General features: G+C 42.3%; 2 protein-coding genes across 3 annotated transcripts; one reads left to right on the top strand and one right to left on the bottom strand.

The window, feature by feature from the left end:
• Positions 1-1,249: 1,249 nt before the first annotated feature.
• On the bottom strand, positions 1,250-20,747 carry ZIC3 (Zic family zinc finger 3). 2 transcript variants are annotated; one of them, XM_077144987.1, is made up of 5 exons: positions 20,664-20,747; positions 15,245-15,317; positions 11,262-12,497; positions 9,973-10,136; positions 8,307-9,141 (listed from the first exon to the last, which is right to left on the bottom strand). In XM_077144987.1, exons 2-5 carry the CDS (start codon positions 15,276-15,278, stop codon positions 8,962-8,964), a joined length of 1,614 nt encoding a protein of 537 aa, XP_077001102.1. In that variant the 5' UTR covers positions 15,279-15,317; positions 20,664-20,747; the 3' UTR covers positions 8,307-8,961. The 2 variants fall into 2 exon arrangements, with proteins under 2 accessions (XP_077001103.1, XP_077001102.1); XM_077144988.1 differs by lacking the exons at positions 8,307-9,141; positions 15,245-15,317; positions 20,664-20,747 and adding an exon at positions 1,250-1,799 and having other exon boundaries at positions 11,262-12,327.
• A 31,946-nt stretch (positions 20,748-52,693) lies between these two features.
• On the top strand, positions 52,694-53,106 carry LOC143671553 (small nuclear ribonucleoprotein G). Its single transcript, XM_077146770.1, has one exon. The coding sequence runs from the start codon at positions 52,735-52,737 to the stop codon at positions 52,963-52,965; it is 231 nt and encodes a 76-aa protein (XP_077002885.1). The 5' UTR covers positions 52,694-52,734; the 3' UTR covers positions 52,966-53,106.
• Positions 53,107-72,089: the final 18,983 nt, after the last annotated feature.

Genomic DNA, 72,089 nt, shown 5'->3' on the forward strand with positions numbered 1-72,089 from the left:
GAAACTACCCAAAAGGAACAAAACAATAACTACCTGCAGGGGGAAGAGAAGGGAATTAACATTTGTTTAGGGACTTCTCTGTGCCAGGCTCTTTATGGACATTTTCTTGTTTAATCCTTGGAACAACCCTAGGAGGTATTATTATCACAGTGCAGCTGGCTCATGCTCAACTTTGTAGCTTACCTTTCGAAGGCCTTTTTTTAAAACAATCCCATTATAATACTCCACTGCCTATCTGAAAAACACAGTTTTTGTTCTTAAAAACAAAAAGAAAACACAAAAATTCTACCAACACCATTGTGGGTGAGATATAAAAATGTCAAGTGTTAGAGAGCTGAGAATAAAAAAATCAATGTTCCTTGATGGGCCCATTTTCCTACAGTCGATGTAAATGAACAACAAAAATCAGAAGGAGATGAGAGTTTTTCCTCCTACTTAAAAATTACAATATCATCAGTCTACTTACCAGTTTTGTGTTTTTTTCTATAAAACTGGATCTAAAGAACCAATAGCAATACACCCTATCAAGCTGCAATTTTACAATTGCTCATCACGGCATAATCATGCCAAATAAATAGAATGATGGCCACTCGCAGATTACATTAGATTACAGATGTTAAATTTAAACTGAGAAATCAAGTATCTGGAGTTCGAAGAATTCCTCTGAAATGTCTTCGTCTTCTTGAATACTACAGTTAATTAATGACAACGTGTTTTAATAACACCTATATTCCATGATTCTATAAGTGTTCTAATCAATGGTTGTCAAGTTGTCTGCACCAAGGACCACTGCTGAATAACATACAAATACTGTGTATGTTGCAATGTTCCCTCTCCAGGTGCCACAGAGGTCCTATTTTCACCATTGCGGTTATCTTCAGCTTTGCCTTTTCCTCTTTCTCACCCAAATAGTAGTGTTCAAATGCTCTTTTCATCCATACTCCATCCCTTCTTTCTAATCACCCCAATCAATCTTTGACTCTGAATTCTTCTCCTGATCCCCTCAGCACCTGGCCCTAGGTTTTTCCAGGAAAATAAGATGAGCTCAAAACACTTGCTTGGGGTTTGTTCAGTGGGTTATTTATTTCCAAGTTTATTGCTCAGTGAAAATCCAGTTATACAATGAAAATGTGAATAGAATATAAATTGTCCCAATTCAACAGGTTAATCAAGTATATTTAGGGGCTATAGCTGTCACTTTTATTTTAAAAATCACAAAAATAATTTAAATGGTTTTATTTAAGTCATACAATAATTGTAGGGATTGTGGATATTGCTTTTTGAACAAAAGCATGTGAAATTAACAAAACAAGCATTCATGGTTTTTAGTTTTAACACTTCAGTCCTACACGTGGAATGTAGGTAATTTGAAAAAGACATTCAACAAGATCAACACAATGCATGAAATAATACAAACTGGGCTATGGATTAGTCCAGTCTTTCCTTCCATCCTCCCATTTATAAATCCTAAATTGGAGAGGGGGGAGCTTTTCTACTTTTTCATTTCACAAATGATTGCTCAACAGAGAATGAAATACACCAAAAGAAGAAAATAGTCGTTTTATACCTAGGGAAGCAGCTACTACACTTAAAATGATCACTTCAAGATAACAGACATCCAAATTGATGTGGTTTTCTTTGAAACCTCATCAGTAAATCATTTCTTGCACAGTAGGTTCGGCATTAACCCTGCATTTAGGATAGGTAGTGTTATGGAGGTCTGGCTGCTGCATACCAACGTCAGTATCAAGTTCTTCGTCAGGAATTAGAGACTGTCCCGGATACCAAGCAGGACAACACTGGCAAGAAAACAAAAAGTAAACTGGAGATAGGTCAAAACAGGCCACATCTACTCTCAGAAATTTTTCATAAAATGTAATATAGAAATGTTGTTTCAAATACTAGTTTACATAAAACACAAGGAAATCATCTTCAAATGGCCTTTAGGAAGTCTGTATTTCAATAAAACACATTAGACAACACAGACACCCTATTAGAGATCAAATATTATATTAATAACTTACTATGTGGTGAAGGCTATGCTTACAATTACTATAAACCTCACATTTCTCTTTAGTCATCAGATTAGTAACCAGATTAATCATATTAAAAAACATAGAAAATCGCTTCATTCCTTAGATGCTTTTTAAGAAACATTTTCTTTAGTTTTAACAGACTTTTTGAAACAGGAGTTCCTCTAATGTTATTCAAAGAAGCTTTGCTCCTCTGTTAAGAGTTACCGTTAGTTTTCTGAACTCCCCCCCTCCAACCCCACTTTAAATGATTCTTGCTAACTTACTGTTTTTCATGTTGTAAATTTCAGTAAGTTATGACAGAAACCAAATCTTACTGGGAAAAGCAGGGCACTCTGGAGTCCGCATACAAATATGAGAGTTTTACCAATTTGTCAGAAATTTTGCAGAGATTCCATTCACATAGGTCCTATGAAAACTGACCAAAGTTTTAACATATCAAATAACCCAAAGAACACCATAGGCATCCAGGGGAGACATCTCACCAATGCATCTTTAGCTTGGTTTAAAGTCAATTTAGAGACAATCTGAGCTCTGTAGTTCTTAAAGATACAACCCCCTAACTTCCTAACCATAGGCTAAAGTTTTTTTAAAGCTAATAAATTTTTCTTTTTCCACACTTTTGGTGCCAAGAGATCTAACTAGGAAAAAGCTCAAACCTCAACGTTCAAACTACAGCATAGAAAAATAAAATATACAGCAAACACCATCTACTTCATTTTATCTCTCAAAGACGTCAATACCTTCTTAAACTGGGGCAGTGGGGGGGGGGGGGTGGCGGGGGAGTGGTTGAGCCTGGGAAGGGATCTTCACCCAAAGGAAAGGGAAAAAAGAAAAGAAAAGAGTAGGAAAGGAAAGAGAAAGGAAAAGAAGAAAGAAAGAAAAAAGATCTGCATGGTGGCAATTTCAAAACAAGTTTCCAAACTGCCAAAGAGGCACCAGGTCCTTTGACTTGCAGGAATCACACATACGAAAAGGACAGAAAATACTACAGGGCATGCTTATTTTAATTATCAGCAGTTTCCAATGCAAAGCACTACAGCTTAAATGCATATTCCAAACTCTTTCCCAAACCATCTTGGTGCACTGAAAAGGAGGAAAAACAATTAACTCCACCAATTGTTCTCTGCAGATAAAGGCACTGTTTTGCAGATTTCCCTCCAGATCTGGGTCGGTCATGCTAATGATCTGCCCACCCACCTGGGGCCCTTCCCAAGGTGGCCCACGGGAGCTGCCCCACACCTTTGGGAGCCCAAATCCCTGCCGCTGGAGGCTGTGGACCTCCACGAAGACACAACCTGAAACACTTCGTGCCGCTTATTTTCCTAGAGGAGCTGGGGTCAAAAGCTACTCTTTATTTTTTTCCACATATATTTTTTCCCGAAGAGACATCTGAAGGTGAATCCACAGCCATTTTTCTCAGGAGAAAATACGAGCTTGAGATCAAGAGCTACCAGGGGTTCTTTCACGCGCAAGCATAAGGCAGTTAAGCAAGAGCTGAATGAGTTTTTCGGGACTGTGGACCTTTTCACTTGTTTCCCTTAATGTGGGAACAGCAGCTGTTATGGCACACACAAAAGCTATGACAGCTTTTTTTTCATAGGTTCACATTTAAATGAGATATGCAGAAAACGGGGCGTGAGCAATGTGCAGTGTTCGAATTCGCAATGGCATCCGGAGACACTTCATTTGGAAATGGTGCTTCCTTACTCCTCTCCTCACGCGCCCCGCTATTGTCCTGGGAAGAGAACGCAGTGGCCACTCTGGGGCATTTTTAGGACTCGAAGTAGCCGTGGAATCCCGATCTGGGCACGACATATCAAAATGGTATCCTCCACTCAAGAGAGCCAGCGGAAAACATTTTAAGCAGGGTTCGGAGGGTGGGGAAGCCTCTGGTGTGTATTATGTCCAAATCCCCCGGGAACCCCCGACCCCCCGAGATGGACGTGGGACGCCAACGTCCCACGCGCTGAACGCCCTGGAAGAACTTCTTCGTTTCCGTTTTTAACAATTTTGCGTTCGGCCGCCACGACCTACATTATCCCGCAAGGCACCCAGAGCTGAGGAATAACAAGGGAATTTTAAACCGCACAACAGTTCGGCAGCCCACAGCCTGCGCTTTACTGCGCTCCGCGGGGGTTCGCATCCGGCCGCCATGTTCGCGATTCCAGAGCCGCCCCAAAACCAGCCCCCCTTCCGTGCCCCTCTCCTCCTCCCCTCCTTTCTTCCCTCCCTGCGCAGCCGAGGCCACGGCTCTGTTAAGCCGCTTTCAACTCTACCCTCCACCCCCTCGCCGCAAAATCCGACTCGACGGCTGCGGGGTGTGCGCCTGCGCGCGGAACACAGGCTGGCGAGCGAGTGGAGAGGTGGGGGGGGCGGGGGGAGGCCGGCAGGCCCCCGGCCACCGGCCCGGGCTTGAAAAGGCCGGAGCCACGGAGAGCGGGGGAGGGGTTGGGGCCCGGGTCGGAGCCCCCTCCATTCTCCCAGCGGGTCCCTGCTTGGGCCTTGGCCGGGCTCTCACACGTGTGCGCTAAAAACCCTCTTCAAAGTCTGTTCCTGGTGCCGGGGCATCCCCCTTTGGGGCGGCCCTCGGGCCTCACGCGACTGCCAACCAGTCCCCGGGCCGCGTCGCTCCCTCCAATCCCTGGCGCTGCGAAGAGGACCGGAGGGTCGAGCAAGAGGCTGCTTGCTGCTGAGCAGCTCCGGGAGCACAGAGGGGCCTTCAAACTGAGACTTAGCTCTCCCCACCCCCCCGCCACCCGCCCTCCAGCCCTCCGACCCAGTGCCTTAAGAAAATGAATTGAACCACAAAGTTTGCAGCCAGGGCTGTGCAGTGGCCTTCGGAGCTCACCATTGTTTGGGCTCGTATTGACCCCAGGTCCGGATTAGGCAGCGGCTGATTCCGGCTTCACAGCCCTGCCAGCCTAATGAGGCCGGGAGACGATGGGGTCCAAGCGTCCTCGGAGCCCGGCAGACCGTCGGCTATGGCCGCCGAGGGCCCTGTAGGTGGAGGTCAAAGGGTCAGCGGGCCGAAACCGCGAGAGAATTGACCCTAGGAAATGAGGTCCCCTACCCAGGGCCCGAGACTCGACCGCGTGTTGCCGAACTTGGTGTGCAGACAGGCCCATGCACGCCCGACGAGGGCCTTAAGGACCGCGAAATAGGGGCCCAGACTTCCCTGGCCTCGCCTCCTGCTGAAGCCCGACTGAAAACTCGGGCCTGGAAGGCCGGACGTTTGTGAAAGAAAACTAGCTTACCTTCAGGGAACGGGCCCACCGGCGGCCATTCTTTCAGAAACTTAAGTGGAAAGAGGCTTTTAAGACGTCTTTCGTTTGTTTGTTTTGGGCCTTTCTTCTTTGGCGGGGGTGGGATCGGGGGTGAAGCCAGGGGCTTGAGGCAGAAACACCAAGCTGCGAGAATGGAGTTAAGGGGGCGGGGGCAAGGAAGTCCCGAACACAACTTTTCTGTGAGGCTTTGTGAGCAGGGGGTTCCCACTCGTCCTTGTGCTCAGCCTTCGCAGTAGTGAAGGCTAGTTGCCCCGCTTAGCCTGTACCCTGATCTCTAACCTTCGGAGCTGTTTGTAGGCCCTACTTCTGTCTGCTTGGCCAATACTTGGGAAGTAAAAATCTCCCCCTTCCCCACCCAACAATGGGAATTTTCTTATGCCAAATCACCCATTTTGAAAAGGATATGGACTTTTTAACAAAGATCTTACCAGGTACAAGAAGAAAAATCGGTTCCCAAGAGCCTCTTCATTTGCTCTTTCCGAGCCGACATTATGGTTTCTGGCTGATCCAGTTCTTTTAAGATTTTTTTTGTGTTGTTGGGTTGTAGTTTGTTTGTTTGGTCGTTTGGGGGAGGGCGGGGAGAGGGTGTTTATTTTCAAAAGTATTTAATAATTCAAGAATGTAAATGTGCACTCTCGTAGAGCCAGATTTTAGGAAGCAAAAAATCTGTGACAAGTTTTCTATTAGAATAGTTTTCTTTGCCACAAATGACATGGGCAGAGCACGCAAACGTATTTGAGAAATATGAAGCTACTTTCAAATTAGAGGTCATCATGTAGAGGGGCAAAGCTTTTATATTAACATTGGTTATCACCACTACTGTCAATTAGCTGCTGCTTCTCCTCTTAGGACATCCATAGTGCTTTACTGTAAAATTTTATGGTAGAATAATTTCAAGTCCACTAAGGAAAGATCAAATTATTTATGTCTCCTAAGGAGATATTAATTGGGGGTGGAGGGTGAGCAAGTTTCACAGTAAATAATTTTGCAACAAACCCATCATTCTACTTCCATTTGAGGTTATCCTAGGTCAGGAGGTGGGGGTGGGGGAGTGAGGAAATCTGGACAAGAGAGTAAACTGTGGAAGCTCAAGGCATATTTCAGGAAAAAAAACACTAGTCAGACTTCTCTTTGGAACACATACATCTAGGGCCAATCTTATTACTGCACTTTCTGAAAACTTGCTGAGCATTTTTGAAGTGAAGTAAAAATCCTGAAAGTCTAGCACCCTCAATGTCAAGGTCAAGATTGGAATGTCGGGTAGGAGTGGTAGAATGACCAGGTTACCTGATCATCCCATGTGTAGTCATCCCAAATTCCCGTGTAAACATTCAGACACTTGCCTTAGCTATTGGTGGAAGAAAGTGCAACAAGACCCTGTTTTCCACAAGCATTTTAAAAAGTTGCCTTCAAAGCAATTTGCAATTAAAAACTGCCAATAATTGATTGTCTGTTGACACACATCAGTAGATGACTTAAAAAATTAATAGATTGCTTCAACTGTATCCAGAGAATTATCATGTTTCTTTTAATCATCAGAAGTTTTCTGAGCATTTCAATTTAACGTTGATTTTTGTTAACATGAAAAAAAAATTGGGCACCAAATACAAATATGTTCTAACATAAATAAGATGTGCCAAGGCTTTATTCCTTCAAAAAGAATAAGCAAAATTCTAGAATTGAAAATGATTGTATATAATACCAAATTGTCACCAAAAAACCTAGAGCATTGCCCCTTAAAGAGGAGGAACTTAACCCTATTGATTACATTTCTAAATACAATTTCTTATCTCTACCTTTCTATTTGCTGACTTGCAAGCTCCTTATTCATGCAGATTGGGCTCAATATTAAACAGCACCCTGAATTAAACAAAAAGATCTCAGTACTCTGCCCACTTCAACCCCCAAAACAGTAATCTATCAGTTTCTTTTTCAAATTACCATTGTAAAAGAACTATTTGTAGAAATGAGTTGCTTCATTGAAGATTAAATGGATTGTTAATATTTTATCACAAAGCAAACAACATTTTTCATTGTCATTGATTTTAATGGAAACAATGCTCTTAACATCTTTGCCTAAAAACCATGAACTTTAAAAATACATATTTTGCAAATGTTTCTTTCCATTGGATAATTTCAGAACGCTGCAGTTATTACATCGCTATATAAATGTTATGAATAATTGTGATAATTATTAATTGAACTATATACACAAAACAAAGCAGCCTTTGCCTTCCAAAATTGTAAATGAGCTATGGTTCTTTTAAGAAGCACTTTTAACCATAAGTAAGCACTGCTCTACTGGCCTTACTCATCACCACTGTTCCAGGCATATGCTATCTTTTGAAAATATATAGATAGCTAGATAGATTTGATAGGCAGATAAGAGTACATAAGTCATAGATACAAACATAAGTATATGGGTGATTTCTAGATAAAATAGACATGCATCCTGCCGCAGTGTTCATTTTTATGTACGGTAATAAAGAACTAAGGGACATAAAAGTCATTAGGTTACCTTATGTTTATATATGTAAGACAGGGATGATTAAATCCAGCTCCTCAGTCTTTGAAGTACAAGATTGAGATGTCATGGCCACTAACTGAATTGATCAGTAATATTTGATTTGCATGCTAAAAATCCAGGATAAATACATTTAAACTCACAGTTAAACAACCATCTGAGCTACAGATAAAGAAAGAAGGGTCTTCCCAGATGGACACTTTAAGGAATCTACTGCAATAGAAAAATAATTTAACAATTAAAAAATGGATCTGAGTTATAAATACCAACAACAAGATTTAATTTGCTCACATCTCCTCTTTGTAGGAGACTATTACAAAACAAGAGAAAGGAGTCAGTGGTTCAAAAATTGTAAATTGTGTTCTTTCAAAACAATAAATTTTTAATGCTAAAGCAGTTATAATCCAAAGCTGTACATAATGTTAGAAAACATTTATCCATAAATATTGTTCAGTTCCCGGCACTTGTAGCAATAATTAAATTACAAACGATAAATATGGCATCAATGGATATGTATTTACAAAAAAAAGTTATTACAAAAGGCAACTGCATACTAAAGTCACAATCTGTGTAGAATAAACATCACATCCTCAGCCTGAAAAAATACTGAACAACAATTTCGACCCCATTAGACAAAAATACATTCACAAGTGTAATGCTTTGAGGAAAAGTTCAAGACATAACAGGACTTTGGCACGGTTTAAGACTGTGAGAGTTTAAACAATCACCACTAAGGCGAAGAATTTCCATCGGTTTAACATCACCACCACCACCAAGCCTTCTATAACTTCCTCTCAAGAAACAGGACAAGTGGTAAAATGAATTAAAGGAGTTTAGGATGGGATGGGTGGAGAGCAGACAAGGGGAGGGAAAAGCAGTGAAAAGATTTTCTAAAAAAATCCTTCAAATGCCAAAACATATTTTCTAATCCTGAGAAAAGGGCATGGTTACTTTTGGATCTTGCCCAAAAACCTTCTGGATAATTGCAATTAACAAGATGCAGCCCTATATATGGCTGCTTGCCTTAAAACTCCATTTCCATCTGATTGGTCTGTTTCCTTTTAAAAATGCATTTGGTCCATTCTATGGTTAACAGGGTTTGTGTTTGTGTTTGTCCTCAGACGTACCATTCGTTAAAATTGGGAGGAAGTCCAGGGTTGTGGCTGGTGCTAGTTTGAACTGCAGAAGGGGTTTTAGTGGTATCTTTACTGTTTGCAGAAGCTATAGCGGGTGGAGTGGAAGATTCATAGCCTGAACTGGCAGCAGGGGAGGAATCTGACCCTTGAGATTCATGAACCTAAAATTAACATGTATATATTATAATGAATATAATTCCAAATGGCAATGTGCAAGTAAAAACAGAGCAGAATTCGAGCACTGTAAGAGCAAGACCATCCAGTGACCCACTTAAAAAGAGAAATGCTTGGCGTTTCTTTTTCTTTGTTTTATTTAATTTCCGTATCATCGATGTCTAGAAACCCCGGAGATGTTCGCCAAGAAAACAGTTTCAGTTTTATGACTGGCATTACGGAAAAGGAATATAACATTCCATTTTATTCATGCCCCTTCAAAAATGCTTTCTCCGCGGATGGAGTGGGGTAAGCAGTTACTCTTTGGAGCCCTATAAAAGACTTCGGGTCCAGCTTTCACCAAGCCTGTTTGGGCTTGAGAAAGCAGGTACAAAGGTTGGTACGGGGCCTTTGGTTATGCCAAGTTTCAAACCAACGTATAGGAATCTGACTACTCTCCTCCGCTCCATTGTTTTATCAATAGCCGAGGAGCGAAAAACCATCCGTCCCCGGAGTCGGGGTGGCCACTCTGTTCCCACCGCGGGATGAGCCAGCAAGAGGCGGCCACTGTAGCTACAACCCGGGCGAGCTCGCCTAGAGCTTCCCAGTAAACAATTGATTGTGTCCCCCCTCCCCCGTTCCCTCCCCCTTCGTACTCCGCTCTACCCGCCCTCCCACCCACCCCCCTGGGGGTTCCCAAAATGGGTTCAAAAGGTGTCAACGCTGGAGCAAATCGGATTTAATGTGGAGGATAGTGGCAGTGCGGGCGCTTCCGTTCCGCAGCCCGGTCCCGAGCTGAGTGTTTATAAACCACCGACCGCTAATAAAGAGGTAATTACCTTCATGTGTTTGCGCAGGGAGCTCGGGTGCGTGTAGGACTTGTCGCACACTTTGCAGATATAAGGCTTGTCCGAGGTGTGCACATGCATGTGCTTCTTGCGATCGCTGCTGTTGGCAAAGCGTCTGTCACAGCCTTCGAATTCACATTTGAAAGGTTTCTCACCTGCAAAAGGCAAAAACGCAAAGGGGGGAAAAACACGGTTAGGGCCAAGAGCTTTCCAAGACCGAGCAGCGGGAGACAGCGCACCCGGCGGTCTTCCCGGAGAGGGAGCGCCGACTTGGGGGTGGCTGCGGCATCTTTTTTTCCCTGGAGAAAAATGGAGAGCGCTGTTTGAGCCTGCTGGGGTGGGGAGCGGAGGTCCGGAGCGGGAGAGAGGTAGGGCCAGCCCAGAACCTGTCCGCCCCTTTGTTCTCGCAGGACAGGGAAGCTCCTGGCTTCTTCTAAGTTTACTCTAACTTGTGGTTTCACTCCACCCAGCCCAGGGTTCCCAACGCGCCGCCACGCTCCGCCGCCTCCTCGGCGAGGTAACTGAGCCAGGGCAGGACAATGGGCCGAGGACGGGACAATCCCGTTCAGCCCCTTCTTTGTACCTTTTAATTTGCCTCTTTCAAATGCAGCGATTTTGCTAAGCCTAGCGTTAAAAGCCTGGGTCGTGGTACTTAACGTTCGAACAGAGCAAACTATATAAATCCAGGGGCTCCAGACAGCTTTACAAGATGTTCTGAACAAACCACGAAACTGTGTGGTGCCTTTTCTAGTTTAGCTTTCCTCCTGGAGGACTGAAATGAACCTGGAACTCCAAATAAAAATAGTTTGACAAAAGTATCAGTCATTTAATTAGGAGATGTGCCAATCAAGTGTAAAAAAGAGCGGAAGTAACCGAAAGTTAGTTTTCATTAGCATTTCTATGGTTTCCTTCCTCGAATGTGTGCCGAGAGCTAAGTCGCTTGTAAGCAATACGCTCTCAACACATTCGGAGTCCCTTCATAGTAACCCAAGAAGGGAGACAAAAAGAGGCGGCGCCAGTTGGTTCCTGAGTGCGAGAAGGTCCCAATTAGTTCCTCTGAGGCCGCAAAGCCGTCTGCCCGGGAAGTTAGAACTGGGCAAAAGCGCCGCGGGGCGGGGAGGGCGAGGAGTGGAGGGGCTCTGACAGCGCCTCTTTTTGGAACCGCCTTAGCGGGGCGCCGCCCCTCTCCTTGGCCGCCACCCATTTCTCCCTGGCGCTGCAAGTCCGCTCCGTGGCGGGGAGCAACCGTGAACCCCGCGCCCGCCTGCATTCCCCCTCACCTGTGTGAGTCCTCTTGTGGATCTTGAGGTTCTCGGAGCGGGCAAAGATCTTCCCACAGCCCGGGAAGGGACATGGGAAGGGCTTCTCGCCCGTGTGCACGCGGATGTGGTTGACCAGTTTGTACTTCGCCTTGAAGGACTTGCCCTCGCGGGGACACTCCTCCCAGTAGCAGACGTGATTGTTCTGCTCCGGGCCCCCAACATGCTCCATAGTGACATGTGTCACCAGCTCGTGCATGGTGCTGAAGGTCCGGTCGCAGCTCTTCTTGGGCCGGCTCAGCTGAGCCTCGTCGATCCACTTGCACGACAGCTCCTGCTTGATGGGCTGCCGCATATAACGGAAGAAAGCGCCCGGCCCATGGTGGGTCGCCACGTTCACGCCCATGTTCATGTTCATGGGGCTGTAGTTAGGAAACTGCGCGCCGGCCGCGTAAGGGTCCGTACGCGGGCTGGCCACGGGACGGTACGGGTCAGCACGGCCGAACAGCTCCCCACGCAACCCCAGGTGGACCTGGTTGTTGTCCACGTGCCCCGTGGGCGATGGGTGCCCGGCGCCCTGCTCATGCAGCCCGGGGAAGAGCAGGTAGCCGGGGGGCTCAGGGATACCGGTTGGTGCGTGCAGGCTGCTCGCCGAGCCGGCGAAGAGCCCGTGCTGACCACCACCCGAGGCCGCCTCGCCGAGCCCCGAGCCGCGCTGGCGGAACAGAAAGTCGCGCGTGGAGTTGAAGGCGGCGGAGGTAGCGCCTCCGTAGCTGGGCACCTGGCCGGCGTGGTGGTGGTGGTGATGGTGGTGGTGATGGTGACCCAGGGCGTTGCCGTAGCCCGAACCCTGAGGCGTGAACGCGGAGCTCTGGCCCGAAGACAGATCGTGTGCCGCGGCCGGGCTCAGCTTGAAAGCGGCAGCGGCGGCGGCGGCGGCGGCGGCGGCGGCGTGGGGCGAGTCCCCGAAGGGATTCAGCCCCATGCCCGCCGGCTCGCGGTTGGGCATCTCGTGGTGGCGCGGCGCACCGAAGCTGCCCACTCCCAGCCCGGGGAACTGCGGGCCTCCGTCCAGGAGCATCGTCATGGGTGGGGCGTTCTGGGCGCGGTCGATCCGGCTGAGGTGGGCGAGGGTGCCGGTGAAGGCAGAGATCTCCGAAATGCCGTGGTTGGAGTGAGGTGGCCGCGGTTGGACACTGCCGGGAGACCCCCAACGCGCAACCAGGGGCTGCAACTTTCCGTAGCTGTGAGAGTGTCCTGCAGAGGGAGAGGAAGGAGGAGGGGAAGAAGGAGCAGGAGGGAAAGGAGGGGGAAAAAGGGGGGGGAGAAAAGGGAGGAGAAAAGACTCTGGGACGAGATCTGATATAACAAACTAACAGGCGCGCACAAAGAAAAATAAGGAAAATAATAAGTGGAGGGCGGAGTTTGCCAATCCCGTCCCGGGCACCCCTCCTCTCCCCGAGAGCGCGGAACCACCGGGATAGGAGGCTCCCTGGGCTCCGGCCTCTCGGCTGGGTTGCTCCAGGTGGCGGAACCAGCTCGCAGCCCGCGCGGGCAGGAGGAGACAGGCTCTGTCTTTGCCGCTCTCCGCGCGAGTCCCAACCTCTTCGCCACCAGAGTAATGTCCTTGGACTGATAAAGTCAATCACTCACTCTTAGCACATAAACCGAGCGGGAGGCCGAGCCGCGCGCGCCAATGGGAAGCCAGCTGGCCGGCGGTCACCTGACCCCCGGCCCGGCCGCCCATTGGCCGACGCCACTCTGATTGGCAGCGCGGAGCGGGGAACATGGCAGCCGCGGTCGAGCGACCGCTGCTGATTGGGCCGCGGCTGGGCGCCTGGCAGGTGAGGCGGCGGCGGCCGGGAGCCCGCGAGTGGGCTCCGCGGGGCTGGCACGGCTGCGGGTAGCTGGGGTCAGGCCCGAGTCGGAGCGCTGCAGGGCGGAGCCGGGCCTCTCACAGGCCTTATCCCGGCCCCAAGCGGGCAAACACAGCTCCGCGCGCGCTTTACCCGCTTTGGGCAAAGAAACTCTTTGCCCCGCGAGGATCGTGTTCCCACACCGTCGCGCCGACTGGGTAGGCGCTGAGCTTGACGTCCAGCCCTGCTTGGGCCCTTCAGCCCCACCATCTCGAGAACTTGCTGCCTCGGCGGCCGCCAGGCGCCAGTCCCGGGGCAAGGTCGGTGGCTCCGCGCCACCCGACTCGAACGCTGCAATCTCCCCACACCCCACTGCGGAACCTGATGGCCCCCAGACCCAGGCCTGGCCAGATCGCCGGCTGCTTCCCAAGCTGCCACCGGCCGTCCGAGATCCAAACGAGGAAAAAGGGCTACAGTTAGAGCCGGTCTTATTCATTCCATCCGGGCCAAGCGATGACCCCTTAGTTTGGGAGTAGCGGCTCTACTCGCCGCTGCCCCTCGCATGCATACAACATAGCAAACAACAGTAAACACAATCACATCCCACGAAATATGCACACAACTAAACAACAGAATAAGCACACACAACAAACTCAGTACAACACAGTAAGCACAGGCACACAACAAATTAAACACACAAAAGAGCAAGTACACGCACATAGCAAACATACGCACACAATATTAAATGGGCAAGAAACACAATAAGCCTATGTACACAACACGTCCACACTACATGCTAAACACACACTACATAGTACATTGCACACACAGAACACACTGGGCGCACAGGATCAGCGCGGTTTCCAAACTACAGGACTAAACAGCTTGGCCTTGCTAACATTTTCAAACCCAAAACAGGATGGGGACTTTGAGTCACAATTTTCTTCCTTTTAAACAGCCAAGGTTTTTGCTCTCTTCCATCTCTACCCAGAGAAGCATGCAGTGACCTCAGGGAATGCTTACACCTTAGGATTTTACTTTCCAGGTTCGTGTGTGGGAAGAGGCCCCCCTTCTCCTGGCGTTTTAAGATCTTTCTGGACATAATGACCAGGTTCAGAGAGAGCTATAAATCCTCTCTCTCTTTTCTCTTCTCTCTCTCTCTCTCTGTATCTCTCTCTCTCTCGGCCTGGCAAGGCATTTGCAAAGAATGCAGGAGAGTGAGAGTGGAAAGAAAAGGCCGAAAAAAAGATGGCTGTAATTGTCACATCCCGAGAGGGGCGAGCCCCCAAATCGGCGCCTTGAGGCAGCCGCATAGCCTGGTCGCCATCTCTCTGTAGGAAACAGAACATCTGATCAAGTTCAGAGGCGCTTGGAGAGACTAGACCGCCTCAAGCAGCGCTTTATAACTGCAGCCTTTCACTTCCTGTCCCCCAAACCGCCGGGCCAAGGTTTCACCTTCTTTCTTTGCCAGTGATTGGGGGGAAACCCTGCCGGTAGCACATCTTGCCCTAGTCACCACCCCTCCCATCAAACTCTCCCCAATTCTCCCTTCACTTCCAGAGTTCTCTCCCCAGGTTGGAAGATGAGTTCACTGCTGCCTTAAATTATTGTAGCTACAGAAAATAGGCGCCGCAAGAATATCTTCGTAGTCGCTCAGCTGAGGGTTTCTTTGCGAGGGATGGTTTCAGGGAAGAACAAATATGCCTAAATCATGCAAATGAATTCCCTGGAGTCAGGTTTACAAAAAGAGAGGATTGCTTTTTTTCTTTCTTTCTTTTTCCCCCTTTCTTTTCTCTTTCTCACTTCCCTCCACCTCGCCTCCTACCAACCCCCACTGCCCCTGGACGCGCACTTAATTGGAGAAAGTTTGGATTTCCTCGGGGCGCCCATCCGGGAGAGAGCGGTTCTCGAGGCTCCGGGGTGGGAAAGGGGCGACTGTGGAACCCTGGCCCGGCCAGTGCTGATGAGAGGACTTTCCGGGAGCCCGGTCAGGTACCCCGAAAACCCAGGGCCTTAGCGGGATTGGGAATCTGGGCGGGCCGCCGGGCGAGGGGCTACGGAAAGGGGGCAGCGATGTGAGCCCAGCCTCCCCTTCTTGGGGCGAGGTCCCAAGCGCAGGACAGGGGGAAGTTGCCACCGCTGACCTACCGAGTGCCGGGTACCCATTTTGATATAGCCACATTCCGATAATTAATTGCCTCCAGCACGTGCTCTGTAGTCCCTGGAACAAAAAGACATAATTCAATTAGATCATCAACCGAGAAGTGGGGAGGGGGCATGCTTGTTAAGGGGCCGACCTGAGGCGGTTCAGCCAGGCCAAACCCCCCAGCCGTGGAGCTTTTCCCCGGGCAACCCGGCCCAGCCTGAGTTTGTGGGTCTGAGGGGTGTTGCTGCTCGGCGGGGCACAGGGATCCCAGCTACCCCCAAAGAGGACGAGGCCAGGGGCTTTATGAACTGCAGGGTTGAGGCAGCGGCAGGACATTTCGAATTCTGTTTCAGCGATTTGGGGAGAGGAGGTAACTGATCCTTAAAGCAAGATAGAAAGAGAAATCTCTGTAGATACAGTCTTACCCACATGAAAACAAACCCTCCCTCCCCTCAAAAGGAAAGGATTCCTGATGGGGGGGGAAATGAAGTTTTCCTGATGACCTGCAATTTTGCTTCCCTCCCCCAACTCCAGGGAGGAGGCTCTGGGAACAACTTCGGGGGACAGCAGAGATTAGGGGAGTTGGTAGAGCAGAGGGGTAGCCAAAGGAGAAAAGTTTTTGCTGCATACAGCCTGGGGCAAGGCAAAAGCGAGCTCTACATTTTCATTTTTCAGGTGGAGAGAGGACTCACAGGTCTGGTTAGGGCAGGGCTGGGCAACTGGAACCCAGGGGTCGTGATTCTTATTTTACACTATAACCGAAGCTCCCCCAGCAGCTTTGGCTTACTGGGGTTTACATGTGTATTAGGCAGCGTAAATTAACCAATAAATCTCTTTTATGCATTCCCCAGTTGTATGTGGTCTGGTCTAAATATCTACATGTCTGTATGGATAGGAAATATAATGGACTCCTTTCCCTCACACTGAGTCCAAATAGTAAATAGGAAAAAGATTTATTTTTATGCCCAAATCTGAAGCCATAAATAAAATCAAAGAAACTGATGATTTCCAAACGGACAAAGCTTTTGAGCCCAACTTTTAGGATCCATTTTAGAGAGGCAGGAGGGACCCAGAATGTCCTGCGGGGCAAGAGGGAAGGATTGGTTTCTCCTTACAACCCAGAGCCCCAAACTACAGCACTTTTCCCTTTACCCCAGTCTCCTAAATATATAAAACAAAACAAACAACAACAACAACAAAAACATGTACAGCACATTGTGCTATCTGCAGGATTTCTTTCTAAACACATTTTTTGAGGCAGACATGAAATTATACTAAGTCGGAGACCTAGCAATTTTCTTTAAGTCCAAGGGAAACACTACAGTCTTTTCTTCTGTTTTGTATTTAGAAAAGACTTGCAATCTAACACTCGCAACATTTTAAAGACCCTTTAAACCCAGCAAGCGGATTTCCGTTCTGCCAATGCTTCCTGATTTATTTCAATAAATGAATCTTTGAATCCAGGAAGGGAATTATTCCAAGACACTGAATTTGGTGCCCCTGCCTCTCCTTAGTGGAGCACAAAATGTTTCTCGCCAAAACATGTCCTTGAAACTCAACACTATTCGCAATTTATTTTTTCTGGTAAACGACAATTCTTTACTCTAAATCCCCACCCTCTTTTCAGAGTCCCAGATCTTATTAAAGGAAAAACTGCAAATTGCAATTAAAAAAAATGTGAAGAGGGAAGAAACCTGGGGAAAAGAATGTGTTTTTAACTCCTCTTTTATTTTTATGCTAAGATAAAGTTCTTAATTGGCTTCAGGGGTTGAGCTGAACTATGGATCTCCGGAACTACAGATGCACTGGCCAGCCACTCACTGGGCTCCAGAGTTTACTGGCCACATCAGTTTCCACCACAGTCCCAACACTTCAGAAATATATTATAAGCCCCAATACCTTTAAAATTCAATACAGAGTGAACAAACAGATATTGTTAATCTACCCTTAAAAAAAATCTGTTTTGCCTTTGTCCTCTGCAATCCTAACCATATAAGTACTTGCCCGATGCAATGAAATGCAAACAAGACAGGAATGAGACATTTTCATTGTACTTGTCAATCAAGACTGTGCAGAAATAAATAGGGCTGAACTTGGAGAGAGAAGGCAGGAAGTTGAACTTGATCTATCAGAATCCAGTTTGGAATTACGAAGGAAGCCCCTGAAATACAGGAAATGGAGTGAAACCCTGGGCGGTAAGCAGTACTGGATCATCAGCATAATGGCCAGCCAAGTCTCTGCATGAGGACCCTCGTGAGCTGTGGTCTCGGCCTGCCAGTTCCTGTGGCCAATGAGTCCCTTGACTGCTCTGGTAGTTACCCAGCTGCTAGCCTCAGGGCTCGAGGGTTCACTGGCAGTCATTTAGGGTACCAAAGGGGCACATCACATTGGAAGGGGATTTTCCCTTATCTTCAGGATCAGACAGTGGCAGAAATACAGGATGAGGCATTTGATTTGTGTTTACAAGTCCTTCCCCAGAGACCTGAAGAACTGGAAGAAGGAGAGTGGATTTGAGGTGCCAAGCTTGCCTGACATTCTGGAATACTGATTTACCCAGGACCCCTACTTCCTTCTAGCTGCTAAACACTCTGTGAGTTCCAAAATGTAAATCACGTCAGCTCCAAAACAAGTAGAGAGAACCCTTAAGATTGTCTTGAGTATTTGCTTATTCATTTATTTGCCTTGAGACAGGGTTATGTCTGAACCACATCATGGTTTCTGGCAGTGACTCATCCTTGGTGCCTAGGTCTGGGGCTACATCCATTTCCCCAGACCAGGCCTACTCCACCATTTCATCTTCCTCCTCTCCTTTCTGGGGGCAGAAGCTTCATTCTAGAATTATCATCTCTTTGCCCAAGGTAAGAGCAAGAATTCCTGCCCCTAAAAAAAAAATACTGTCTCAAGCCCGTTTGACTCTCAAGGCACTCCATATACCTCAAAAATGGCATTTTGTAAAAATCAAATTGCCTGTTGTTTTGGTACTTGGTTTAAGGTCATTCATCTACTCCTTCCAAGTAAAGGAATGGAAGGAAAGCACTTAGATAATAAAACAAAGCATTGAACCTTCCTTCCTCCCCATCCCTTCCCCCCCCGCCCCCCCCCCCCCCCCCCCCCCCCCCGCGCCCCCTTAACAAGGCAGAGTGAAGGTGGCTTAGACTAACTTCTGGTTTGGACACGAATAACAAACCATGGCCTGCAATCCACAGGCCAAATCTGGCCCTTAGCCTTTTGTATTTGTATTTTTGTTTTTTAAATCTTTAAAGGTTTGGTAGTAAAGGAGCGGGAGGTGGATGAGGAGATTATGTGATGAAGACCAAATGTGGCTTGAAAACCCTCAAATATTTTGTATCTCTTTACAAAGAAAGTTTGCTGACCCTTGGACTAGGAGTTGGACGGCAGCCTCAGAGATGACTAGGTATTCTTAACTGGTGGATTTTATTCACCATTGCCTTCCTATTTTTCAAGCTTAATTTTTTAAATAGTGGAAGTGATTTTAAGCCTTACACCTCAATTATTTCCAGAGATAACTTTGGCTTTGGAGAAAGGCAAAAAATAAAACAGAATCTAAGGAGGAAGAGGCTGTCGGTGAAAGGGGACAAGAAGAGAGGAAAAAGAGTTGTGAATATCTCAATCAGTGACTAGGTGACCTCTGACCTGGAGGGTGGTTTTATTGTCTTTCTTCTTTGACTGGAGATACATAGTTTATTGACCCTTTCTGCGTGACTGAGCCCTGAGGGGCAACCACAGCTGCCAAACTGAGCTAGGCATGTGAGCCCAGGCTGGGGTAGCTGAGCAGCCTGCCTTCAGGAAGCCCGAGGAAGCCACCCAAATTCCCAGATCTGAAGGGCTTTGAGGAACAGAGTTTGTCTTTCTCCTAACCCAAGTTTCCCTTCTCAGTCAGCACCTGGAATTCACCCCCTCCTCTTTCTCCTTTTCTCCCACCAACCACCACCAGGGTCCAGTAGATGGGCAAGGATTTTAGGTCCCAATGCAGCCCGCTCCCATTCTTAAACTATAATGATAGGATAATATAAAGATTTTAGGGTGCTGTCCACCCGGCTTGCTAGCAACTGCCTTAGCTTGTCCTCTTCAGTCTATCTCTTTCCCTTCTTCCTCTTGCCTCTGGCCCTCTGACCCCATCAGGAACTTCTCCTTAAGGTTCCAAGTTGTGAGGTGAGTGGAGAAAGGAGGCACTTCCTGTGCTCCGAATTTCCCACGGGCGCCCTTTACAAAAATCGGCTTGGGCTATGGGTGGGACACTTGCAGGACGCAGGGCCAAGAAAGGCTGGGGCTGTGTTTCATTTCCAGCCCAGTCCGGGTGTGAATTCTTCTCTAAAGACCTAGGAGTAGCCCTGGCCGGATACTTCATCGAAGAAATGACGAATTTTTGGTATTTAAAGCAAACCCCTTCCAGGACCTGCCTAGAGAAACCTTGAGTTCTTGATGGTTGGGCCTGCTTAGATGGGGGTAATGTTACTCAAAGGTACCCAGGACTGACTATACCTTACCCTTTCACCAGAGCCAGCCCCCTTCTCCCTTTCCCTCTTTGGCTCCAGGCCCTCCCTTGGGCGCGGGTCTGCGAGACCCGGCAGGGGGAGCTCCTGAGTAGCGAGCAATCGCGCCGGCGGCTGCCACGAGGCCCGTACGCTGCAGACTTTGAGGACCGGTGCGCTAGGGATCTTGAGATACTAAGCACTGCAGACCTGATCCTTCTGCTGTTCCGACGGAACGAGACACGGGAGGTATGCCTTGAGTCTCCTTTCCTTGTTTGCGCAGCCTGTGTGCGCCCGCAGTCCCCCTCCCACAGTCCCTTGCGGTCCAAGTTCCCAGGACTGCCAGACCCCCAAAGTCCTCTGCGTCTTGGCTGCAAGCCACCCCTGCTCCTGTTTTTCCCTCTCCTCCATGTTAACCGGGCGTTTCTAATGGGATCAAGGAGCCCGATTACAGCGAGAACTCCCCGGATGGGCCCTCGAGGGCAGTCGACAGGTGCAGCTCCCCCAACCGGTGGCCCTTCCGCCTGACCCTGCCCTTCTTTGGAACTCCAAGCGCACGGTTCAGACCGTACCGACTGCAGCCGTCTACGGCTATAGGTCAAGTTTTCCTCTGGACCGTAGGCCGAGTAAAGTACATTTGTTCCGCAGACAACCTTTTAACAGTAGACACCCTTTTTCTTCCTCTGCTCTCCACCCCCCTTCACATTTGTCGCTAGAGGTTCCTCTTATCTATCTATCTATCTATCTATGAAAGGGGCAAAAACACAGCCTGGAATCCCTTTTGCGCCACCCACTCTTGTATTACTCTTAAGGGTTGAACCAGTCCGCAGCTCAGTGGCCTTAAGAACATTTCATAAGACCCCCTTCCCCTCCCCCGCAATCTCCTAAATACCTCTTTCCCACTTTGCAAAAGCTCACGCATTCTTACCTCTTATCTCTTCTTCCTGAAGTGGTTTTTCGCCCCTAAGTATTTCTCGAGCCAAGGGAGCCTTTACTGCCTACTAACGCAAACTGGCATTCTCAGTGGTTTATATAGCTCATAACCACCGTGACTTCGGGACACACTTGCCAGTTCTCCTGAGTTTCTAATACGCCCCCTAGGAGTGGAGGGGGACCCAGTTACTTGACATATATATTTAAATGCTCAAACTTGGGCTTGACCTATTATTTTTTTGTGGCTCTTTATGAGAGAGTTGTATTGCAATATCTAAGTTTTGTTTTTCAAACTTCACTCCCCCCTCATTTCATGTTTACCTGGGGGAGGGGCTGCCTGCCTTCTTTTGCAGAAGCAATAGAGTAGAGCCAGGCTCCACATTGGAATCTCCTGGAGGTCTTTGAACTATTCTGAGACCCAGACCCACCCCCAGTGATTCTGACTCACTTGGTCTGGAGAGGGGTGTTTAAAAATGTTTTTTTTTTTTTAAATGACCTTTTTTTTTCTCTAGCACTTGTTTCTCTCTGCTCATTTTTAAAAAATATTTTTATTGTAAACAACATACAAACATTCTTACCATGGTTACAATCAGTGGCTCACAATATCATCACATAGTTTTCTATTCATCACCTATGATCATTTTTTTGAACATTTGCATCTCTCCAGCACAAGAAATAAAAAATGAAAAAGAAAAAACTAATGCATGTCATACCCCTTACCTTTCCCTCTCATCGACCACTAGTATTTCAACCTATTTTAACCTTTGTTCCCCCTATTATTTGCTTATTTCTTATCCATATTTTTTACTCATCTGACATGACTATTTTTTAAAAGCTTCCCAGGTGATTCTAATGCGGGAACCATTGGGCTAAAGTAAGCAGTTATCTGGAGCCTTCTTGCTCTCAGTCAGCAACCTTCCCAGACTGACAACCTTTGTGCCCAAGCATCATCATCCAAGTCTGAGGGCAAACTTAGGGTCCTCGTACCAAACTGCTATCCACAACCGATGTTCATTTGCCCACCAGATGTTCCTGTGACGAAAAACCTCACCTTTAACTCCTAACTCCTGCCTCACTATCCCTGCTTTCTAGAATTGCCCCTTTGCCATGCCTTGGTCTGAAGTGAAAGCAGTCATGAGCATCTGGTAAAAAAAAAATGGTTTGCTTCTCAGACTGGCTCTATTTATTTTATTTGATTTAAACTAAAGGGCTATACTTTTGCTGTTGCAAAACAAAATTTCTCCAGGAAGACAGTGAAGGATGGAGCTGCTTGAAGAGAAGCACTGCTTCATCTCACTTTTCCCCATTCCACCCAGTCCAGTCCTGGCTTCCTTTCAAAAGAAATGAGAGGGGAAGGAGGTGGGGAGGTATTTCTTCTCACTTGAGTTGTTCTCCAGGAATACTTTCTTTGTCCTCCCTCCACCCCCCCACCCCCCACCCTACTGCCATAGGTGGAATCTCCAGGACTGGTAAAGAGGAGCTTATACTTCTCAGTCTCTAGATGCTTGCAAAGACCAGAGCTGTCCAGGGATTGTGCACTTCGATTCAGGCTCCAGGAATATCTCCCTGAAGTTGCGGAAGGTAGGAAAACATAGATGTGAGCAAGTGGTTGCCATTCCAGTTACAGAGTGATTTGAAAACGAATCTTTTTCCTCCTTGGAAAAAACATATATTATGTTTTATTCATACAAGCAATATATATTACATTAAGGTTTAGTTGGTCTCATTCTATTAAAATAAAGTATTTAAAGCCTGCTGCTATATGCAAGACAATGTTTTAGGTACTGTGGGGGGAGTTATGAGTAAACTATGCTATATTTCAGTCTTACCACATGGACCACCAAACATTTTTTTTTTTTTTGGCAATTTAAATCTTTACTGTGGTGTCATGAAAACATCAGAGGGATATTCCACTTATAACACATAAAAAACCTTTTAAAACCATCTTTCTTTGACCTTCTCACAACATCTCACACCATATGGAAGATGCTCCCAAATCTCTCTCCTCCCTCTCTCCAATCTTCTACAAAACCCATCCCACACTGGAATTAGTCTCTGTTTCTCTCCACCTTCTTCCCTTCCCTTTCTGGGCCTATTTTCTTCTAAGTCTCAGCCTGCTCAAATGTAAATCAAGCTTTCCCTGATGTGCATTTCATCTGCTACCCCAAGTATCCTTCTTTTCTTTATTTTAATGCAATTTTATTGATATATATTCACATACCATGTAATAATCCAAAATGTACAATCAATGGTACCCAGTATCTTCATACAGATGTGCATTCATCATTACAAGTGACTTTAATTTTGTGTGTGTGTGTGTGTGAAAATAACATATATACACAAAAGCAATACATTTCAAAGCACACTGCAACAATTAGTTGTAGAACAGATTTCAGAGTTTAGTATGGGTTACAAGCCCACAATTTTAGTTTTTTACTACTAGCTGCTCCAAGACCTGGAGACTAAAAGAAATATCCATATAATAATTTAGCAATCATACTTATTTATTAAACCCTACCTTCTCTGTAAAACTCCACCATCTCCTTTGGTCTTTCTCCCACTCTTTAGGGTTATTTGGGCTATGCTCATTCTAACTTTTTCATGTTGGAAGGGGCTGTCGATAATATGGGATGGGGGATGGAACTAGTTGATGTTCTGGAGAGGCCCGCCTCTCTGCATTTCAGGACTTACCTGGTCTAGGAACTCATCTGGAGGTTGCAACCACCAAAGCATTTTAAAGCCCTGAAAAGAAATGCTGGGGTTTGAAGTTTTAGAACAAATAGTCCATGGATAAGATGTTGATTACTTGAAAGTTTGAGGTCATTATCAGAGCTGCTTCTTCTCCTTCTCTTCCTTCTTCTTCTTCTCCTTCAACATGCCTGTCTTGGTTGTGCCCTTTCCAACCCAGATGGAGTTTGCCGGGACTAATACTCAAATGGCACTTTTATAGAAGAGTTGTCTTCTTGTGAGGCAAAAAGAGCTCAGCTTGAATCCTTTATTTTCCCAACTGGAAGCAGGTCTTTGTCTATTATATTTCTCTTTTCTCCTCTTCTGCAATATAAGTTCTTCAAGATCAGGGACTCATTTTAAATTGCTTACATTCCCGTCCTTTAAAAACAGTTTTAAAGATCACTTGGCAACAGTTTGAGCCTTATTGTTATTATTATTTTTATTAATTTCGTATTTCCGTCATATTCCCCAACACCCCCCCACACATGAGCTTCACTTATTGAGCTATGTTGCCATTCTACAGCTGTGGTGGTTTCAAATAATTATTTTAAATGCAATGCTCAAATGAGTTGTGAAGCAACTGCTTCGAGAGCTGATTTGCCATTACTTTGTGATCACACGTCACTTGGATTTTGATAGCTTTTTTTTTTCTTTCCGCATGGGCAGGCACTGGGAATCGAACCCGGGTCTCTGGCATGGCAAGCAAGAATTCTGCCACTGAGCCACTGTCACACCACCCTTGATAGCTTTTATGGTGTATGTCTGTCACAAATAATTTAATAAAGGAAAAGTCCTTAGAGGATAAAGTAGAGAAAGTATACTATGCATCTGTAAAATTGAATTTTTTTTATTCGTGGAAGCCACATAGTAAGTGAATTATTTTGATTATTGTCAGGTGATCTTTACAATTGTTTTAAAAGTGCTAACAAATATATCATATGCTGCTTGTGTGTGCTATTAAATAGTATGCATGTGATTTAAAACGAAGTCATTGATCATGAATATTATAGATTTTAGATATTTGCACAAACCCCGGTATTTAAAAAATATTTGATGGGAGAAATGGTGGGTTTTCCCTTTTCCCAAAGAAAGGAAACATTGCAGAGCCCTTTGCAATGTCAAACACGCTACAGGAGGCATCCTGCAGATCACCCTGCTTTCTGATTCATTTCTTTGAATGGAAACATATCAGAAGGAAATTTTCCTCTGAGCAAATGGTGGAAACGAGGCATCCCAGTCACGTGTTGGCCTTCCTCACTCCACCCCAGGCTGAAAACTTTGTGTCAGTCCCTTCTATTCCCAGTATCAATAGAAGGAACACATTGGACAGGATAGGAGGTCTTATGACCAGTCTGGCAATTTAAAATGTTGTGTTCTGGGATTTGTTTAGGGGGCTACATCTGCATCTCTTATCTTCCCCACTCTGTGGCCAGACTCTGCAGGTTTATATTTTGATTTTTTTAAATTTTTTTTAAAAAAATATAACAACAAATGCGAGCATTCTTAACTTATCATTCCATTCTACGTATATAATCAGTAATTCACAATATCATCACATAGTTGCATATTCATCATCATGATAATTTCTTAGAACATTTGCATTAATTCAGAAAAAGAAATAAAAAGACAACAGAAAAAATTTCATACATACCATAACCCTTACCCCTCCCTTTCATTGATCACTAGCATTTCAATCTAAATTTATTTTAACTGATTTTTTTTTTTATGTCACCAGCAGAATTAACAAAAAAGCATCCTTTGATTTTAAGGCTTCAGAATGCCTACCACCATGACTCATAAAAAGCAAATCATTGTTAAGAGTGCTGCATTGGCCTGATCTGTGTCAGGCTCAGGTTTCAGTTTAGGCTTAAAGACCAGGCCGTAGACTGTAGTGTGGGGGTAGGGTGGATATTGGTGGAGCTGAAGTCTGTAGAGCTTCCGAAGAATTAAGCGTGTAAACCCGTGTGTGCATGCGCGTGGGCGCGTGTGTAAGAACAGACCTTGCTTAGGCCCATGACACATCCCACCCTTAGCCTCTCCCCTGGCCTTTCTCGATGTGTCACTTATAACAGTGCCTGAGGTGCCTGTGATTTCTGTGAGCGGATGCCTGCGAAGTCTCCTCTTCCTGTAGGTCAGAGGTTCCATTACTTTGGGGCCTGGGGTGGACAAAGTGGCCGGAAGTCCGAGCCCGAAAACCCGGGAGAGAACAGGGATGTCAGAGCTCATCCTGTTGCCTACCCTGGTCCCCAACCGCAGCCGGGTGGGGAGGGGGAGACTAGGAAGAAGGATGTCAGCTGCCAGCGGGGGTGAGTTGGAGGTGGGGCGGGTTGGACGGTAGCTCCAAGCCCGAGCTACTTGTAGGGCCTCCGTTCCACTCATTTTCCTGGAGGGAGCCTCCTTCTCCTCATCCTTCTCCACTCCCCGCCCGTCTCCTCTGCCTGGGTGGAGCTCTGTGGAACCATGGTCTCCAGATGCCCCAGAGCCCCAAAGCGCCCATTCACGTGCGGAGGGCACAGGGACCTACGAGCTGTGTTCTAGGGGCCGCCAACCCATCCGTTTTCCCTAAAGGAAGCAAAGGGGAGCAGCGCCTCGCCTCCAGCGACTCCCATCCTTGCCTGCCTCCGCCGGTCGAGAAAGGCTGTTTAATTAAAGGGGAACCCGCAATGTATACGTCAGATAAAAGCAGCGCACAGAATAAACTAATTAAAACATTGTGTTTGCAACACATTTTATTTCTCGCTTTCCCTTTTTTGATCTTCGCTGTGTTTTAAAGAAATGTCATCGTACCATAAAGCGAGCCGTGAAACGCTATTTCCTTATAGTATGCGGCGGTTTTCAAAGGCTAGTGTGATATATTTTAGAAAAGGGATCCCGCTGTGAAAGCTTGCGTGTCTTCCCTTTACCAAACTAAGCTCTTGTCAATCATGCCGAACCCCGTCCAATCACCGAGATCCTTTTTGGAAAGCAGCTCATCCTGCTGTGCTTTTATACCTCGCACCGCAGCCTGTTTTGATGCATTTTTACCAGCACGTCCAGGGAAATGAATGATGAGGCCGCGGACAGTGCAGGCCTGGCTACCCGAGCGCCTGCTCGGCCCTAACGAGGCGCCGGTGCGTTCAGCTCGGTGCAGCCTATCTCACGTGGCGACAACTAAGCGGAGGTACCCCGACGTCACTCGGGCCAACGCTGGGGGCCAGACGTATTATGGCCGCGCGATCTCCTGCGCATGGCCGCCACGGGCCTTGAAAGTTAAGGCCCAGTAGCCACCCTCCTGGTGCGTCTGCCGGGGGGGGGGGGGGGGGGGGGGGAGCAAAACAGGGGGCAGCCTGACTCTTTACCTCGATCTTGGGGAATCTTGCGATCGCTCCCTAGGGTCCATTGCTAAGTGTTCCTCTTCGCCAGAACTGCGGAGTGGGGGGACAGTCAGGGCCCATATAAGTGGTATCTCCGTCTCGCCCTGGCCAGGCTTAGGTTAGGGCGTTGGTTCCCAACAAGCGGCAAGTCTTTCCCCTCTGTCCCCCTCCCTTGCCTCGTCGTGCCCAGAGGTACGCGGCGACTTCCCCAGCATTCCCGGCAACGGTGGCCCCCGCCACCGAGGGGCCACAAAACGTGTCTCCCGAGAGGGCTCGCAGAGTCTCAACCGGGAAACCCTGCCAGAACCGCCCACCAGTAGGACAGGACTAGTGGCTCCCCTGCAGCCGAGCCTGAAAACCCCGTCAAGATGTTTACAGGCTTAATGGACCATGGAGCCGCCCGGCAGGCGCAAGTAGCCCTGAAGTCCAAATATAAACTTGTAAACAGCTGCCGATACCCCCAAGGGGGAAAGGGCCTGCGCTAGAGCCTTCTCCAGACATAAGGAAATGTTGGCATGGACCGCCCGGCTCCAGAGTCCCACAGATCTCCCCCCATCCCCAGTTTAGTTGGCCTCCGCCAGAGCTGGGAACGCGTCCCGACGGGGTGATGTGGAGGCTTTTGATCGTTACATTGGCTTCTAGACTCCCGGAGGAGAGACTAGGGAGGAGGCTTTGTGGTCCTCCTTTCCAGCAGCGCCGGAATCGTTGCCTGCTTTTGTTTCCAGTTCCACTTCGAACTTGAACCAGGAGAGTGGGGTTTGGCTAAGGTCTCAGGGCATAAACAAATGAAAGCTTTGTGAGATTTGTATAATAGACGAAACTAAGCAGTTTGAAATACTCGAGCAGTGCAATTCATCTGTCCATTCTGTTGCCGCCTCTTATTTCTCCATCTCTGTCTTTCACACACACACACACACACACACACACACACACACACACACACACAAAACACACACACACACATACACACACAGTAAAACACATATCCCCCTGTCTCCTATTACATACGTCCTTGGTTCGAATTCAACCAGTCAACAACACCCTCAACTCCTATAAGCGCCCAGGCGCACTTCCCTCCCTAACCCATCAATTTCTTTCTCTAACATTCCCTAGAGGATTTTTTTGTTGCAGGGGCCGGGGGCCGGCCGAGGGCGAGGGGAGCAGACTACTCAGCTCCCTCGAATTTTTGCTCGATCCCCCCGGCTCCCTCTTGATGGAAGTGAATTCACTGTTAACCCTGGTCCTTTCCTAGGAGCCTCCTCTGTGACGACCACATCCTCACAGGCTGACCTTAAAGCGAGGAAAGGAAAATATTCTCCCTAACTCCACTTAACGGCGGGGTCCCCCAGTTCTTGCCCACCCAGTGGTAGGTCTGCGGACCAACTGGAATCCCCACCCAACCTTGCCTGGCGCGCCACAATTCCTCACCGACTCTTCCCCTACCAATGTCGGTTGGTAGCTTTCTTAAAGTGCCCTCCTTGGACCTGGCGCTCAGGGTCGTGGAGCCCGCGGATAGGCGCCCCAACTCCGGGTAGGGAAGAAAGTGTTTCCTGCCTGGTGCATCCGGGACTCACAGGTATCTTTGGGCAAGGCCTGAGGAGCTGCGGAGAAACCTGCCTTGGTCCACCTCACCCCTCAATGCTTTGTGAGACAAAGGGTGTTTTTTTTCTTTTTTGCCGCCGGGTTTGTTAAGTTTGCAAGTAGTATGCCCGTGCACCTTGGGATGAAGGCGCAACGGGTTTCATCTTCCTCGATTTATCAAGTTGACAGGGTCTGGCATTTTGCTGCTACTCGGGGATCACGCCGGTGTCTGTCTCTGAACTTCAGATTAAACGGAAATTTCCGGAATGCCGAGTGCAAAGAGTTGTTGGAATATATATGTTGAAAATAAATCCTGAAACGAGTAAGAAAATAAAGATAATAGATCCATAAATAATAGGGGGGAGGTAAGGGGTATGGGATATTTTGGGTGTTCTCTTTTATTTTTATTTTTTTCTGGAATAATGAAAATGTTCACAAATTGAGTGTGGTGATGAACACACAACTATGTGATGATACTGTGAACCATTGATTGTACACTTTAGATGATAATTTGGTATGTGAATATATCTCAATAAAATTGCATTATAAAATCCTGAAAATAATAGGTTCATCTGATGCGGAGATTTACTTCGTGCTTCCAGCTAACACATTATTACCCTTCTTAACTGCGGATTGGGGGTGACAGTCTAGGTTTCTATTTCCAGAAGTAAAGTTCAAGTGTGAACTCGACGACTGTAATAGGCGGTTTGTCAACAACCGCGACAGGAGGACAGCACTCACGTGCATCCCCGCGACCTCTGGGAGGCCTGTGGCTGCAGTGATCCAGCGGAAGACCCTGAAGGAACTCCAGCTCCAGGTCTGCCACCACCTCCTGGGACCCCGGCTGCGCTCCAGGCGCGCGCCCCTTCTGGGCTTTTCCCACGGCTTGGGTCCTCGATTTGACCCTGCTGAGGGCCAAGCCAGGAAGTCACATACCAAGCCCAGGACCCTGCCCAGGAGACTGCCATTGGCGTTTTTCAATCCCCGGCCGCGCACCCTCCGCGGCTCGCAAGAGCCGGCCAGCGCCACCACCTCCCGGCAGCCCGCTGCCTGTCTTAGGCCAAATCCCGGAGGAGCTACTGACAATCAAATCAAGTCCAGAAGTCAGCGAGACCACCCCGCCCTTTTGATCTAGCTCTTCATGGAGAGGGCGAAAAGGGTGGGGGCGGTGTGGGTGTGACGGTGTGTGGACAGCATCACACATTATTCAAATCGGAGTCGGGAGCTGGCTTCTAGTCTCAACTGGGTTTCTATAAGTTGGCTGAGGTTGGGTCAATCCTAGCCCTTGCCTAAGTCTCAGTTTCCCCATTGTAGAAGAAGGGTTCCTTCCAGGACATCCCTTCCAGTGCCTGGTCTCCTGCTGTAGATATGGCCTCACCCTATGTTTGGTTGGCAAGTGGATGGACTCCTGCCATTCTCCTCCCCCCTCCCCCCCCATCCCACAGGTTCGTCTAGAAACTTCCTTTGGGTTCCCCTGTTTTCTAAACGGACTTTCCTGCTGGCTCCTCTGTTTTGCGGGCACTGCCCACACGGGAAGTTTCCCACAGCATCAGTCGGGGGTTGCTGGGGTCTGGGAGGTGAAGCTTCCCTTCTCTCCATCACCCGAGTCTCTGAGTCCCGCGAGCTGGAAAGTCAGGGACTGCTGCTCCGCGGCAGCAGGTGTGAGACAGGGGGCTCATCTGCAGTTTGCCCGGCCTTCCTGGGCTGCGACCTAAAGGGGTAAGAAGGGCCACAATTCTCCCGAGCTGCCTTTCCAAGAACAGGGGCTTTAAATGTTTAGGGATCGTAAAAACAAGGCAATCTAAATTTCTGCTAAGAGAACGAGGCCGGCTGATTCCAGGCTGGGCCCAGCCAGCTCTCTGCTGTGGGAGTCTGAGGATAAGTAGACGTGACCCTACCCATCGTTCTCCAGCGCCGGGTTGCGAGCACGTTCTGTCTTAAAACCGCCCTAGTGTAGAACAGATACAAAGAAAACATCTTCTTTCCCGCGCGGCTTGACCTTTCCTCTGCCGGCACTCTCTTGCTCCGCACACTAGAGAGAGGCAAGAGGCGAGGATTCGAGCAGTTTGTTAAGCCCTCGCGGAAACGTGACACTCGTCCAGCTCCTAGTGCTCCCCATTCCTTGACCGTTCCGCCACTGCCCCCGCTGACGCTTCCTAGTCTGTCCTTTTCTGGTTTCACTTTCCCCTGCTTCAGCGCTATCCACCATTCCGGGCCAAGAGGCAGACGGGAGGAGGCTTTGTTCCCTGCCCTCCCTGGAGACTAGGACGGGGTTGGGGGTGGGTGGGGGTGGGTGGGGGGCGGGTAAGCACGCTGGGGGCAAACACTTGGTGCTTTAAGCAGGAGGCCTACCTATCTTTAAAAGCCCTACTGTACCGCCATCATGCCATCACCCCCAATGAGGACCTCCTCTGCCAACCTCTGGCCAAGAAACAGCCATCCATCCGCTTACCGCTCCCTCAGCCTTTCTTGACAAACGCAACAACTGGCCTTCTGACCTTTGTGCTTTCAATTGTTCTAGACATCTATATTCAACTAGTTGTCCCCCATGATATCTGCTTCCTGTCACATCTAAGTCCTCATCTCACCAGGCTCCCCCACATCATCCTGGATTCTCCAGCTATTTAGAAAATGACTTCACAGTTTTGCAAGTCACAGATGTTCCAAGTGCTCATGGAAAGCAAGGAAACGATGATGGTTTATTTAACACCTATTAAGTGTGTCAGGCACAGAATGTAAATGGTCTCATGAAATCCCCTTCATGCCCCTCCGAAGTTGGTACTAATACCTCCCATTTTACATATGAGGAAACTGAGGCACAGAGCTGAAATGACTTGCTGCCAAGTGTTTAGACTCCAGGAGGGCTCCTGCCCCAACAAACTTGACCCAAATATGAAGTCTCCTCCCTACCGGGCCTTGGTACCCCTCAAGCTCTTCCTCTGCTCCCGAGACTGGGAGGGAAGCATGAAAATTGGAGGAGAGGCTTTGGGTGGGAGGCACAATGCCCACCGAGTCTGGCTTCAGGATCTGTCTGACATGGGTACACGACCTAGAGTCCTGTCTACACTGCCCCTGACTAGCTGTGGTCCTTGGGGGAGTCACGTTGCCTGTCCGAATATCCTCCTCACCTTTACATTAGGAATAATGACAATCATCTGCCCCTTCATTGGGTCGAAGTCAGAATCAGGGGACAAAGTGTTTTTCACAGTCGCTGTCAAGCACAAAGCACTGTCAAAGTTAGCTGATCTTGGGGGGATAAGCGGTATTTCAGGGACTCTCGTCCACTTAGGATGCAGCATGATACGCGGAGCCCGCGTCGCGGGAGGCGAACACTCATGGGAGGCAGCCGAAAGTCCCCTGCCCTCCCCCGGAGCCGCCTCTGGAGCCTTACTCAGGCAGTCTTGGAACCAACTGAGGCCGGACCAGGGCATGCACAGAGTTTGTGGAAGGCTTACGCGGCGCACCGGGCAGCCTGAGAGTCGACCGTCCTGAATGGGGTGCGGGTTGGGGACCGTCTAGGCTGTTGGGAAAATAACTTGCATCCCAGAGCGCCGGCGACGGTACTTGGCGTTTCGAGATTACTTGGGACCACACCCAGCTTCAATCTGCAAAGTTCAGGGTCAAGTGTAAACAGAGGTGCCTCCACTCCGCTTCGGGTAGCCATTCCGGAAGTCTTGCGCACGGGGAGCTTTTGGGAGAGGGTTAAGGTATGCATGCCGGCCTCACCCGGGCCGGGACTTTTGCGGGAAGCGACCTGTACTCTTCTTGACCTTGCGGCTCCATGTGCCTTTTTTCCTTAGGAAAGGTTGAAGCAAGAAAAGCCCTATGCTTTTTCACTCAATGGAACGTCTCAGGTCCGGATGCAGAGGAGCCCAATGGCGTGGGGTCAGCGAAACCAGGGAAAGGACCTAGGGCCTTTTGGAGACCAGAAGCCGGCTGGGCAATTTAGCATGGACCAACACACAGAGCAGGCATTCAAGAACAGCTCTGGGAAAGAGTAATTGAGTGAATATTGCCCTAATCTTGGGGTGCTTGCGGGGCGCCGGTCTGAGATATCCTGAGGAGCTTTGGAACAGAAACTCGAGGGCAAACTGGGGGAGCAGTGGGGCTGGCTTTTAGTCTGCCTGGGTACAGAGGACAGTGGACCATCTTACTCCCATGATAAAATGTCCAGTTCCAATAAAATTCTCTCCCTGGCTCTCTCTTTCCTTCTCACACACACACCATTCTATCATTTATTCATAAACTCATTTTCTCTTTTAAAAGTCTTATGGTTTCAGTAAACCTATAGAGGCAGAATAATGGAATAAAAGTGCACAGGCATTGGTGTCAAACAGTTTAGGAATATTTGAATCCCTACATCTTTTTATTGTATTGTAGTAACATATACAACATAAATTTTGCCTTTTAAACCATTTAAAGCATACTGTTCAGTGGCATTAATTACGTTTACCATCACCACCATCCATTACCAATTTTTTCATCACCCCAAATAGAAACTCTGTACCCATTACACAATAATTCTACATTCTCCCCTTCCTCCAGTGCTCCCTAGTAGCGTCTAATCTACTCGCTGTCTCTCTGTCTTTGCTTATTCTAGAAATTTTATTGAAATGACATCATACAATATTTGTCCTGCTGTGTCTGGCTTAGTTCACTCAGCGTTATGTTTTCAAGGTTCATCCATGTTATAGCATATAACAGAACTTCATTCCGTTTTAAGTCTGAGTAGTATTCCACTGTATGGATAGACCACATTTTGTTTATCCCTTCATCTGTTTATGGGCACATCTTGCCACTACATTCCTGACCTGGAGCAACCCACTTGCCACATCTATGAAATGATGTTAACTATGGTGCCTACTTTTAGAGTTTTCAGGTGAACTAAATGAACTAGAGTGAGTGACACATAAATAGTGTCTCGCTCAGTGGTAGCACATAAGGTGAGTAACGTAATCTCTTGAAAATGGCCTCCTCTGTAACGTGTCGAAACAGGCAAAGTGGTTCGAAGTGGTTAATGTGCTTCACCATATTTGTGTGGTCCTGGGGAAAAATGTGTTAGATGAGGTTACTTAAAAAACCTCTTCCAAACAACAGTCTGTGATTAAAGTACTTTACCTCACCTGCCATTATAACAGCTGATGACAGAAGCTCTCTACCTCCATATCCTCAAAGAGCAATTCCATTGCCACCTAGAGATGCCCTAAAATGAGCTCTTAACTGTTCAGTGCTAGCCAGAACCACGTTGCTACCCCACTTCCCAATAAGAGGGCAAGTTCTCCCTGATCCAATGACACTTCATTACTCAGGGCAGCCACAATCTTGCCCCAGAGGGATGTGGACTAATGGAAAGATTCTGCCCTTCCCTTCATGTCCATTGTACTGTGTTCTCAGGCAAGGTGAAGGTAGGAGGATTATCAGTAGCAGCCCAGAATGTGTGGTATGCGTCATAAAATACAACTTAGGGGAGGGACAAGAGTTAAAAAGAGGCTTAGATTTCCTATTTAGTGAGGGTGTGTTTATTGGTTTTCTTTCTCTTGGGAACAATGAAATTGAGAATATTGATGGATTGTGGACTTTGGGCCCATACATGATGCCCGATGAATGCAGGTGGCTGAAGGATGCACTGATGGAGAAGTAGATTGGCGAACGATTGTGTATACTTATGAGTGAAGGTTGTGCTGCTACAGAAAGGAACGAAGTTGTGAGGCATGCAACGATGTGAATGAACATGTGGGACATCTGGTGAGACAAAGTAAGCCAAAAACAAAAGAACAACAATGGTATGGTCACCCTTAAAAATGCTTACAAGGAAACAGGGGCCTTTGTAAGCTTTTAGAGCAGACACATGGAGTCCGGAGTGGTGACTATTATTTCTGGATTTTGAGAGACCGTTTTATATATATAACCTGATATTTAGAGATAAGAATGACGCTGAACAGGTTGGGGTTAAGGTAATTCAGAACATAGGGGTAAGGAAGACGGTGTCTATATTTTAGAACCACACATACTCTTTGAGACCAATGGAAGAAAGGTTTATTTGATCTGGAACTGAAATTTTCTGTAGTGTATAATCTAATTCAACCTATCTGTATACCTCATTTGAATAATTGAAACACAGGGAGCACAGAATAAGAAAGAGGTCCTCTCATTCTGTATAGATTATTGTAAAGCCTGGATACATTCTAGAGTATATTAAGCAGACAATCAAAAAGTATTGGCAAAGTCCCCTGAGGGAGGGGAGAAAGAGTATGGACCTATTAAACCTTACCGTCAGGGAATCCCCTGATACTGTGTCAAACTTTAGGGATACCAAATCAGTAGGCCATGCCCTCGATCATGATATTAGAGGCTTACTCTTGTGAAGCTTATGTAGGTAGCAGAGAAGCTTAGACTACCTATAGGCATGCCTAAGAGTTAGTTCTGGAGGACCTCTTTTGTGGCTCAGATGTGGCCTCAGCCTATCTAAGCCCAACTCTGCAAGTGAAATCATTGCCCTCCCCATTATGTGGGACATGACATCCAGGGGTGAAAGTCTCCCTGGCAACGTGGGAGATGACTCCCAGGGATGAATCCAGACCTGGCACCATGGGATCAACAGTTACATCCTGACCAGAAGGGGGAAAGTAAGTGTAATTAATAAAGTGTCAGTGGCAGAGAGAAAGGTCAAATAGAGTTGAAAGGCTACTCTGGAGGTTGCTCTTATGCAAGCTTCAGTTAGACCTTGCTACCTATCATAACCTGCCAACCCCCAACCAGGACTATTTCAGTCAATCCTAAAGAACACCTAGGGCGATATATAAGATCCCACAAGTGTTCCAGGCACTTGAGTAACTTTCCAGAATCCTACAACCTCCAGATGGGTCCCTGGTCCAGATAAGTCCTGAAACCTAGCCCAGCCTCTCCAGAACATCAGATAGTTCCATCTCCCTACCCCATATTAGTGAAAGACCCTTCTAATATCAAAAATTTAGAATGAGCATAGCCCAAACACCCCTAAAGAGAGGGATGTAAAGATCAAAGGTGATGGTGGAGTTGTACAGAGAAGTTAGGATTTAACAAATGAATATGAATGCTGAATCATTAAATTGATATCCCTTTTAGTCTCCAGTATTTTAGAGCAGCTAGAAGTAAAACCTTAAAATTGTGAAACTGTAACCCATGTCAAACTCTGAAATCTGTCCTACAACTAATTGTGGTGCTGTGCTTTGAAATTTATAGCTTTTTAGTATATATGTTATTTTTCACAAAAGAAAGAAGGAAAAAAAGTCGATTGTGATGATAAAAAAAATATTTAAGCCCTCTAGCCTCCTATATACTGGAGCAGCTAGAAGGGAAAATCTGAGAGGATCCTATGGTAGCCCATGACAAACTCTAGGATCTGTTCTGTAACTACTTGTTGAAGAGTTATTTGAAAACTATTGTTTCTTTATTTCTTTGCTTTGTGTATATGTTTTACTATACAACAAAAAAAGTTAAAAAAAAATACAACTTGGAGAACTGGAAGTAGATGGTGGAGAGGAATGATCCATTGCGTTTACTGAGAGCTACATGCATGGCGGAAGTTGGGAAGACGTAGGGACCTCCTGTAACATCATCAGATTTCCCCTCCCTAATCACAGCCTAGTATCAATACCTCGACTCAGCTCCCATTCATAACAAGGCACTCAGGGGCATAGCAATGGCCTACAATTCTTACAGCTTGCCCTGGACCAGTAGCAGAGTCCTAGAAATGGGATCTCAAGACAAAGAATACAGTGGAATGGAGACAACACTGGGCATCTCAACAAGGGGCTCTTTACTAGCCAAGTGGCATTAGACAAGTCACTTAAAGTATCTGACTTGTTAAATTCGTGTGTAAATCTGAGACAGCTGGATTGGATGATCCCAACAAGCCCCTCCATTCCTAAAGATCTGTAACCTCAGTTCTCTGTATGTAAAAAGTGAAGATCTAGTTTGACAATATTGAGAGACTAGGCTACAATAGAGCTGGAATAGGTTTTGAAAGTGGGGGACAGGGAGTAGACATGGTATTCCTAGGCTCTTTGTATTAGTTCTGAGTGGAGGATTTTTCCTAAGAAAGTAATAGAAAGAAATCTCCATGACCCTTACTTCGGGAGTCCAGATCAAGAGGATGCATGCACTAATACAGAAAATAAGTTACTATGGCTTGGTGAGGGTGCTCTTACCCTTTTCCTGGGGTCATGGTGATTCTGGATTCCAGCTGAATCTGCCAATGATAGTTGAGGAGTTTATATACAGTAGCTGCACCTAAATCGGACTGTGTTTTATGTCTCTGGAAAATTATTCTAAACTTCTCTAATTTTGCTTGCCCTCGGTTAGCCTTATGGCAGGGAGTGGTGTTGATTCTCCAGGGAGCTCACTAGTGAAAATCAAGTAGGATTTTTTCTCTCTATCCTTTCCAAGGGAGGGTACATCTGTCCCCCAGACCTTCCAGAGCCACCCCACAGTGCCAGGTTTGCAATCCTAACCAACTGAAGCCTCTGCCAGGATCACATGCATTTCAGCTTATGAGTTTTGGGTGAGGTAACTCTGGGGTTCCCAAATGCCCATTCACATAACTACAATTATCAAGTAAACAGAATATTTTCATAATTAAGGGTAACCTCATAACATACAAGTGATGAGTCATGTAAAATATTCCTCACTGAAGAAAAAGATTTCAGTATGCTGCTTACATTTGGATTTCACTTGTAGCATTTAAGCTGCTCTATTAAGCCTCTGTAATATGCATTATAATAGCTCGTTCTGGAATCAATTAGATTATCTAGTCCAACCCTCACTTGAGACACAGCATTATGTTTTCAGTCCAGTTTTAATAGCTGTTACATTTCTTTTTGTAGAAAAGTCTAAATATAAGCCTGGAGAAAGGAAAGATAATTCTAAACTGTTTTGACATTAGGTGATTATAGCTTAACTTGCATTTCTGGTCAACTGAACAGTGGGGACTTTGGATAGGCAACCTCATTAGACTCCGAAGAAATATATATATATACACTTGGGTTCTCCTCTGCTTTGGATTTTCTGAAAAGAAGAAACCCCATGTTTAGGGTAAAAGGTTCTGAAAATATGATTTTGCCCTGACTAGTAAGTAGAATTATGTGGCTTTGGCCCTGTGAGATTAATGCCTATAACTTTGCATTCTCTACCCAACAATAGTTACTTTGAATATAATTTCTGAGAAATAGCACTTTGCTGTTAACAGGCTCTTCCTGTCATGCCTGGAGAGGCAATAGGCTTCTTCAAACTTCCAGGGTCTGAATTTGATGGGACATGCCCTTGATTTTGGGGTTTGCCCTTATGAAACTTATTCCTACAAGGGAGAAGCTAAGTCTGCTTGTGAGTGTGCCTGGGAGTCACCCCCAGAGAACCCCTTTTCTTTTTTTTTTTGTATGTTGTATAGGCGGAGTCACATTTCATTCTTTTTTCCATGTGAGTAGCCCTTTCCTGCCGCGCCATTTGTTGAATATTTGTTTGTTTGTTTTTTCATTTGTTTGTATGCTTGTTTGTTTGGGAAGTTCACGGGCCAGGAATCAAACCTGGCTCTCCCTCATGGCAGGCGAGAATTCTACCACTGAACTACACTTGCACCCCTCCAGAGAACCTCTTTTGTTGCTCAAATGTGGCCTCTCTCTCTAAGCCAACTGAGCAGGTGAATTCGCTTCCCTCCCTGTCCCCCTCCATGGGAAATAATTCCCAGAGTTGTGGCTCTCCCTGGCAACGTGGGACATGTCTCCCACGGGTGTTCTTGGCCCTGGCATCATGGGTAAGGGAGGGTCTTCTTGACCAAATGAGGAAAGATAAATAAGGCAAGGTAAAGTTTCAGTTCTGAGAGATTTTGAGGGGAGTCTAGGGGTCTTTCTGGAGGTTATTCTTATGCAGTATGCAGCCAGCCCTTTCTAGTTTTTGGTGTGTTGGTGTGCCTGGATGGAAGTGCCTGAAACTGTTGAGCTATGGTCCCATGTCCATGATTCTTGAGGATGATTGAATGACTGTGGGGCTTTTAAGGCATGAACTTGTGAGTGTGAAAACCTTGTGCCTGGCACTCCCTTTGTCCTGTGTATGAACAAATGAATAAGGAAAAAAAAAGACAAAAGAATAAATAAACAATAGGGAGCGGTAGGTGGATGGTAGGATGTTTTGCCTGTTCTTTTTTACTTTAATTTTTATTTTTCTTGTTTTTGGAGTGATGAGGGTGTTCAAGGGTCAATTGTGATGATGACTGCATAGCTTTGTGATGCTGCTGTGATTGTACAGTTTAGATGATTATATCTCAATGAAAAAATATTGAAGAAACAAAAACAAAGAAAAAAACCCCCACCGGGGTCTGGATTTATAATCACTGACACCTGGGGTGATCTATCAGCTTTATAAAAAACAAATCAGTAATGACAGGGAAAACTGTGTGTGAGTATATGTGGTGGGAAATGGGAAACTGTACTTTCTACATGATTTTTTCCTTAAACATTTTACTTTGAAATAATATCAAACTTACAGGACAATTGCAAAAATAATACAAAACTCATACAGCGAACAACAGCATACCCATCCATACCCAGATTCACCAATTTTAACATTTTCTGCATGATTTTTTATGTAAACCTACAACTGCGCTAATAAAAAAATTTAAATCACTTTCTTGGCAGATACAGGAGTAGGGAAGCCATATTTCCCATTGTGCAGTGGTTTCTGATTTGGCTTTTTCTTCATGGTTTAATTTCCTGTCTATTTCCTACCTCATTTCAACCACACCTGAATATCTATATCATATTTCTGTAAGTAAGATGCACTTCAAATTCGAATCTGGGATGTCCTGTCTCAGTAATGGGAGGAGAAATATTAATTCATAATTATATTAACTAACAACATTATGTAAAAGAGGAAGCCTCATATGCTTGCAAGAGTTGGAGAATCCTGGCACGAATCTCATTCCTACTGCTTAATAGCTGTGTGACTCTGGCAAGTTATTTAAATTCTCTGGGCCTTTGTTTCCCCATTTGTGAAAAAAGATATGCTGACAACTAAAAGGTTAACACAGGGAAATGTGTCTGGCACCTTGTTAGTGCTGAGTAAATGTTTAAAGCTCCTTAAAAAAATCCGTCTCTGTGTATAAGAGAACTTCCCAGGCATTTAAAATTAGGACTTAAACACAAAGGGGTCTTCATTTCCATTACTACTGGGTTGGGGACTACCTGTATTGAACTCCATTCTTGAGAAATACTGCAGAGCAAATACGCAAATCAAAAGAAAAGCTGTAGTTTGAGTTTTATGTCATAACTGGATTGGTCATGCATCAGAGAATCAATCAATTTATAGTTTCGGGTATCTATCGTATGTGCCTTTGTTCCATAAATTGCAGCACCTTACAACTCCTTGGTTCTCTTCCTAACTCACCTGTGAGCTCTTCAAGAAAAGACAAGAACTATGTCCTTCTCCTCACCATATCCTCAGAATGTAACCCAATGTGAGCTTTGCACTCATGAAATGAGAGCTATTAATAGGACAATAGGTCATTTTTAGGTGTTACCTGGTATTTAACAAATAAGTGTTCTAATATAATAAGGGAATTCTGAGTAGAGTGATAATGGGATCAGGCAGTCCTGAAAGACTGTGCATTGGAGCACACATAGATGTGGAGGATTTTTCACACTGCTTTTCCTCAAGAATGCAAAGGGAATTGGAAAGAGGTGCATGCAGATAAGACAATGTTGTACTGGGAGATATACATGTATGCCATTTGTACTATTTCTTTGTAAATCCCCAAAGGTTTCAGTGTCATTGTCTTACTGTTGGCATATTTGACAACTGAAGCCTAGTTTGTGTTTTGTAATTAGAGGTATTCAAAGACTTCTGTTCTGTGAGAATGGAGACTTCGCCCTTTTGTGTATCTTAATACCACCGTTGCTAACAATATTTAAAAATGGAAGGGCCCATTCAAAGCTGAAGCTTGAGCAACCCTCAGCCTTCAGACATTCATGCTAAGAAAGGAAGCAAGGCAGGGCTTCAAATAATCCAGACAAACTTGTGTTACAAGAAATAACATCATAAAAAAAGCTCCATTTGGCAGGAAGTCCGACTGATGGCTGGATTTCAAGCACTATTTGTTATAGCCAGTTTCCCGTAGAGCAAAGAAACTTGGCACCAGCTTGCACAGTTTGTTCTAGCACGAACTGACCTGTAACTGGAGTTAAATTCTGGGTTCCTGTGAATCCTGACTGGACTATGGATGGAGTGAGGTACAGCCATAGAGAATAGATGCCTTGCGGGGCTGTTGTGAATGCAGCTGACAAGTTCTATGTAATGAAGAGCAGCAACTTCTAGCTGATACTCAATGCTGCTGGTTGAAACTGTTCCCTGTCTGATCCAAATATTGGTGTATGTGCTGGTGATGGTAAAGAACTATCCCTAACACATATTCCAGGATGTACTGACGATGAACATCCACTCCAGAGGAATCTTGTAATGGGATTTAAAAAAAAATTATTGATAAAACAACATACCAAACATACAAACATTCTTTTTTTTCGGTTCTATAAAAATAACCAATAATTCACAGTATCATCACATAGTTGCATATGCATCATCATGATCATTTCTTAGAACATTTGCATCAATTCAGAAAAAGAAATAAAAAGACAACAGAAAAAAATTCATGCATACCATATCCCTTACCCCTCCCTTTCAGTGATCCCTAGCACTTCAATCTAAATTTATTTTAACATTTGTTCCCCCTATTATTTATTTTTTGTTCCATGTTTTTCTCTTCTGTTGATAAGGTAGATAAAAGGAGCATCAGACACAAGGTTGTCACAATCACACAGTCACACTGTGAAAGCTATATCATTATACAATCATCTTCAAGAGACATGGCTACTGGAACACAGCTCTACATTTTCAGGCAGTTCCGTCCAGCCTCTCCATTACATCTTGACTAACAAGGTGATATCTGTTTAGTGCGTAAGAATAACCTCCAGACAGCCAAAATGTCCATCAACAGACGAGTGGCTAAACAAACTGTGGTATATACATATGATGGAATATTATGCAGCTTTAAGACAGAATAAACTCATGAAGTATGTAACAACATGGATGGACCTTGAGAACATTATGCTGAGTGAGACTAGCCAAAAACTAAAGGACAAATACTGTATGGTCTCACTGATATGAACTGACATTAGTGAATAAACTTGGAATATGTCGTTGGTAACAGAGACCATCAGGAGATAGAAATAGGGTAAAATATTGGGTAATTGGAGCTGAAGGGATACAGACTGTGCAACAGGACTGGATAAAAAACTCAGAAATGGACAGCACAATACTACCTAACTGTAATGTAATTATGTTAAAACACTGAATGAAGTTGCATGTGAGGATGATAGAGGGAGGAGGGCTGGGGACATAAATGAAATCAGAAAGAAAGATAGATGTTAAAGATTGAGATGGTATAATCTAGGAATGTGTAGAGTGTATAATAATAGTGAAATGTACAATGTACAAATTTTAAAAATGTTTTTGCATGAGGAAGAACAAAAGAATGTCATTATTGCAGGGTGCTGAAAATAGATGATAATTAATACTTTAAAATGTCTCCTTATGTGTGAGACTAAAGCAAAAAATGTTTATTTGTTACAAAATTTATATTTTGACTAGAGCATTTCCTAATATAACTCATGTAGATAGTTTGAATTTCATAAGTACTTGGAATCTCAGGTAGGACATGAGATTTTGTTGGTTTGTCCAGAGTGATGCCCCAATGAATCCCAGAGTGATTCGATCAGTGACTGGAAAAGTATTTGCAAGCCCCCTTCGGGGAATGGTGATAGCAGGGAGAAATTCAACTTCCCCAAGTTGGTTGAATTCTTGATATTCTCACAAGCAGTGTGGACAGCCAAAGCTATAAGCTGAGCCCCCAGTCTTGGGGTTTGTTCATATGAAACTTAACCCCACAAAGGATAGGTCAAGTCTACTTAAAATTTAGGCCTAAAAGTCACCCCCAAGAGAGCCTCTGTTGTTGCTCAGATATGGCCTCTCTCTCCAGCCAACATGCCGAGCAGTCTCACCACCCCTTCCCCTCTCTGCATGGGACATGACTCGCAGGGGTGTGGAGCTTCCTGGCAACGTGGGACAGAGATCCTGGAATGAGCTGAGACTCAGCATCAAGGGACTGAGAAAAACCCTAGAATGAGCTGAGAATTAACATCAAGGGATTGAGAGAAACTTCTTGATCAAAAGGGGAAGAGTGAAATGAGACTAAATGTCAATCGCTGAGAGATTACAAACAGAGTTGAGAGGTTATCCTGGAGGTTATTCTTATGCATTAAGTAGATATCACCTTGTTGTTCAAGATGTAGCGGAGAGGCTGGAGGGAACTGCCTGAAAATGTAGAGCTGTGTTCCAGTAGCCATGTTTCTTGATGATTATTGAATAATTACATAGCTTTCACAATGAGACTCTGTGAATGTGAAAACCTTGTGTCTGATGCTCCTTTTACCTACTGTATCAACAGAAGAGTAGAACATATGGAATAAAAATAAATAATAGGGGGAACAAATATTAAAATAAATTTAGTTTGAAATGCTAGTGGTAAATGAAAGCGAGGGGGTAAGGGGTATGGTATGTATAATCTTTTTTTCTTTATTATCGTTTTATTTCTTTTTCTGTTGTCTTTTTATTTCTTTTTCTAAATTGATGCAAATGTTCTAAGAAATGATGACTATGCAACTATGTGATGATATTAAGAATTACTGATTGTATATGTAGAATGGAATGATATCTTGATGTTTTGTTTGTTAATTTTTTTTAATTAATAAAAAAAGTTAAAAAAAAAAAGAATAATCTCCAGGATAACCTCTCGACTCTGATTTGGAATCTCTCAGCCATTGACACTTTATTTTGTCTCTTTTCACTCTTCCCCCTTTTGGTCGAGAAAGTTTCCTCAATCCCTTGATGCTGAGTCTCAGCTCATTCTAGAATTTCTGTCCCACGTTGCTTGGAAGGTCCACACCCCTGGGAGTCATGTCCCAGACAGAGGTAGGGCAGTGAGTTTACTTGTTATGTTGGCTGGAGAGAGAGGCAACATCTGAGCAACAAAAGAGGCTCTCTTGGGGGTGACACTTAGGCCTAAATTTTAAGTAGACTTGACCTATCCTTTGCGGGTTAAGTTTCATATGAACAAATCCCAAGACTGGGGGCTCTGCCTATAGCTTTGGTTGTCCCCACTGTTTGTGAGAATATCAAGAATTCAACTTGATGATGTTGAATTTTCCCACTTTCTCACCATTCCCCGAAGGGGACTTTGCAAATACTTTTTAATTCACTGTTCAAATCACTCTGGGATTTATTGGGGCATCACTCTGGACAAACCAACAAAATTTCATGCCCTACTCAAGGTTCCATGTACTTATGGTTTTCAATTAAGCTGGCTACATAAGTTATATTAGGAAATGCACTAGTCAAAATATAAATTTTGTACCAAATAAACATTTTTTGCTTTAGTCTAACACATAAGTTAAAATTTTAAAATATTAATTGCCATCTATTTTCAACACCCTGCAGTAATGACATTCCTTTGTTCTTCCTCATGCAAAAACATTACAAACATTCTTAACATACAAACATCCCATACATGGTGTGCAATGAGTGGTTCACATTATCATCACATAGTTGTGTATTCATCACCATGATCATTTTTAGAACATTTGCATCACTTCAGAAAAAGAAATAAAAAGAAAAGATGCATACATCCCCTACCCTCAACCCACCCTCTCATTGATTCTCAATATTTCAATCTACCCAATATTTACCCTTTATTTCCCCTTATTATTTATTTATTTTTTGTCCTTATTTTTTTTTACTCATCTGTCCATATCCTAGATAAAAAGAGCATCAGACACAAGGTTTTCACAATCTCGCAGTCACATTGTGAAAACTATATCATTACACAATCATCTTCAAGAAACATGGCCACTGGAACACAGCTCCACATTTTCAGACACTTCCCTCCAGCCTCTCCATTACATCTTGACTAACAAGGTGATATCCATGTAATGTGTAAGAATAACCTCCAGGGCAACCTCTAGACTCTGCCCGGAATCTCCCAGCCACCGACACTCCACTTTGTCCCATTTCGTTCCTCACCTCCCTAGTCGAGAAAATCCTCTCAATCCCCCAATGCTGAGTCCCAGCTCATTCTAGGATTTCTGTCCCACATTGCCAGGAAGGTTTATACCCCTGGGAGTCATGTCCCACGTAGAGAGGGGGTGGACAGTGAGTTTGCTTACCATGTTGGCTGAGAGAGAGGCCACATCTGAGCAATAAAAAGATTCTCTGGGGGTGACTTTTATGCCTAATTTTAAGTAGGCTTAGTCTATCCTTTGTGGAGATAAGTTTCTTATGAACAAATCCCAAGATTGAGGGTTCAGCCTATTGATTTTGTTGTCCTCATTGCTTGTGAGAATATCAGGCCTTTTCCAAATGGGAAAGTTGAATTTTCCCCCTTTCTCACTATTTCCCCAAGGGGACTTTGCAAATACTTTTTTATTCACTATTCAAATCACTCTGGGATTTATTGGGCTTCACTCTGGACAAACTTACAAAATCTTATGCTCTACTCAAGGTTCCATGTACTTATGGTGTTCATTAAACTGTCCATATAAGTTGTATTAGGAGATAACACACCACTCTTAATAATGGATAGAATATCTATTCAGAAGATCAATAAGGAAGTACAGGACTTGAGTGATATATTAAGTCAACTAGACCTAACAGGAATATACAGAACAGTGTATCCACTTAAAAAAGAACACTTGAAAATAATATAGCATGGTTCATCCCCCAGGAGAGAGCATCCATTGAGTCAGAAAACAAGTCTCAACGAATTAAAAAATACTGAAATCATATAATGTATCTTCTCTCACCACAATGGAATGAAGCTAGAAATCAATAAAAGAGGGAGAGGTGGAAAATTCACAAATATGTGGAAATTAAACAACATACTCCTTTTTTTATTTTTTGGCATGGACTGGCTCCAGGAATTGAACCCCAGTCTCCAGCATGGCAGGCAAGAATTCTGCCACTGAGCCACCATTGCACCGCCCTAAACAACATACTCTTTAACAACCAATGGCTTAAAGAGGAAATCAGAAGTGAAATTAGGAAAGATTTTGAGGCAAATGAAAATGAAAATACAACATATCAAAATTTATGGAATGTAGCAAATGCGGTGTTGATAGTTAAATTTATAGCTCTAAATGCTTACATTAAAAAAGAGAAAGACTTCAAATCAGAGACCTAACCTCAAAACTGGAATAATTAGAAGAAGAGCAAACTAAACCCAAAGCAAGTAGAAAGAGGAAGATAACAAAGATTAGAGTGGTGGGATACAAGATCAACACCCCCAAATCAGTAGTGTTTCTATATCCAAGCAATGAACAATTAGAAGAAAAAATTTGAAAAAAACCTTTGCTTACTAAAATAATCTATTATCTCAGAATAAATCTAACCAAAGATATAAAGCACTTGTACATAAAATACTACAAATCATTGCTAAAAGAAATTAACGAAGACCTAAATAAATGAAAGGATAATTCTGTGTTCATGGAAAGAAAGACTAAATATCATTAAGATGTCTAATACTACCCAAGACATTTTTTAGATTTAATGCAACCCCAATCAAAATTCCAACAACTTTCTTTTCAGAATGGAAAGGCCAATGTCAAAATTACATGGAAGGGTAAGGGCCCTGAATAAGTAAAGTCATCTTGGGAAAGAAGAATGAAGTTAGAGGACTCACACTTCCCAATCTTTTTTTTTTTAATTTTTTTTTCCATGGGCAGGCACCGGGAATCGAACCTGGGTCCTCTGGCATGGCAGGCAAGCATTCTTGCCTACTGAGCCACCATCACACTTCCCAATCTTAAAACTTATTATAAAGCCGCTGTAGTTGAAACAGCATGGGAGTAGCACAACGATAAACAGAAAAACCAATGGAATAGAAATGACAGCTCAAAAATCAACCTTTTCATTTATGGCCAACTGATTTTTGACAAAGTGGCTAAGACCATTCAAGTGGGAAAGAATGGACTCTTCAATAAGTGATGCTGGGAAAACTGGATTCTCATTTGTAAACAAACAAACAAACAAAAACCAACAAAAAACAAAAAACAGGACACCTACCTCACATCCTATTAAAAAATCAACTGAAAAGTGATAAAAAATAAATTGTCAGTGGCTGAGAGATTTCAAACAGAGTCGAGAGGTTATCCTGGAAGTTATTCTTACACGTTATATCGATATCCCCTTTTTAGTTTATGGTGTATTGGAGTGGCTAGAGGGAAATACCTGAAACTGTAGAGCTGTATTCCAGTAGCCTTGTTTCTTGAAGATGATTGTATAATGATAGAGCTTTTATAATGTGACTGTGTGATTGTGAAAACTATGTGTCTGATGCTGCTTTTATCTAGAGTGTGGACAGATGTGTGAAAAATATAGATAAAAAATAAACAAATAATAGGAGGAATAAAGGTTAAAATAAATTGGGTAGGTGGAGATACCAGTGGTCAAGGAGAAGGAGGGATAAAGGGTATGTATGTATGAATTTTTTCTTTGTAATTTCTTTTTCTGGAGTGATGGAAATGTTCAAAAAAATGATCATGGTGATGAATACACAACTATGTGATGATATTGTGAGCCCTTGATTGTATACCATGTATGGAACATTTGTGTGTTAAGAATGTTTGTATGTTGTTTTATCGATAACATATTTTAAAAAAAAGTGATTAAGGTGGGTGCACAGGTAGTTCTGTGGTAGAATGCTCGCCTTTTATGCAGGAGACCCGGGTTCGACTCCTGGACCATGCACCCCTTCAAAAAAATTGCTTAAGGAAATAAGACATAAGGAAAAAGATAAATCCGAATTATAAACACTCAAAAATGAGGCAACAGAACTCAAGAAAGAAGTAGAAGTATAGGAAAAAAAATCACTTCAGAAATGACTAAATTAAAAGGAATCCCCAAGAATACATAAATATAGTAGAAAATGCCTTAAGACCAATAAAAAAATGAAAAAGAGGAAATTTTTAGAAATAAAAAATAAATGACAAGAGATATAAAAAGTATTCAAGAAAAAGTGACAAATACTGTGGCAAAGATCCAACAAGGAGTCCCAGAAAAGAAGCAAATTGAAAGAATAAAAAAATGACTAAATACCATAATTTGGGAAAAGTCTCCTAAAATAAGACAAGATTTGAAACTACATACAAAAGAGGACACCATGTGCCTGAGAATACTGACCCAGAACAAATAACATCCAGATGTATTCTAGTAAAGTTAGTGACTTTAAAGAAAAAAAAATTGTTTTGGATTCTCAGCAAAAAGAGCACATAATTTATATAGGAAAAGAAAATCAGATTATGTTCTTTGAGAACAAAATTTTAAGCCAGAAGAAAATGGAGTAACATATTTAAAATACTCAAGAAAAGAGAACCTGAGCCAATGATTTTATATTCTCAAAACTTACTTTCAAGTATAAGGGGCACAGGAATTGTCAATATGCAAAAACTCAGGGAATCATATTCCTATAAGACTTTCTTAAGGAATCTACTAGAGAATGAGCTTCAAACAAGCAAAAATACTAAAGAAACACTGACAGAGATTGGTGGTGAGAATTAAATATGTAGTTACTTGTAGAACTAAGACTAAATGAGAGTTAAAAGACAGAGTGTGTAATGACTACATCTTACTATATAGATATAATACAACTATTAAAAAAATGGGAGCATATATGTGAAAAATTAATGTGTTTGGTAATCAGACAATGGTAGTATTTGTCTTGTTATTTTAAGACTGCGTACATGTTTTAAATATGCCTATGGATAAGGTAAATAACGTATCCATTTTTGGTGGTTACGATTTTCATATGTTAATTGCAAAAATATTTGTATCTTCATATTTTCCTGAAATCAGGAAAATGTTTAGTAACATAGGTCATTACTATAGCAATGCAGATATTTGTAATGACTTTCTATTTGATATTTTGAAAACATACAAAATTTTGACATTGATCAATGGTATTTAAGTTATTGTTTAATATTTAGAATTTAAGAACTTTGCTATCTGAGTTTGTAGATTTTTTCCTTGTTGCCTTAATTTTAAATTGGTTTATGAAACTTATTGCACAAACACAGATTTTAGAATGATTATATGGATACTTTATTTAAATATGCCTATGGTTAAACTACCATATCCATTTTTGGTGGTTCTAAGTGTATTGCTTGTTTTCATAAATAAAACTATTTAAAAAAGTCAACTCAAAATGGATCAAAGACCTTAATATAAGAGATAGAACTATCAACCCCCTAGAAGAAAACCTAAGGAAGCGTCTTTAGAACCTTGTGTTGGTCAAGTTTCTTAGACTTTGCACCCAAAGCACAAGCAGCAAAAGAAAAAATAGATAAATGGGACCCCATCAAAATAAAATACTTTTGTTCCTCAAGGACGTTATCATGAAAGTGAAATGACAACCCACACAATGGGAGGAAATATTTGGAAACCACATATCTTATAAAGGATTAATATCCAGAAAATATAAAGAAACCCTTCAATTTAACTACAAAAAGACAAACAAGTCAATTAAAAAATGGATAAAAGATTGAACAGACCTCTCGCCAAAGAAGATATACAAATGACCAGGAGATATATGAAAAGATGCTCAATATCATTAGCCATCAGGGAAAATGAAATCAAAACCACAATGAGATACCATTTCACACCCATTAGAAAGGCTGCTATTAAAAAATCAGAAAATAACAAGTGTTGGAGAAGATGCAGATAAATAGGAATGTAAAATGGTGCATCTGCTGTGGAAGAAAGTTTGGCTGTTCCTCAGAAGTTTAAAGATAGAACTACCATATGACCCAGAAATCCCAATACTGGATATATATCCAAAAGAATTGAAAGCAGGGACTCAAACAGATATTTGTACACCAATATTCATATTATTATTCACAATTGCCAGAAGATGGCAATAAACAAGTGTTCACTGACTGATGAATGGATTAATAAAGTGTAGTATGAACATACAATGGAATATTATTCAGCCATAGAAAGGAATGAAGTCCTGATAATATGGGCCCTTGAAGACATCATGTTGACTGAAATAAGCCAGACACAAAAGGACAAGTAGTGTATAATCTCAGTTTTTTGAAACAGTTGGAACAAGCAAATTCATTCATTCAGGATCTAGAATATAGATTACCAGGGGGTGGGGTGGGTATAGGGAATGGGAAATTAAGGCTTAAAATACACAGTGTTCCTTTTTGGAATGGTGGAAATGTTTTGGTAGTGGATGGTGGTGATGGTAGCATGATGTCGTGAATGCAATTAACAGCACTGAAATATGTATCTGAATATGATTACAAGAGGAATGTTACACTGCATATATGGGAGAAGAATAGCATTAAAAAAAAAATCCATGGAATGACACTTCACAGTGAACCTTAAGTTAAACCATGGACTTGAATTAATAGTGCAATTATAAAAATGTGCTATCGTCAATAGTAACAAATGTTCTAAACCAAAGCAAGATGTTGGTGGTGCAGTGATATATGGGAATCCTGTATTACAACTTTTCTAAAAAAAAAAAACAAGAGAAAATAACGACTTTGAATTCACACCAATATAGCTATGGTTGTTTGGGGTGACATGCCAGAGAAAAACATGTTCTTAACCTTAATCCATTCCTGTAGATGTGTACTTATTGTAAGCAGGAGATTTTGATGAGGTTATTTCAGTTAAGGTGTGGCCCTGGATGGGTCTTAATCCTATTGCTGGAGTGCTTTATAAGGAGAATGAAACTCAGAAGGGGAGAAAGCCACAGGAAGCAAGAAGCTCAAATTCAGTGGAACCAGAAGGGAGCTGAGAGGCCAGGAGAGGCTTCTATGTGCACTCTCAAATGACAGAGGAGCCAAACACCAAGGATTGCTGACAGCCAGTCCCAGAATGCCAGTCTTTGAGAAGAAAGCATCATCTTGGTGATACCTTGATGTGGACTTTCTCTTAGCCTCAAAACCCAGATCTAATTAATAGATTCCCGTTGTTTAAGCACACAAAAAAGTCATTTAATCTTTGTATATATTGAAGTTCTTGATGCTATAACTGTTTTGGATGCTTAGTACTTCAGGTACTTTACATGTATCATCTCATTTCAGAATTGTCCCCAGTTTGCAGGTAGGTAAACAAAATTACAGAGAGATTTAAATTAAGGTTCCCTGGCTAATTAGTGGCGGATTCGGAGTTTGGCTCTAAGGCCTGTCTGAATCCAAAGCCCCCATTCCCCATTCCCCTCCACACCATTATCATAAACAAAATCCAGCCTCTGCCCTCAAGATGCTCACAGCAGTGGGTGAAATAGAGGAGGAAGCAGACAATTATAATACCATGGGGTGCAAAGTTGAAAGTAGAGAAATTTGTCTTTACAGAGGATATTAATGGAAAGGAGAATGATAGCAGATGATTCTAGTTTTGTTTTGAGCCTGGTCCTCGCTCACTACGATGACCTGGTTTCCTGAGTTTAGCTGATTGGAGAGGGAGTAACCATGCCTACAAGTCTTCAAGACTGCTGGATAAGGCTACAGGACAACTTTTTCCTCTCATCCCATTACAGAGGGCAGTATGATTTTAAAAACATGTTCTGCACGTGGCAGTGATATTCATGAGTTTTACCTTTTACATTGTGGGCACTCAAAGAAGCATTTATTGAATGAATATGAAAGCACTTTGTTCATTTGTTAACTATATAGTAAAACATAATTTCTATACTTAAAAATGTTTCAGTTACCATAACGGAAAATGGAATTTCTCAAATTAGAATCTGTGACATTTTTCAAATATTCTGATGTTTCCTTAACTTTAAAGTTTTCAGAGTTTCAAAAAATTCAGAGTTTTTTATTATTGTCTCCCTCTGCCTTCTCCCTACCCCCCGCCTTTATGTTATACCACACAGCATGACCCCAGATCTCTCTTTGATAAAACGGTTATTAATCTTTCTCACACCTACGAATGGAGTACATAATGACCCTGAGTAAACAGATTTCTGCACATTTCCACTTCATAAACAGGAAGTGATAATAGATTAAGGTGTTCATTCTCCCTCCATGGCTATAATATGCTAAGTACTGCACAGGTGGAATGCAATGCCATATTTCAATAATGCTGCATTCCATACCCAGCTATGTGATCAGATTTTTCAGCTGCTCAGTGGAATAGATGTGTCTCATGCAATCGTGAGTCTTTCCTGCAAAGACGTGTAGCGCGGTTCTCTCTACTGTGAACATGCAGTCGTTTTCAGGAACTCATTTGAGGTTGGCAACCCAGTGATTTCCTATGGGCAGACAGTAGGGCCTGCCTAACAGGCCCCCGTTTTTTGACTGACTGCCGAGCCTCCATCAGGGAAGATCGATAGTTGGCATGGCAACGAGCTCGTTTCTCCAGAAATGAGCTCCTTTTATTAAATTTTGCCAGCTATTGATCAATTCCTGATCCACATATCAAAACATGACAAGCAGTGATTGAATTGCAGATCTTGTTGAGTTAAGCAAAAAAAAAAAAAAAATATTCAAGCATCAGCTAGGGCTCTTTTTCAACAAATTTTGTTCAAGGATTCTAACAGAAATAGTGACTGGAACAGCATAAATTCATTTGTAAGGATATAGATGTACGAAGATAGGAGCATGGAATGAATCAACCACACTTTCACAGTAAGCTGAAGAATTGCAATTTGGTCTTTTTTCTCCTTTAGATGCTTTAAGACAAAGATATTTTTCATACCGGGCATTCCCTTATTTTCCAAGTTTTATGCTGAAAGACAGACAGTGTATCTGGCTGATCTTTGGGCAGACCAGGTCATTTCTTTCCTTCGGCTATTAATGGTACCACCACTCTGCTTCCTGCAATTTTAGGCTGTCAGACTGAGCATGAAAGGGAGAGCTTGAAGAGAAAGGATCCTGTTGGGAAGAAGAATGGTCAAGACCATGGAGATAGCTGTGACTTATTCTCTCCCCATTTTCCTTTCTTCTACTTCTTTTCCATTTCCTGGCCACTCAGTAGCTCTCTTCAGCTGATTTTTTTTCCAGCCCTTATAGTAGACTGATTTCTACGGTAAGTAATGTTTTTAGTTGGGAATCCTCAGGGGTTCATCTTTTTTTTCCATTAATAAAAATCACTTCACTTTGAAGAGTGAAAATAGCTTAAAACTCTCGAATGTCCAAACTGGGGATTAAAACCATACAAAGGGCCTTAATGATGCTGGAAAAGCCACATAATACATCAAGAAAAATCATGCATTAAAAAATATGTATAGAGCATTGAACCTGCGGAGTAGACGCCATGAGCAAAGCTCATCCGCCAGAGTTGAAAAAATTTATGGACAAGAAGTTATCGTTGAAGTTAAATGGTGGCAGACATGTCCAAGGGATATTGCGAGGATTTGATCCCTTTATGAATCTTGTGATTGATGAATGTGTGGAGATGGCAACTAGTGGACAACAGAACAATATTGGAATGGTGGTAATACGAGGAAATAGTATCATCATGTTAGAAGCCTTGGAACGAGTATAGGTAATGGTTATGTTCAGCAGAGAAATCGATTGCTTCCACGTGTCCCCTCCCCAAAAGGCCTTTTTTTACTGTGATATAATAATTGGGTCTTGTACATTCTTAATATTAACATTTTTGTTAAACTTTTGTAATTGTCAAAAATGCTTTCTCAAGTGCTTTGAATATAAAATAGAATATTAGCTTTTATTCTGATTGTTTCTAACAGACTTTTCCTGATGCTTGTAATTTGAAACTGATTTAGAGATTTTCTGCATTAAAATGGAAAAATCTTATTAAATATGAAAAAAAATATGTATATATATGCTCCAACCCTTATTTACATGAGAAATAACAGCTCTGCCCTCGGTTTCTTCATACCTGATTTAATGAGTCCATTTAATCTAAATTCTCATTTCAATGGCATATTACCAGAGATTCCGGAGTCAACTTCATAATCTCCATCAGGAAACTTGATGTGGTTTAGAGTCTGCTAGCTTCTTATTTACTTGTGTAATGTGGAGTATGATAGCACCCCATGACAACTGTTGCAAAAGACTAGCTGGAATTCTGTGTTATTGTGTGAAATCTATTTGTATAAAAATTTATTATAAAAATAAGGTTCCTTCAATAATGACCCCATAGAAAGAGCAGCCTCAAGAGCTCTGGCAGGGATTCCAAACCTGAATTAAAATAAACTATTTTGCATAGCAGAAATTAGACCCACATTACTGAAAAGCGCTTTCATCATGTCTGATATTATCAAAATGACTGCTGGAAGAATTAAAAGTGATTAGCTGCAGAGTATAAGTGGTGGCTATTTGCTTCTTGGAGTGTCCAGGAACTTTAAAAAATGCAATTGGTTTAAAAGCAAACCAAAGTATTATAGGACTAATAGCTAGTGTGTATAGTATGCATATATACTTGTACACATAAATACATACAAATATACACATATAAGTTTATCTATGTGTCTTTGGAGATTTACTGGGTAATATTTTAAAATATTTTTATTGATAAAACTTAACATACAAACATTCTTAGCATACAAACATTCCATACATGGTGTACAAATAATGGCTCACAATATCACCACATAGTTGTGTATTCATCACCATGATCATTTTTTTTAACATTTGCATTCACTCCAGAAAAAGAAAGAAAAAAGAAAAAACTAATAAATCCTATGCCACTTACCCCTCCCTCTCATTGACCACTAGTATTTCCATCTACCCAATTTATTTTAACCTTTGCCCACCTTATTATTTATTTTTTAATGCATTTTAACTCATCTGTCCATATTATTGGGTGTTATTATTTTTTTATTAATAAAATCCATCCACATTCAACATGAACGTTCTTAATGTATGAGCATTCTATACTCTGTATGCAATCAATGGCTAACAATATCATCACATAGTTGTATATTCATCACTATGATCATTTCTCAGAACATTTACATCACTCTGGAAAAGAAATAAAGACAAAAACTCATACAAAGCATACCCCTTACCCCTCCCTCTCACTGACCACTATTATTTCCATATACTCAATTTAACATTTGTTCCCCCCATTATTTATTTTTAATCCATTTTTTTACTCATCTGTCTATACCATAAATAAAAGGAGCATCAGAACAAAATTTTCACAACCAAGTTGCTTTGTAAAAGCTATATCACTATACAATCATCTTAAAGAAACATGGCTACTGGAACACAGCTCTACAGTTTCAGGCACTTCCCTCTAGCCTCTCTAATACACCTTAATTAAAAAAGGGGTTATCTATATAACACATAACAAGAACCTCCAGGATAACCTCTCAACTCTATTTGAAATCTCTCAGCCACGGACACTTTATTTGCCTCATTGCTCTCATCCCCCTTTTGGTCGAGAAGGTTTTCTCAATTCCTTGATGCTGAGTCCCAGCTGATTCTAGGATTTCTGTCCCACATTGCCAGGGAGGTTTACACGCCTGGGAGTCATGTCCCATGCAGAGACGGGAGGGCAGTGAGTTTGCTTGCCATATTGACTGAGAGATAGGCCACATTTGAGCAGCAAAAGAGGTTCTCTTGGGGGTGACTCTTAGGCCTAATTTTAAGTAGGCTTGATCTATCGTTTGTGGGGTTAAGTTTCATATGAACAAACCCCAAGATTGGGGGCTCAGACTATTGCTTTGGTTGTCCCCACTGCTTGTGAGAATATCAAGAATTCAACTTAATGATGTTGAATTTTCCCACTTTCTCACCATTCCCCAAAGGGGACTTTGCAAATACTTTTTAATTCACTGTTCAAATCACTCTGGGATTTATCGGGGCATCACTCTGGACAAACCAACAAAATCTCATGCCCTACTCAAGGTTTCATGTACTTACAGTGTTCAATTAAGCTGTCTATATAAGTTATATTAGTTAATGCACTATTTAAAATATAAATTTTGTACCAAATAATCATTTCTTGCTTTACTCTCACATATAAGTTAAAATTTTAAGATATTAATTACCATCTGTTTTCAACCCCCTGCAGTAATGACATTCCTTTCTTCTTAGTCATGCAAAAATATTTTTAAAATTTGTACAGTTAGTCACTATCATTATACACTCTAGGCATACCTAGATTGTACCATCTCAGTCTTTATCATCTATCTTTGTTCTGATTTCATTTGTGCCCCAATGTTTGTTTCCTCCTCCCTCTATCATTCTCACAATCAGCTTCATTCAGTGTTTAAACATAATTGTGTTACAGTTAGGTATTATTGTGCTATCCATTTCTGAGTATTTGCAATCAGTCCTATTGCACAATCTGTATCCCTTCCACTCTAATTACCCAATACCTTACCCTCTATCTATCTCTTGATGGTCTCTGTTACCCATGAAGATCTCCAAGTTTACTCACTAATGTCAGTTCGTATCAGTGATTAAACCTAATTTTAAGTAGGCTTAGCCTATCCTCTGGAGGGTTAAGTTTCATTTTAACAAACCCCAAGATTGGGGACTCAGCCTATTGCTTTGGTTGTCCCCACTGGTTGTGAGAATATCAAGAATTCTCCACTTCAAATGTTCCAAGAAATGGTCATGATGATGAATATGCAACTATGTGATGATATTGTGAATTACTGATTATACATGTAGAATGGAATGATCAAAAGTTAAGAATGTTTGCATTTGGTATTTTTTGATATTAAAAAAATTAAAAATTAAAAAAAAAGATTTCTCCACTTTTGGAAGTTGAATTTTCCCCCTTATCACCATTCCCCCAAGGGGACTTTGCAAATACTTTTTTATTCACTATTCAAATCACTCTGGGATTTATTGGGGCATCACTATGGACAGACCTACAAAAGCTCATGGTTACTCAAGGTTCCATGTACTTATGGTTTTCAATAAAGCTGTCCACATAAGTTATATTAGGAACTGCACTAGTCAAAATATAAATTTTGTACCAAGTAAACATTTTTTGATTTAGTCTCACACATAAGTTAAAGTTTTAAAAAATTAACCGCCATCTATTTTCAACACCCTGCAGTATTGACATTCCTTTGTTCTTCCTCATGCAAAAACGTTTTTAAATTTGTACATTTAGTCACTATCATTATACACTCTAGGTATTCTTAGGTTATACCGTCTCTTTCTTTATCACCTATCTTTCCTTCTGATTTCCTTTGTGCTCCCAGGCCTCCTCCCTCTATCATTCTCACATTCAGCTTCATTCAGTGTTCTAACATTATATTACAGTTAGGTAGTATTGTGCTATCCATTTTTGAATTTTTAAATTTAGTCCCATTGCGCAATCTTCATCCCCTCAGTTGCAATTACCCAATATCTACCCTATTTCTAACTCCTGTTTGTCTCTGTTCTTACCTGAAATTCTCCAAGTTCACTCATTAATTTTAGTTCATATCAGTGAGACCATACAGTGTTTGTCCTTTTGTTTCTGGCCCATCAGAATGTCCTCAGGGTCCATCCATGTTGTTACATACTTCATAACTTTATTCTGTCTTACAGCTGCATAGTATTCCATCATATGTTTATACCACAACTTGTTTAGCCACTCATCTGTTAATGGACATTTTGGCTGTTTCCATCTCTTCGCAATTGTAAATAATGCTGCTATAAACATTGGTGTGCAAATGTCTGTTTGTGTCCTTGCCCTCATGTCCTCTGAGTAGATACCTAGCAATGGTATTTCTCAGTCATACATCAATTCTATACTTAGCTTCCTGAGGATCAGCCAAATTGCCTTCTACAACAGTTGTACCATTTGATATTCCCTTCAACAGTGGATAAGTGTTCCTCTTTCTCCACATCATCTCCAACACTTGTCATTTCTGTTTTTTTGATAATGGCCATTCTGGAGGGTGTGAGATGATATCTCATTGTGATTTTGATTTGCATTTCCCTAATAGCCAGGGAAGTTGAGCATCTTTCTATGTGCCTTTTGGCCATTTTTATTTCCTCTTCTGAGAAGTGTCTGTTCAAGTCTTTTGCCCATTTTGTAATTGGGTTGTCTGTCTTTTTGTTGTTGAGTTGAATATCTCTTTATATATTCTGGATACTAGACCTTTATCTGATATATTGTTTCTAAATATTGTCTCCCATTGTGTAGACTGTCTTTTCGCTTTCTTGACAAAGTTCTTTGATGCAGAAAAGTGTTTAATTTTGAGGAGTTACCATTTATTTATCTCTTTCTTCAATGCTTGTACTTTGGGTATAAGTTCTCAGAAACTGCTTCCTATTATAATCTTTATAAGATATTTCCCTACATTTTCTTCTAAACGTTTTATGGTCTTAGATCTAATGTTTAGGTCTTTGATCCATTTTGAGTTATTTTTGTAGAGACTGTGAGATACAGATCCTCTTTCATTCTTTTGAACGTGGATATCCAGTTCTTTAGGCAGCATTAATTGAAGACACTGTTCTATCCCAGGTGAGTTGGCTTGACTGCCTTGTCAAAGATCAATTATCCACAGATAAGAGGATCTATATCTGAACACTCTGTTCAATTCTGTTGGTCTGTATATCAATGTTTATGCCAGTACCGTGCTGTTTTGACCACTGTAGCTTCATAATATGCCTTAAAATCAGATAATGTGAGACCTCTGACTTCATTTTTTCTTGTCAGGATATTTTTAGCTATTCAGGACACCCTGTACTTCCACATAAATTTGGTTATTGTTTTTTCTATTTCTGAAAAGTAAGTTTTTGGGATTTTAATTGGTATTGCATTGAATCTGTAAATCAATTTAGGTAGAACTGACATCTTAACTATATTTAGTCTTCCAATCCATGAATGGTATGCCTTTCCATTTATTTAGGTCTTCTGTGATTTCTTTTATCATTTTCTTGTAGTTTTCTTTGTATAGGTCTTTTGTCTCTTTAGTTAAATTTATTCGTAAATATTTCATTCTTTTGGTTGCAATCGTGAGTGGAATTCTTTTCTTGATTTCCCCCTCAGATTGTTCACTACTAGTGTATAGAAGCATTACAGATTTTTTTGAATGTTGATCTTGTAGCCTGCCGCTTTGATGTACTCATTTATTAGCTCTAGTAGTTTTGCTGTGGAATTTTTTAGGTTTTTGACATATAATATATCATCTGCAAACAGTGAGAGTTCTAATTCTTCCTTTCCAATTTTGATGCCTTGTATTTCTTTTTATTGTCTAATTGCTCTGGCTAGAACTTCCAATACAATGTTGAATAACAATGGTGATAGTGGACATCCTTGTCTTGTTCCTGATCTTAGTGGGAAAGTTTTCAGTTTTTCCCCATTGAGCCTGATGTTAGCTGTGGGTTTTTCATATATTACCTTTATCTTGTTGAGGAAGTTCCCTTCTATTCCTGTCCTTTGAAGTGTTTTAAACATGAGAGGATGTTGAATTTTATCAAATGACTTTTCTGCATCAATCGAGATGATCATGTGGTTTTCTGCTTTGATTTGTTGATAGCTCAACAAGAAGACATAACTATATGATATATTACATTAATTGATTTTCTTATGTTGAACCATCCTTGCATACCTTGGATGAATCCTACAAAGAAAATGTGCTTTTAATTTTCTGCTGGATTTGATTTGCAAGAATTTTTTGTTGAGGATTTTTGCATCTGTACTCATCAGAGAGATTGGTCTGTAGTTTTCTTTTCTTTTAGTATCTTTGTCTGCCTTTGGTGTGAGGGTGATGTTGGCTTCAAGAATGAGTTAAGTAGCCTTCCTTCCTCTTCAATTTTTTTAAGAGTTTAACCCCAGGATTGGTACTAAATTTCTTCTTGACTGTTTGGTAGAATTCACATGTGAAGCCCTCTGGTCTTGGACTTTTCTTTTTTGAGAGCTTTGTGATGACTTAATCAATTTCTTTGCTTGTGATTGGTTTGTTGAGGTCGTCTATTCCTTCTCAAGTCACTGTTGGTTGTTCATGCCTTTCTAGGAAGTTGTCCATTTCATCTACATTGTCTAGTTAATTAGCGTAGAGTTGTTCATAGTATCCTCTCATTACCACCTTTATTTCTGTGGGGTCAGTTGTTATTTCTTCTCTTCCATTTCTGATTTTATTTATTTGCATCCTCTCTCTTCTTTTTGTCAACCTTGCTAAGGGTCCACCAATCTTATTGATTTTCTCATAGAACCAGCTTCTGGTTTTGTTGATTTTCTCGATTGTTTTCATGTTCCCAATTTCATTTATTTCTACTCTAGTCTTCATTATTTCTTTCCTTTTGCTTACTTTGGGGTTAGTTTGCTGTTCTTCCTTTGGTTCTTCCAAGTGAACAGTTAATTCCTCAATTTTTGCTCTTTCTTCTTTTTGATATTGTCATTTAAGGCAGTGAATTTCCCTCTTAGCACTGCCTTTGCTGCATCCCATAAATTTTGATACATTGTGTTTTCATTTTCATTCACCTCGAGATATTTACTGATTTCTCTTGTAACTTTTTCCTTGAACCAGTGGTTGTTAAATAGTGTATTGTTGAGCCTCCATATATTTGTGAATTTTCTGGCACTCTACCTATTATTGATTTCCAACTTCATTCCTTTATGATCTGAGAAAGTGTTTTGTATGATTTCAATCTTTAAATTTATTGAGACTTGCTTTGTGACCCTGCATATGGTTTATCCTTGAGAATGATCTGTGAGCACTTGAGAAAAAGGTGTATCATGCTGTTGTGGGGTGTAATGTTCTATAAACGTCTGTTAAGTCTAGTCGTTAGTGTTGTTCAAATTCTCAGTTTCTTTACTGATCCTCTGTCTAGATCTTCTGTCCATTGATGAGAGTGGGGGATTGAAGTCTCCAACTATTAAGGTAGATGTGTTCATTGCTGTTTTCAGTGTTTGCCTCATGTATTTTGGAGCACTGTGGCTTGGTGACAAACATTTATGGTTGTTTTGTCTTCTTGTTGAATTGTTCCTTTTGTTGATACATAGTGTCTTTCTTTGTCTCTTCTAATTGTTTTACATTTGAAGTCCAATTTGTTGGATATTAGTATAGGTACTTCTGCTCTTTTCTGATTTTTATTTGCATGAAATATCTTTTCCCAGCCTTTCACTTTCAACCTATGTTTATCCTTTGGTCTAAAATGTGTCTCCTGTAGACAGCGCATAGATGGGTCCTGTTTTTCATCCATTCTGCTGGTCTATGTCTTTTGATTGGGGAGTTTTAATCCATTAAAATTTAGTGTTATTACTGTAAGGGCAGTACTTTCTTCTACCATTTTGTCTTTTGGATTTTATATGGCATATCTAATTTTTCTTCTCTTTGTCTTTACTGATAGTCTTCATTTCTACACTCTTCTCCACACCTCTCTCTCCTGTCTTTTCCTATCTGCCTCTAGTGGTCCCTTAAGTATTTCTTGCAGAGCCAGTCTCTAAGTCACAAATTCTCTCAGTGATTTTTTTGTCTAAAAATCGTTTAATTTTCCCTTCATTTTTTGAAGGACAATTTTGCTGGATATAGATTTCTTGGTTGGCAGTTTTTCTCTTTTAGTATTTTAAATATATCATCCCACTGTCTTCTCATCTCCATGGTTTCTGCTGAGAAATCTATGCATAGACTTATTGGGCTTCCCTTGTATGTGATGGATTGCTTTTCTCTTGCTTCTTTCAAGATTCTCTCTTTCTCATTGACATCTAACATTCTGATTAGTAAGTGTCTTAGAATGTGTCTATTTGGATCTATTCTGTTTGGGGTATGCTGCACTTCTTGGATCTTTAATTTTAAGTTGTTCATAAAAATTGGGAAATTTTCAATAATAATTTCCTCCATTAGTTTTTCTCCTTATTTTCCCTATGCTTCTCCTTCTGGGACAGCCACAACATGTATATTCATATATTTCATGTTGTCATTTAATTCCCTGAGTTCCTCCTCATATTTTCCCCTTCTTTTCCCTCTATTTTCTTTTGCTTGTCAGATTTCAGATGTCCTGTCCTCCGGTTCATTAATCTTATCTTCTGCCTCTTGAAATCTGACATTGAAGGTATCCATTGTTTTTTTTTTATCTCTTCTACTGTGTCTTTCATTCCCATAAGTTCTGCGATTTGTTTTTTCTGACTTTCAATTTCTACTTTTAGTTTGTCCCTTGCCTTCTTTATATCCTCCCTCAATTCATTAATTTAATTTTCGATGAGGTTTTCCATGTCTGTTTGAACAGTCTGAATTAATTGTTTGAATTTCTGTATCTCATTTGAATTGTTGGTTTGTTCCTTTGACTGGGCCATATCTTCAATTTTCCTAGTATGAATCATTATTTTTTTGCTGGCAACTAGGCATTTGATTTCCTGAATTAGTTTATTCTGGGGACTGTTTTCACTTTTTTTTTACCTAGAGTTCTCTTGCTGGATAACTTTGTTGTCTATCTGTTCTTTGACATTCAGTTCAGCTTATTCTAGACCTTTTGCTTAGGTTTTATTTAACAGAGTTGAATTTTTCAGTTCTTGCTTTTTTATTTCTTGCCCTGCCTGTATGCTGCCTTTTTCTCCCCTTAGAATGTCCTACTTAGGTATTATAGACCCCAGTCAGATTTTCCCAGACCAAACTGGCCTCCTCTCAGGAGGAGAGTCACCTGTGTCAGTTTTCCCTGAGGGTGAGACCCAGCAAGTTGAAAGACTTTTTAATGAAGCCTCTGGACTCAATTTTTCCTATCCTGCCCAATAAGTGGCACTTTTCTGCCTGCGGGTCCCACCAGCCATAAGGTGATGTGGTACCTTTAACATCAGCAGACTCCCCTGCTGGGTTTGTCGGTTGAAACAGAGTAGAGATTGTATGATGACTTTAATCGCTTCAGTTTTCTAGACCCTGGGGTCTGAATTCCTTGAGGGAGTGATTCCACCTGAGCTGGGCCCCATCCCTCTCCTAGGGAAGGCACAGCCTCGAGACAGGTTCTTAGTCAAGCTTAATTCCGCCCTTTCTTGGGCAGTTGGAGACTGAGAAGCCTTGCAAATGTATACAAAGAGCAGTCAAGCCATAGAAACACAGCCACAATAAAGAAAAGAAAAGAAAAATCCTTTTCAGAGCAGAACCCCTGTTCCTCAGGTTTGCCAATCAAGAGCTTAAGTTGGTACGTTACTCTGTGCATCTCCAAGTCCTATGTGACCACTCCTTTCCTTCAGGGCCCAGACCCTTTCAAATATTTTGCACTGTCTGATCCAAAAAAACCTGTGTTTTTTTTTTTTTTTTTTCTTTTTCCGTCAGCCCTGCCCCCTCTTCGCTGGGGCAAAACCCAGCAAACTCTGCTTTTACTCGAGGTTCAGCTGAAGTGGGGGCCTATTTTTAGTAGTCAGAATTTGTGAATTAATTCCACAATTGGGGCTTGGTTTTGCTCAGCCCGTTGCCATTAGTAAAGTCTCTTTCCTTTCCCCTCTGGGAATCAGCCTGTGGGGTAGGGGTGTCAGCTGTCACTGCTTAGGGCACTCACGATTCAGGGTGGGATCGCAGCTGGTCCAACTTGTTCAGACTCGTGGATGCTGTGTGTCCAGTCACTGATGTGGCCCCAGCAGTTGTCCTGTACTGTTAGTGGCTATTTACTCACTGCTCTGTAGCACGAACTAAATCCCACACCTCATTATGCCAACATCTTGGCTCCCTCTCCCCCGGGTATTATTATTATTATTTTTTTGACATTTTATTCCCATGGTATAGGATTTTTTTTATTAATTAAAGAAAAAAACAAATTAACACAACATTTAGAAATCATTCCATTCTACATGTGCAATCAGTAATTCTGAACATCATCACATAGATGCATGATCATCATTTCTTAGTACATTTGCATCGATTTAGGAAAAGAACTAGCAAAACAACAGAAAAAGATATAGAATGTTAATATAGAGAAAAAAATAAAAATAATGATAATAATAAAATGAAAAAAAGAAAAGGAAAAATAAAAAACAAAAGACATAAACAAACAAACAAACAAACAAAAACTATAGCTCAGATGCAGCTTCATTCAGTGTTTTAACATAATTACATTACAATTACGTATTATTGTGCTGTCCATTTTTGAGTTTTTTTTTTATTAATTAACGGAAAAAAAGAAATTAACCCAACATTTAGAAATCATACCATTCTACATATGCAATCAGTAATTCTTAACATCATCACATAGATGCATGATTATCGTTTCTTAGTACATTTGCATCGGCTTAGAAGAACTAGCAACACAACAGAAAAAGATATAGAATGTTAATATAGAGAAAAAAATAAAAGTAATAATAATAGTAAAAAAAAAAACCTATAGCTCAGATGCAGCTTCATTCAGTGTTTTAACATGATTACTTTACAATTAGGTATTTTCGTGCTGTCCATTTTTGAGTTTTTGTATCTAGTCCTGTTGCACAGTCTGTATCCCTTCAGCTCCAATTACCCATTATCTTACCCTGTTTCTAACTCCTGCTGGTCTCTGTTACCAATGACATATTCCAAGTTGATTCTCGAATGTCGGTTCACATCAGTGGGACCATACAGTATTTGTCCTTTAGTTTTTGGCTAGACTCACTCAGCATAATGTTCTCTAGGTCCATCCATGTTATTACATGCTTCATAAGTTTATTCTGTCTTAAAGCTGCATAATATTCCATCGTATGTATATACCACAGTTTGTTTAGCCACTCGTCTGTTGATGGACATTTTAGCTGTTTCCATCTCTTTGCAATTGTAAATAATGCTGCTATAAACATTGGTGTGCAAATGTCCGTTTGTGTCTTTGCCCTTAAGTCCTTTGAGTAGATACCTAGCAATGGTATTGCTGGGTCGTATGGCAATTCTATATTCAGTTTTTTGAGGAACCGCCAAACTGCCTTCCACAGTGGTTGCACCATTTCACATTCCCACCAACAGTGGATAAGTGTGCCTCTTTCTCCGCATCCTCTCCAGCACTTGTCATTTTCTGTTTTGTTGATAATGGCCATTCTGGTGGGTGTGAGATGATATCTCATTGTGGTTTTGATTTGCATTTCTCTAATGGCCAGAGACATTGAGCACCTCTTCATGTGCCTTTTGGCCATTTGTATTTCCTCTTCTGAGAGGTGTCTGTTCAAGTCTTTTTCCCATTTTGTAATTGGGTTGGCTGGCTTTTTGTTGTTGTTGAGTTGAACAATCTCTTTATAAATTCTGGATACTAGACCTTTATGTGATATGTCATTTCCAAATATTGTCTCCCATTGTGTAGGCTGTCTTTCTACTTTCTTGATGAAGTTCTTTGATGCACAAAAGTGTTTAATTTTGAGGAGCTCCCATTTATTTCTTTCTTTCTTCAGTGCTCTTGCTTTAGGTTTAAAGTCCATAATACCGCCTCCAATTGTAAGTTTCATAAGATATCTCCCTACATCTTCCTCTAACTGTTTTATGGTCTTAGACCTAATGTTTAGATCTTTGATCCATTTTGAGTTAACTTTTGTATAGGGTGTGAGATACGGGTCCTCTTTCATTCTTTTGCATATGGATATCCAGTTCTCTAGGCACCATTTATTGAAGAGACTGTTCTGTCCCAGGTGAGTTGGCTTGACTGCCTTATCAAAGATCAAATGTCCATAGATGAGAGGGTCTATATCTGAGCACTCTATTCTATTCCATTGGTCGATATTTCTATCTTTATGCCAATACCATGCTGTTTTGACCACTGTGGCTTCATAATATGCCTTAAAGTCTGGCAGCGTGAGACCTCCAGCTTCGTTTTTTTTCCTCAAGATACTTTTAGCAATTCGGGGCACCCTGCCCTTCCATATAAATTTGCTTATTGGTTTTTCTATTTCTGAAAAATAAGTTGTTGGGATTTTGATTGGTATTGCATTGAATCTGTAAATCAATTTAGGTAGGATTGACATCTTAACTATATTTAGTCTTCCAATCCATGAACACGGTATGCCCTTCCATCTATTTAGGTCTTCTGTGATTTCTTTTAACAGTTTTTTGTAGTTTTCTTTGTATAGGTTTTTTGTCTCTTTAGTTAAATTTATTCCTAGGTATTTTATTCTTTTAGTTGCAATTGTAAATGGGATTCGTTTCTTGATTTCCCCCTCAGCTTATTCATTGCTAGTGTATAGAAATGCTACAGATTTTTGAATGTTGATATTGTAACCTGCTATTTTGCTGTACTCATTTATTAGGTCTAGTCGTTTTGTTGTGGATTTTTCCAGGTTTTCGACGTATAGTATCATATCCTCTGCAAACAGTGATAGTTTTACTTCTTCCTTTCCAATTTTGATGCCTTGTATTTCTTTTTCTTGTCTAATTGCTCTGGCTAGAACCTCCAACACAATGTTGAATAATAGTGGTGATAATGGACATCCTTGTCTTGTTCCTGATCTTAGGGGGAAAGTTTTCAATTTTTCCCCATTGAGGATGATATTAGCTGTGGATTTTTCATATATTCCCTCTATCATTTTAAGGAAGTTCCCTTGTATTCCTATCTTTTGAAGTGTTTTCAACAGGAAAGGATGTTGAATCTTGTCAAATGCCTTCTCTGCATCAATTGAGATGATCATGTGATTTTTCTGCTTTGATTTGTTGATATGATGTATTACATTAATTGATTTTCTTATGTTGAACCATCCTTGCATACCTGGGATGAATCCTACTTGGTCATGATGTATAAGTATTTTAATGTGTTGTTGGATTCGATTTGCTAGAATTTTATTGAGGATTTTTGCATCTATATTCATTAGAGAGATTGGTCTGTAGTTTTCTTTTTTTGTAATATCTTTGCCTGGTTTTGGTATGAGGGTGATGTTGGCTTCATAGAATGAATTAGATAGCTTTCCCTCCACTTCAATTTTTTTTGAAGAGTTTGAGGAGAGTTGGTACTGATTCTTTCTGGAATGTTTGGTAGAATTCACATGTGAAGCCGTCTGGTCCTGGGCTTTTCTTTTTAGGGAGCTTTTGAATGACTGATTCAATTTCTTTACTTGTGATTGGTTTGTTGAGGTCATCTATGTCTTCTTGAGTCAAAGTTGGTTGTTCATGTCTTTCCAGGAACCCGTCCATTTCCTCTAAATTGTTGTATTTATTAGCATAAAGTTGTTCATAGTATCCTGTTATTACCTCCTTTATTTCTGTGAGGTCAGTAGTTATGTCTCCTCTTCCATTTCTGATCTTATTTATTTGCATCCTCTCTCTTCTTCTTTTTGTCAATCTTGCTAAGGGCCCATCAATCTTATTGATTTTCTCATAGAACCAACTTCTGGTCTTATTGATTTTCTCTATTGTTTTCATGTTTTCAATTTCATTTATTTCTACTCTAATCTTTGTTATTTCTTTCCTTTTGCTTGCTTTGGGGTTAGTTTGCTGTTCTTTCTCCAGTTCTTCCAAGTGGACAGTTAATTCCTAAATTTTTTGCCTTTTCTTCTTTTCTGATATAGGCATTTAGGGCAATAAATTTCCCTCTTAGCACTGCCTTTGCTGCGTCCCATAGGTTTTGATATGTTGTGTTTTCGTTTTCATTCGCCTCGAGATATTTACTAATTTCTCTTGCAGTTTCTTCCTTGACCCACTCGTTGTTTAAGAGTGTGTTGTTGAGCCTCCACGTATTTGTGAATTTTCTGGCACTCCGCCTATTATTGATTTCCAACTTCATTCCTTTATGATTCGAGAAAGTGTTGTGTATGATTTCAATCTTTTTAAATTTGTTAAGACTTGCTTTGTGACCCAGCATATAGTCTATCTTTGAGAATGATCCATGAGCACTTGAGAAAAAGGTGTATCCTCCTGTTATGGGATTTAATGTCCTATAACTGTCTGTTAAGTCTAGCTCATTTATAGTAATATTCAAATTCTCTATTTCTTTATTGATCCTCTGTCTAGATGTTCTGTCCATTGATGAGAGTGGTGAATTGAAGTCTCCAACTATTATGGTATATGTGTCTATTTCCCTTTTCAGTGTTTGCAGTGTATTCCTCACGTATTTTGGGGCATTCTGGTTCAGTGCATAAATATTTATGATTGTTATGTCTTCTTGTTTAATTGTTCATTTTATTAGTAGATAGTATCCTTCTTTGTCTCTTTTAAGTGCTTTACATTTGAAGTCTCATTTGTTGGATATTAGTATAGCTACTCCTGCTCTTTTCTGGTTGTTATTTGCATGAAATATCTTTTCCCAACCTTTCACTTTCAACCTATGTTTATCTTTGGATCTAAGATGTGTTTCCTGTAGACAGCATATAGAAGGATCCTGTTTTTTAATCCATTCTGCCAATCCATGCCTTTTGATTGGGGAATTCAGTCCATTAACATTTAGTGTTATTACTGTTTGGATAATATTTTCCTCTACCGTTTTGCCTTTTGTATTATATATATCATATCTGATTTTCCTTCTTTCTACACTCTTCTCCATACCTCTGTCTTCTGTCTTTTCATATCTGACTCTAGTACTCCCTTTAGTATTTCTTGCAGAGCTGGTCTCTTGGTCACAAATTCTCTCAGTGACTTTTTGTCTATAAATGTTTTAATTTCTCCCTCATTTTTGAAGGACAATTTTGCTGGATATAGAAGTCTTGGTTGGCAGTTTTTCTCTTTTAGTAATTTAAATATATCATCCCACTGTCTTCTAGCCTCCATGGTTTCTGCTGAGAAATCTATACATAGTCTTATTTGGTTTCCCTTGTATGTGATGGATTGTTTTTCTCTTGCTGCTTTCAAGATCCTCTCTTTCTCTTTGACCTCTGACATTCTAACTAGTAAGTGTCTTGAAGAACGCCTATTTGGGTCTGTTCTCTTTGGGGTGCACTGCACTTCTTGGATCTGTAATTTTAGGTCTTTCATAAGAGTTGGGAAATTTTCAGTGAAAATTTCTTCCATTAGTTTTTCTCCTCCTTTTCCCTTCTCTTCTCCTTCTGGGACACCCACAACACGTATATTTGTGCGCTTCATATTGTCATTCAGTTCCCTGATCCCCTGTTCAAATTTTTCCATTCTTTTCCCTATAGTTTCTGTTTCTCTTTGGAATTCAGATGTTCCATCCTCCAATTCACTAATTCTAGTTTCTGTCTCTTTAAATCTACCATTGTAGGTATCCATTATTTTTTCCATCTTTTCTACTTTGTCCTTCACTTCCAGAAGTTCTGTGATTTGTTTTTTCAGTTTTTCTATTTCTTCTTTTTGTTCAGCCCATGTCTTCTTTATGTCCCCCCTCAATTTATTGATTTGGTTTTTGAAAAGGTTTTCCATTTCTGTTCGTATATTCAGCATTAGTTGTCTCAGCTCCTGTATCTCATTTGAACTATTGGTTTGTTCCTTTGACTGGGCCATATCTTCTATTTTCTGAGCGTGATCCGTTATCTTCTGCTGGCGTCTGGACATTTAATCAGATTTCCCTGGGTGTGGAACCCAGCAGGTTGAAAGATTTTTCTGTGAAATCTCTGGGCTCTGTTTTTCTTATCCTGCCCAATAGGTGGCACTCATGGTGCTCGTCTGTCTGCGGGTCCCACCAGTAAAAGATGCTGTGGCTCCTTTAACTTTGGTAAACTCTCGCTGTAGGGGAGGGTCACCAGCCAAAGCGGCTTGGGGGAGTGCCACTCAGAATCTCCCAGCCGGCCCGGGAATCAGCGCTTGGGGAGGGTCGCCAGCCTCCGCGGCTTGGGGGAGCGCCTGTCCAAATTTCCCAGCTGGCCCAGGGCGCCAAGCGTGGTGGGGGGGCACCAGCCTCCGCGGCTTGGGGGAGCGCCTGTCCAAATTTCCCAGCCGGCCCGGGGTGCCAAGCGTGGTGGGGCTGCTCCGGCCGCCGCGGCTTGGGGGAGTGCCTATCTACTGTTCCCAGCCGGACCAGGAAGCCACGTGTTTGGAAAGGGCCCCGGTCGCCGGTCTCCGCGACTTGGGGGATCTCTGATCCAATTCTCCCAGCTGGTCCGGGGGACCGCACGTGGGGGGTGCATCAGCCGCCGCGGCTTGAGGGGATCGCCTGTCCAATTCTCCCAGCCGGCCCGGGAAGGAGGGAGGGAGGGACTCCGGCCGCCTGCCGCCCCGGCCTGGGGAAGTGCACGCCCCTCGGTGATCTCACCACAGCATGTTCTCCCAGCCAGTCAGCCATTCCAGAATGGGGTACGCTGCCTTCTTGGTCTCTGTCGTGGTTCCGTGAGCTGTTCTGTACCATTTCTACTTCCCTAGTAGCTGTTCTGGAGGAGGAACTAAGACCCGCGCGTCTTACTAAGCCGCCATCTTCTCCGGAATGGTATAGGATTTTTGACAGGCTCTCCTTCAAGAAGTCAACAGCAATGAGAGGATTCTCAGCTGATGAAAAGGATGAGTCCCAAAGATGGAAGCAGGCAGCATAGAAGAAAGTCTTTAGTACGCAATTTCCCCAGGACTCAGGAGGAATCACAAGAGAAATCACTGATGGGCTCCCTCTGTGTCCCCCATGCTCCAAGGCCTGCCTGAGCAGAACCCCACCACCACGGCTCCCCCGGGTATTATTATTTTTTTTTTTTATTTTTATTTTTTAAATTTTTTTATTAATCAAAAAAAAGAAAAGAAATTAACGCAACATTTAGAAATCATTCCATTCTACAAATGCACTCAGTAATTCTTAGTATCATCACATAGATGTATGATCATCATTTCTTAGTACATTTGCATCGATTTAGGAAAAGAACTAGCAAAACAGCAGAAAAAAATATACAATGTTAATATAGAGAAGAGAATTAAAATAATAATACTAATAATATATATATATATATATAAAGGAAAAAGAAAAAAACAAAAACAAAAGATACAAACACACAAACAAACAAACAAAAAACCATATTTCAGGTGCAGCTTCATTCAGTGTTCCAACATAGTTACATTACACTTAGGTATTATTGTGCTGTCCATTTTTGAGTTTTTGTATCTAGTCCTGTTGCACAGTCTGTATCCCTTCAGCTCCAATTACCCATTATCTTACCCTGTTTCTAACTCCTGCTGGTCTCTGTTACTAATGATATATTCCAAGCTGATTCTCAAATGTCGGTTCACATCAGTGGGACCTTACAGTATTTGTCCTTTAGTTTTGGGCTAGACTCACTCAGCATAATGTTCTCTAGGTCCATCCATGTTATTACATGCTTCATAAGTTTAGTCTGTCTTAAAGCTGCATAATATTCCATCGTAGGTATACGCCAGTTTGTTTAGCCACTCGTCTGTTGATGAACATTTTGGCTGTTTCCATCTCTTTGCAATTGTAGATAATGCTGCTATAAACACTGGTGTGCAAATGTCCGTCTGTGTCTTTGCCCTTAAGTCCCTTGAGCAGATACCTAGCAGTGGTATTGCTGGGTCGTAATCCATTCTGCCATTCTATGTCTTTTGATTGGGAAATTCAGTTCATTAACTTTTAGCATTATTACTGTTTGGATAATATTTTCCTCTAACATTTTGCCTTTTGTATTATATATATCATATCTGATTTTCCTTCTTTTTACACTCTTCTCCATACCTCTCTCTTCTGTCTTTTCGTATCTGACTCTAGTGCTCCCTTTAGTATTTCTTGCAGAGCTGGTCTCTTGGTCACAAATTCTCTCAGTGACTTTTTGTCTATAAATGTTTTAATTTCTCCTTCATTTTTGAAGGACAATTTTGCTGGATATAGGAGTTTTGGTTGGCAGTTTTTCTCTTTTAGTAATTTAAATGTATCATCCCACTGTCTTCTAGCTTCCATGGTTTCTGCTGAGAAATCTACACATAGTCTTATTTGGTTTCCCTTGTATGTGATGGATTGTTTTTCTCTTGCTGCTTTCAAGATCCTCTCTTTCTCTTTGACCTCTGACATTCTAACTAGTAAGTGTCTTGGAGAACGCCTATTTGGGTCTATTCTCTTTGGGGTGCGCTGCACTTCTTGGATCTGTAAATTTAGGTCTTTCATAAGTGTTGGGAAATTTTCAGTGATAATTTCTTCCATTAGTTTTTCTCCTCCTTTTCCCTTCTCTTCTCCTTCTGGGACACCCACAACACGTATATTTGTGCGCTTCATATTGTCATTCAGTTCCCTGATCCCCTGCTCAAGTTTTTCCATTCTTTTCCCTATAGTTTCTGTTTCTTTTTGGAATTCAGATGTTCCATCCTCCAGTTCACTAATTGTAGCTTCTGCCTCTTTAGATCTACCATTGTAGGTATCCATTGTTTTTTCCATTTTTTCTTCTTTGTCCTTCACTCCCATAAGTTCTGTGATTTGTTTTTTCAGATTTTCTATTTCTTCTTTTTGTTCAGCCCATGTCTTCTTCATGTCCTCCCTCAATTTATTGATTTGGTTTTTGAAGAGTTTTTCCATTTCTGTTCGTATATTCAGCATTAGTTGTCTCAGCTCCTGTATCTCATTTGAACTATTGGTTTGTTCCTTTGACTGGGCCATATCTTCAATTTTCCGAGCGTCATCCATTATTTTCTGCTGGTGTCTGGGCATTTGATCAGATTTCCCTGGGTGTGTTACCCAGCTGGTTGAAAGCTTTTTCTGTGAAATCTCTGGGCTCTGTTTTTCTTTTCCTGCCCAGTAGGTGGCGCTCGTGGCGCTCGTCTGTCTGCACCGCAGTCGGCCTGGGAAACCGCGCGTGGAGGTGGGGATCGCTGGCCGCTGCAGCTTGGGAGAGTGCCGGTCCTAATTGCCCAGCTGGCCCGAAACGCCAAGCGTGACGGGAGGGCCCCGCTATCCAACGTTCCCAGTCAGGCCGGGGAGCCACGTGTGTGGAGGGGACCCCAGTCGCCAGCCGCC

The sequence above is a fragment of the Tamandua tetradactyla genome, chromosome X (assembly GCF_023851605.1).
Source record: "Tamandua tetradactyla isolate mTamTet1 chromosome X, mTamTet1.pri, whole genome shotgun sequence".
Taxonomy (NCBI): Eukaryota; Metazoa; Chordata; class Mammalia; order Pilosa; family Myrmecophagidae; genus Tamandua; species Tamandua tetradactyla.

Bases quoted from the DNA above. Each gene is read 5' to 3' on its own strand.
- ZIC3 (XM_077144987.1), bottom strand. From the start codon at position 15,278: ATGTGGCTATATCAAAATGGGTACCCGGCACTCG. The intron at 12,498-15,244 runs GTAGGTCAGCGG...CTCCCTCTGCAG, and splicing joins AAATGGGTACCCGGCACTCG to GACACTCTCACAGCTACGGA. The intron at 9,142-9,972 runs GTAATTACCTCT...TGTTAATTTTAG, and splicing joins CCCTGCGCAAACACATGAAG to GTTCATGAATCTCAAGGGTC.
- LOC143671553 (XM_077146770.1), top strand. From the start codon at position 52,735: ATGAGCAAAGCTCATCCGCCAGAGTTGAAAAAATTTATGGACAAGAAG.